The sequence below is a fragment of the Pyrus communis genome, chromosome 14 (genome assembly GCF_963583255.1).
Source record: "Pyrus communis chromosome 14, drPyrComm1.1, whole genome shotgun sequence".
Classification (NCBI taxonomy): domain Eukaryota; kingdom Viridiplantae; phylum Streptophyta; class Magnoliopsida; order Rosales; family Rosaceae; genus Pyrus; species Pyrus communis.
The window spans coordinates 2,718,626-2,789,347 of NC_084816.1; the positions used below are offsets into that span (position 1 = coordinate 2,718,626).

The following is a 70,722-nucleotide window of genomic DNA, read 5'->3' on the forward strand; positions in this document are numbered from 1 at the left end:
CGGAGATGACGCACCGCCACGCTCTGCACACGACGCTCAACTTCGCAGCTTCCTTAGGCCCCACCAGTCTCACGATTTTCATCAGTAGGTCCGTCGGCAGCCGATCGAACGCCCCTGAACCTGGCGTCGCCGACGGAGAGCTCGAAGAAGACGACGACGACGTTGACTCTGAACTTGAAAACGTGCGGCTCGACACCAACTCCCACGCTTTTCTGATCAACGTCGTCATGGTTTTCTTTGGGCCACGACGATTAGTTTTTTTCTTTTCAATTTTTGCTGCGTAGAATTTTCTCGTGAAAGTTGGGCAAGAAAGTTTTAGTTTCCATGGAAACAAACGAAGCCGGGAGTCGTCTCGAGTGGTTGGTATGCTTTGTGCCGTAGCGGATGGTTTTTCCGGAAACTGAGGAGGCAGAAATTGATGACGTGGGATCTGCGGGTGTCGACACGTGGGAGCTTTCACTACCATAACCGGAAAAGGATCTGGATGATTTCTGACCGTACGATGTACGATGAACGATTACGATTACAGAATCCATAAAATCCCTAAGGAAATAATCCATCGGTGATCCTTTTCCCCACATACCAACGGCCAAGTCCGAACCCCAATTTTTTTTTTTTGAACAAACCATATTATCCCAACTAAGGGGGAAATCTCCAGATCATTTCCACTAAATTCATCCAATTAATGAATTTATGCCCGTGAAATTTGATATAACGGCTAAAATTATAATATGGTTCAAATTCATCTTTATCAAGAATCGAATATAAAACATCTCACTTACAAGTAAAGAAAAATATCACTAAATAATAGTACTAAGTGACTGAACCCATTTTGTATCGAGCTCTTTTTTCAAAAATGTTTGAATTTGCTAAATAAAAAATACTTGGATACTGGTGAGTACCCAATATACTAATCCTGTTCATCTTTAATTTCCATAAAACATAACTAAACAGCTTTATTACTCTAAGCCAAACATGAATTATTCTACTAACCAAACATGACTTCTCTTTTTACCAAAAAATTACCCTGCCATCCATCTCTCTCCTTCTCCATCCATCGTCCTCTACCCATGGTTCTATAAAATATTCGGTGCTAATTTGAGAGGCGAGCTGAGGTTTAGCGCCTAGGTAGATGCATAGACGGACTAGACGGATTTGTATTTTTTGAATAAATTTATTATATAATATAGAAATAAGTGCATTTTTACACAAAAAAATCATTCATGTTGATAAAAATAAAATACAAAACATACAAGAATATATATTTATTATAATATATAAGTATTGTATAAAGCTTAAGAGTTTATTTTCGATCATAACTTTCAAATTATTATTAGGCCATATTTTCTTTAAAAAAATTGAAGGTGGATAAAAATCTTCAAAAAATTGTCACAAACTTTTAATTAAAAACACTTTATTAAAGTAAAGTTAGCCGCACCCACCCACTTTTCTCTTCAAGTTCAATCTCATTCGCCATTTCTCTCTCCTGTCTACGTCTCTGCACAGAAAAGCGACCTCCATCTCCCTCCGCCTCCATCCCTTCGCAGCGGATTGTTCTATCTCTCTCTCCCTTCAGCTCTTTCTCCCTCTCTCTCTCTCTCTCTCTCTATCACTCAAATTTCATCAGGAAATCTAAGGTGATGTCGTGACTCGGTGCAACCAGATGTAGAAGGTGACCAGGGAACGGCGGCTACGAGAGAAGGCTAGAAAAAAAGGAGTGCCTAGCACCGCCGCCTTGACACCGCCTAGGCTGTCTGGGAGTGCCCAGAAGTACCCAAGTGGGCACCTAACCAAATCAAAACACTTAAGATCGTGTGGTAAGAGAATGGTGGTTGGGGAAGTATCTGTAATTGGCGTGAAAGTGTAGGAGAAGAGGGATGATGGGTTATGAGTTAAAAGCAAAACATGAGTATAGAATATAAAGACACGTGTTTTTCTTTGAGTGATCTAGTCAGTCGAGTACTTAAGTATTATCGAGAGATTTTTCAGTGTGATCAGGACAAAAAATGGTACATCACGTGTCATTATATAAATGGTGAGATATGAATGCTAAAAAGTTAATAACTTAAAAAATAAAATTTCTCACCATTCCTATTAAAACACATGGTGTACCACTTGTGTTCTCGTCATAACTAAAAATTTCTCAATATCATCCTTATAAAATTTTGGGATTCAAATTGGAATTTTTAATTCAACGTTTGAACCCCTTTAAATACTTTACAAGAAGCTGAGCGAGTTTGTTCGACAGAACCTTCCGCTCCAAGTTCGTAGATAAACGGGTCATCTCCATTTCGCGGTCGAGGTCTGTCCTCGAAGTGGAGGTGGCTTAGACTTGGAAGGCCAAATTTGAGATGTCTGGAGTTGCTCAAGGGTGCTCTTGCTTGGGCCATTACTCCACGAGATTGTATTGTAGATTGCATCTCCACCCTGGTGGTGGAGGCTCTAATTGCATCCTAAGCTCGAGAGGGTTGTAATTGCAAGTCCCTCGTGGCATCACTTAGTTCTTTAAGTATCTCTCTAATATGATCCAAGAGCATGAACATGGTTTAGGTATGAAAGTCATCCTACGAAGTGAAAGTTGGGCCACATGCTCTGGCAGTAGCGATGCTGGCATCGACAATGGCGAGAGTAATCTCGGCAACAGCAGGAATAAGCTGATAAAGGTCAGGCTCAGCCACGGGTATGGGCAGAGCGGTTTACGTGGGAATATGAATCTAAACACTTAATGAAAGTACCAAACTGTTGGACCTAAGACAAGGAAAAGATCGTGAAACCAGGTGCTGAGAGGTGGTTTTATAGTAGGTGCTATGGCGATTAAGTCAATATATAAGATAATTATAAGCAAAGTGCTGTGAGTAAGATCATAATATCTAACCATTTGTGAGGAATCGAGTGACCTATCATAGGCTGCTTGTGTTTAGCTGTCTAGTGCTCTATCAAGTGTTTGAGTCGTCGGAGCAGTTGGAGGCAGAGGTGAGGCTCACTGTACTCTGCTCAGCAGTATAGGTCTGAGCAGTCTCTGCTCTGCCCAACATGAATACAGACCCTAACCCTTAGTATTAGAAGACCTGACAATTTCTTACACGACCTGTTAACACGACACGTAAACGACACGAAAATAACGGGTTTCGGGTCAACACGATAACTAATCGGGTCATTATCGGGTCACACGATAATAACCCGTTAATAACGGGTCCTTAACAGGTTTACACGAGAGTGACACGCGGGTAACCTGTTTCGACACGATAAGAAAAATGCTATTTTGATGATTTTAATTTTTTAAATTACTAAAAAAAACTTACTATAAAATGCAATAGATATAATGAATATGTATATATTGTTTATTAATTATTATTCTATATAAACTTTAAATTTTAAGTAAACTTTAAATTTTAAGTTTTATTTATTTATTTATTTTTATAGTATATTATAGGCAAAGATTGAGATTAAAAATCATAAAACACATTAAAAATAAAAATATCAAGTAATATAAAAATACCAAACACATAAAAAAATTATAATAATTAATTTCACGCCTAATATTTCAAGAGTTTCATCCATTTCCCCCCTAATGTTTGGGAAATTTTGCAGCCTATATCCATCCATTTCCCGCCTAATATTTAACCCAAAGAAACTCTAAGTGTTAGTTAATGTATCGTTTTGATGGGATACGCATCCTATGAAACAAATTTCAATGATCCAACCGTCAAACTTGTTTATATATGCTTCAAGATCGCATACGCCAAAATTTGCAAAAAAAAAATATTCAGTGATCAAGAAACGAGACAAAACTTTTCAACGGTTATAAACGAAAAATCACGATTTAACGGTTGTTTTAACTCTGATTTTGATGATTTTTTACAGCTATACTCTTTGACCCTATATGAATATAATGAATGAATTCGATCTTCAATTTAAAATATTTTACATTGGTGGATACCACAAAATCTTATGTTATACTTGATAAAAGTATAAATAAACTCTCAAGTGTTAGTGAATTTATCATTTTGATGGAATACGCATCTTACAAAACTAATTTCAACGATCCAACCGTCAAACTTGTTTATATATGCTTCGATATCGCATACACCAAAAATTGTAAAAAACAAACATTCAGAGATCAAGTAACGAGACAAAAAATTTTGACGGTTATAAACGAAAAATCACGATTTAACGGTTATTTTAACTCCGATTTTGATAATTTTTTTACAGCTACACTCCTTGACCCTGTATGAATACAATGAATGAATTCGATCTTCAATTTAAAATATTTATACTAGTGGACACCACAAAATCTTATGTTATACTTAATGAAAGTATAAATAAACTCTTAAGTGTTAGTGAATCTATCGTTTTGATGGAATACGCATCCTACGAAACTAATTTCAACGATCTAACCGTCAAACTTGTTTATATATGCTTCGAGATCGCATACGCCAAAAATTGCAAAAAACAAACATTTAGAGATTAAGTAACGAGACAAAACTTTTCAACGGTTATAAACGAAAAATCATGATTTAACGGTTATTTTAACTCTAATTTTGATGATTTTTTACAGCTACACTCCTTGACCCTATATGAATACAATGAATGAATTCGATCTTCAATTTAAAATATTTACACTAGTGGATACCACAAAATCTTATGTTATACTTGATGAAAATATAAATAAACTCTCAAGTGTTAGTGAATCTATCGTTTTGATGGGATACACTTCCTACGAAACTAATGTCAACGATCCAACCGTCAAACTTGTTTATATATGCTTCAAGATCGCATACACCAAAAATTGAAAAAAACAAACATTCAGAGATCAAGTAATGAGACAAAACTTTTCGACGGTTATAAATGAAAAATCACGATTTAGCGGTTATTTTAACTCCGATTTTGATGATTTTTTATAGCTACACTCCTTGACCCTATATGAATACAATGAATGAATTCGATCTTCAATTTAAAATATTTACACTAGTGGATACCACAAAATCTTATGTTATACTTGATGAAAGTATAAATAAACTCTTAAGTGTTAGTGAATCTATTGTTTTGATGGGATACGCATCCTACGAAACTAATTTCAACGATCCAATCGTCAAACTTGTTTATATATGCTTCGAGATCGCATACGCCAAAAATTGCAAAAAACAAACATTCAGAGATCAAGTAAAGAGACAAAACTTTTCAATGGTTACAAACGAAAAATCACGATTTAACGGTTATTTTAACTTCGATTTTGACGATTTTTTACAGCTACACTTCTTGACCCTATATGAATACAATGAATAAATTCGATCTTCAATTTGAAATATTTTACACTAGTGGATACCACAAAATCTTATGTTATATTTGATGCAAGTATAAATAAACTCTTAAATGTTAGTGAATTTATCGTTTTGATGGGATACGCATCCTACAAAACTAATTTCAACGATCCAACCGTCAAACTTATTTATATATGCTTCGAGATCGCATACGCCAAAAATTGCAAAAAACAACCATTCAGAGATCAGGTAATGAGACAAAACTTTTCGACGGTTATAAATGAAAAATCACGATTTAACGGTTATTTTAACTCCAATTTTGATGATTTTTTATAGCTACACTCCTTGACCCTATATGAATACAATGAATGAATTCGATCTTCAATTTAAAATATTTACATTAGTGGATACCACAAAATCTTATGTTATACTTAATGAAAATATAAATAAACTTTAAGTGTTAGTTAATGTATCGTTTTGATGGGATACACATCATATGAAACTAATTTCAATGATCCAACCATCAAACGTGTTTATATATTCTTCGAGATCGCATACGCCAGAAATTGCAAAAAACAAACATTCAGAGATCAAGTAACGAGACAAAATGTTTCGACGGTTATAAACGAAAAATCACAATTTAACGGTTATTTTAACTCTGATTTTGATGATTTTTTACAGCTACATTCCTTGATCCTATATGAATATAATGAACTAATTTGATCGTCAATTTAAAATATTTACAGAAGTGGATATATACCACAAAATCTTATGTCATGATGATCTATGAAAATTGAGGATTTTGTAAAAGGAATAACATGTAAGCTTTGAGTTCCATTGGCAAGGTTACGTGGTCGTTTAGATTTTTAAAACCCTCCAAATCTCATGAACAATGTTATTTATTTTAGTGAAAAATTAATAAAATTAATAATAATTATTGTAGAAGTGTGAAAAATGTAATCACTCGTAATAAAAAGCTTTACAACTTTCATTAAGGGGTCAACTCCGAAATTTAGTATGCATATACTGATTTAGTATTATGTTTTACATTTTTTTGGGTCAAATTATGTTTTTCATTTTCATTTTTATTGATTTAAAATATATTTTTCTTAACGGGTAACGGGTCGGGTTATATTACCTGAAAATATTAACGGGTTGATTTCGGGTTGGGTCATATTACCCGTTTACTTTAACGGGTATTACACGACACGACCCGTTAAGCTATCGGGTATGACACGAAAACGACACGAACACGAGAAACACGACACGAATGTCAGGTCTTAGAATTTAGTGAAATTTCTCTTTGGAAGATTTTAGGTACAAGTATGTAAAAGTCGAGTTTGATTTCAATTTAAAAATAAAAAATAAAAATAAAAAACCCTCTTTCAAAAGATAGAAAAGAAAACAAACATCTAAGGGTAAATTATATAAAACTATCTCAACTATGGATTGAACCACAATCTCATTCTTCATATTTTAAAATTATAATGTCATACATCATCTTATGAATTTGTTGTAATGTCAAACATCTGTCAATTTTTCTGTTAAATACTGACATAGCTTAAGGTGGGGTCCACTCCTTAGCCTAATTGGATACAAATATTATTTAAATATTAATAAATTAAGATCAAAATTATTTAAATATTTGGGTAAAGTACAAAAAATTACCTCAACTATTGAGATCACAACAGTTTTATACCTCATCTTTTAAAATTGACAATGTCATACCGCATCTTACGAATTTGTGACAATGTCATACCTTCGTCAATTTTTCTGCTAGTTTTTCTGTTAAATGCTAACGTGGCAAGAGACGGGGACCACTTTCTATAAAAAAATTAATAAAATATTATTAAAAACTAAAAAAAATATTTAATATTTTTTAAATATTAAAATAATAAATAAAAGTAAAATTAAAAAAAAAGGTAAAGTACAAAAAACTACCCTCAACTATTGGTGTCACATCCCGGTCCGAGGCGGATCACTTCCCGGGCCCACTCCACCACCGTAGCACGATATTGTCCGCTTTGGGCTTACCATTCCCTCACAGTTTTGTTTTTGGGAATTCATGAGCAACTTCTCAGTGGGTCACCCATCATGGGATTGCTCAAGCCCCTTTCTCGCTTAACTTCGGAGTTCCTACGGAACTCGAAGCCAATGAGCTCCCAAAAGGCCTCGTGCTAGGTAGAGATGAGAATATACATATAAGGATCATTCCCCTAGGCGATGTGGGATGTCACAATCCACCCCCCTTAGGGGCCCGACGTCCTCGTCGGCACATACGCTACCAGGGTTAGGCTCTGATACCAAATTGTCACATCCCTACCCAGGGCGGATCACTTCCCGGGCCCGCTTCACCACCGTAGCACGATATTGTCCGCTTTGGGCTTACCATTCCCTCACGGTTTTGTTTTTGGGAACTCACGAGCAACTTCCCAGTGGGTCACCCATCATGGGATTGCTCTAGCCCCTTTCTCGCTTAACTTCGGAGTTCCTACAGAACCCGATGCCAGTGAGCTCCCAAAAGGCCTCGCGCTAGGTAGGGATGAGAATATACATTTAAGCATCACTCCCCTAGGCGATGTGGGATGTCACAATTGGGGTCACGACAGTTTCATACCTCATCTTTTAAAATTGACAATGTCATACCGCATCTTACGAATTTGTGACAATGTCATGCCTCCGTCAATTTTTCTGTTAAGTGCTCACGTGGCTTGATTCGGGACATACTTTCTATTAAAAATTATTAAAAACTAAAAAACAATTATTTAATATTTTTTAAATATTAAAATAATAATAAAAAGCAGAGGAAAAAAAAAAAAAAAAAAACCCATCAGTTCGTCCCTCCCCTCCCCCTCCCCCCTCATCTCTCTTCTCCCCATCTTCATTTTCTTCCCCCCACCTGCAAAACCAAAAAAAAATAAAAATAAAAAAAATTTTGAAAACCCAACAACTCCATGCGGAAGAACAAGAAGGAAGAGGAGGAGGAGGAGGAAGAAGAAGAAGAAGAAGAAGAGAAAAAAGAGGAAGGAAAAAAAAAATTCCCCCCTGTCGGCGCAAAAGAAGAAAAAGGGAGAAGGAGAAGAAGGAAGAAGAAGAAGAGGAAGAAAAGGAGGAGGAAGAAGAAGAAGAGGAAGAAAAAATAAAAATAAAAATTTGAAAACCCATCAACACCCCCTGCAGAAGAAGAAGAAGAATGAGAAAAAGAAGGATGAAGAAGAAGAAGAAGAAGAGGAAAAAAAATGAGGAAGGAAATTTTTTTTATTTTTTTATTTTAAAACCATTAACTCCCGTGTGGAAGAAGAAGAAGAAGGAAAAAAAAATATTTTTTTTTGAAAACCCATCAAACCTCAAATCCACTACTTTCATCCATTCTCCACATCCTCTTCCGCACCCATCCTCCACCTTCTCTGCTCACCCATCTTCCCGCCGACGGGATCTGGGGTTTATTTTTTTTTTGTTTTTTTTTTTGTTTTTCTGGGTTGCAGGAGGGAGAAGAGTGTGTGTGGGGGGGGGGGGGGGGGGAAGATAAATTGGATTTTATTTTATTTTTATTTTTTTTGTTGGGATTTGCAGGTGGGGGAAAAAGATGAAGATGGGGAGATGAGGGAGGAGGGAGGAGGGAGGAGGGGGAGGGGGAGGGGAGGGACGAAATGAGGGTTTTTTTTTTCTCTGCTTTTTATTATTATTTTAATATTTAAAAAATATTAAATAATTGTTTTTTAGTTTTTAATAATTTTTTAATAGAAAGTAGGTCCCGAATCAAGTTACGTTAGCACTTAACAGAAAAACTAACAGAAAAATTGACAGAGGTATGACATTGTCACAAATTCGTAAGATGCGGTATGACATTGTCAATTTTAAAAGATGAGATATAAAACTGTCGTGACCCCAATAGTTGAGCTAGTTTTTTGTACTTTACCTTTTTTTTTTAATTTTACTTTTATTTATTATTTTAATATTTAAAAAATATTAAATTTTTTTTTTAGTTTTTAATAATATTTTATTAATTTTTTAATAGAAAGTGGTCCCTGTCTCTTGCCACGTCAGCATTTAACAGAAAAACTAACTGAAAAATTGATAGAGGTATGACATTGTCACAAATTCGTAAGATGCGGTATGACATTGTCAATTTTAAAATATGAGGTATGAAACTGTCGTGACCCCAATAGTTGAGGTAGTTTTTTGTACTTCATCCTAAATATTTCTATAAAATTTGGAACCCACCTCCACAATTCTCTCTCGGGATCTCCTATTTTTTCTCTCTCTCAAATTGAACCGACTCTCTTCCCTTTCTTTCTCCATTCTTCACCTTCATCCTTAAGATTTCGCAACCTATTTCATCTTTTGCCTAGAAATTCAAATCGACATTTCAAAATTCATCACAATTAAAAAAACGCACAGATACCGAGACCCACAATAACGGCCCATTAAACCAATGCTCTAGAAACAGCCAAGATACTGAGATCCACATCAATGAGGGCGACTTGTAGTCAGACCACCACCACGGGAACCCAATCTCCCCTTCCTTTCCCCCAAAGTAGCAGTTGCTACTACGTCTTTTGCGCCTTCCTCCTCATCGTCATCAACCTCATCGCCCTCGTCGGCGGCATCTTCTACCTTTACTTCGACCCCCGCATCCCAGCCTTCTACCTCATCTCCTTCCAGATCCCCAAATTTGACTCCATCCCCAAGCCCGAAAGGACCCATCGAGAAATTGACGGTGGAATCCGGTTAAGCCGTTGATGGTGAAGTCTGAAAATTAGTTGTGAATGGAAGTCGAATTGATCACCTGCAAAAGAAAATCTGGGTTTTTTTTCTTGGGTAAATTACACTTTACCGCCTCAGGTTTGGGGTCAATTTCAATTCCTTACAACATCTTTAAAACATTTCACTTTCATACCTCAAGTACTATTTTATTTCAATATAATAACTCCGTTACATTTTCCATCCATTGATTTGTTAAGTGCTGACGTGGCTGCCAAATGTGCGCCATGTGGCAAATTTTTTTTTTTTTTTAACTTTAAAAAAAAAGAAAAACCTTAATCTTCTAAATTAAAAAAAAAAAAAAAAGTTTAGAAAATCCTGATCCCATCACCCTACCCCTAGAACCTTGAACAAAAAGAAAAAACCCAGATCCCCCCCAACCCCCCGCCGCCGCCGGCGAAACCCAAATCCCATATCCCCCCTCGGTCGGAGCCTCATCGTCTTCCATCCCAGATCCCATATCTACCCCACCCCTCCCCCCCCCCTCCCGGGGCGGAGCCTCATCATCTTCCATCCCTTCGCACCCATCCTCCACCACCTCCTCTGCACCCATCCTTCACCTCCTCCGCGCACCCATCTTCCCCCTCCCCAACCCGAGCCCAACTTGCAACCCATAAAGAAGAAGGAAAAAAAAAAAAAAAACCAATGGACCCACCCTCGCACGCATCATCTTCCCTCCTCTACACACCCCCACTCCTTATTGGGGAAAACGGGATATGGGTTGCAGGGAAAGGGAGATGGGTTTTTTTTTTCTTTTCTTTTATAGGTTGCAGTAGTGGGTGCGGAGGTAGAGGTGGAGGATGGGTGCACGGTGGGTTTAGGGAAGACGGGAAGGGGAAGAAATGGGTGGGTTGCAAGGAAGGGGAGTCGAGGAAGATGAAGATGGTTTTTTTTTATCCTTTCTTTTCCTCTCCTCTTCTTCTTCTTCTGGGTTGTAGGTTGGGTGGGTAGTGGGTTGCGGGTTTAACTTTTGTTTTTGGTTTTGTTTTGTTTTTTGTTTTTTTTAATTTAGAAGATTAAGGTTTTTTTTAAAAAAATTAAATTTTTTTTTGCCACGTGGCAGACATTTGGCAACCACGTGGCATAAATATGGCAGCTATGTCAACACTTAATGGATCAATTGATAGAAAATGTAACGGAGGTATTATATTGAAATAAAATAATACTTGAGGTATGAAAGTGAAATATTTCAAAGATGTTGTAAGGAATTGAAATCGATCCCAAACCTGAGATGGTAAAGTGTAATTTACCATTTTTTTTCTTTCATTTTTTTTTTGGGGGAGAGATGAGGAGACTGGTGGGTTGGGGAAAGGATGAGGTTGATTGGTTTGTAGCGGTGGGTCCTACATTTTTAATAAAAATATTTAAATAATTTTATCTTTAATTTATTAATATTTAATTATATTTTTACTTAGCTGGCTAGAGAGGGTCCGCCTTAAGCCATGCCAGCATTTAACAGAAAAACTGACGGAGGTCTGACATTACAACAAGTATGACATTGTAATTTTTAAAACATAAGGTATGATATTGTGGTTCTACCTATAGTTGAGATAGTTTTGAGTAATTTACCCAACATCTAACTAACCAAATGTATGAAAATACGACACCAAATAGGCAAATACAACATAAATATAGTAGAAATACAAATACGCACACAACAAAGAAAGCATGTCCTTTTCGGGGCTGGTTTGGTATTGCTGTGCTTTGAAAAAAAACTGCTTCTGCTGTGTTGTGAAATAAAGCAGCAGAGTGTTTGGTAAATTTTTTTGTAAAAGTACTTTTGAAAAAAAAACAGTATTATAGTGTTTAGTAAACTTTTATGTAAAACAGCTGTGACTGTGTGAAATGAGTAAAAAATGTATAATACTAGATGTGCCATTAATTTAATTTTCTTAACAAATAAATGTGAATTACTAAATATATTTTATTTTTAAAAGAAAAATATTTATAAACTTTATCTTAAATATATAATCCAACGTTTAACAAGAAATCATAATCCAACGTCAATATATAATCCAACGTTTAACAAGAAATCATAATCCAACATTCAACATATAATCCAACATTTATGCTGCTTCACGTTTTTAGCTTCTTTTTTTTTCAAAACTCATTTTTGCTATTTAACGTTTTCAATTTTTTTCCACTAAAACCTGTAAAAATAAGTTATTTTTAAATATTTACTAAATATTTTTTTAAGCTCGGTTTTGGTTTTTTTTTTTTTTTACCTATTTTTTATAAAAAGCCATCGGTACCAAACCAACACGTAAGTTTCCACTCAACCTTTGTCTTTCGCTCGACAATCCGAAAACACCAGTCGGTAGAGAGAAAATAATATTACGCACTCTCTCTCACCTCTCTCTCTCCCCTCTCTTCTCCCTGGATCTGAACTTCTTCTTGACTAGGGTTTGAGATTTCAGTTTCTCAATTCGGGATTTCCAGATCCGAAGAGCTGCTCCTTCCGAGCTTCTCAATTCCCAGAACAAACGAAAGGTAAAATTTTCAATTTTTCTTCTTTTTTGCGTGAATTTCAATTACCAATTGTGACTTTTTTGGGGTTTTTTCTGACTGGTGTCTTTTGATTATTCTGTTGTTGTTTTCCCCCAATTTCCCTTTCTTTTTTGTATATTTGATTGGGGGTTAGGGTAAATTTGTGGATTGGTACGTGCAACTGTTCCAGAGTTTCATATTTTATTTTATTTTAATTAGTGTATGTTCTTGTTTGATTTCTGAGCACATACAAAGTGGGATTTTTCACCTCTTTTAATTCCAATTAGTGTTTTGGTTTTTATTTGTAATTTTTGTATTGTCTAATGTATATGTAAATTAAATATATGCCCGTAGTCAAGTTGCTACAACTCTGGAAAATTATGAATTTCATTTGCATTTCACGTGCAATGTTGGTGAGGGGAATAAAGGGAAAAGCTTAATAATGAGCAAAACTTTGTCAAATTGAACCCTTTTATACGAGGAAGCATTTTCCTATGATTATACTTTACCGATTGATGCTGCCAAAATTAAAGTTTTAATTTTTCGGTGTTAAGAATAATTTGGTTACGCTGGTATATTCTCCTATGAGCTACTTTTGATGGTGTCATCATATCTGATTTAATCCTCTCAAAGATTACGAAAGGAATGCATGGTTGGGTGCTTGACTGTTGGCTTTGATAGCGAAGTTATGACCCTTTGCAGCTTCATTGTTGGGCAAAACTTGTATTGCTACAACTGTGGCGTTTTATGATATTGAATTTCCAAGCATGGCAACTCAGTGACATATATATTGTAGTCGAGCACATGCTCGACCTAGTTGTTTTCATTCTTCATTCTTATTGTGTGAATATCGGTCTAGTTGTTATGGTTTTCCTGATTCTTTTCTTCTCTGCCTTTTATTTTAATCAGGTTTTTGGAGTTTATATTAGTTTCTAATTTTTATTGCCTAATGCACGTGTTAATTAAATATATTCCTTCAAAAAAGTTGCTCCAACCATGGGTATATCACGAATTTCATTTTCATGTTTTATCTTAATATCTGTTCATAGTTAGCAATGACACAACAACATGAGTAGTTTATACCTTTGTTTGTTTTGTTATTTAATTATCTTATTTAGTAAGTTAGAATTTTGACCTGTTCACATCTTGGTTTTTGCAATATACGTTGATCGTTGGTATTGTTTTGTATGCTGATTCTTAAGTAACTGGCTTGAATCTTTGTTGGTGCTAGTTGTGGCATTGTTGGGAAGAATATGTCCCATTACGCTGGTTATGTGGAGGATGAATACGAAATGGAAGATGTAGATGATGATATGGATGATGAGTTTCACGGTAGAGAAATGGGCGGCTCAGATTCCGATGTTGATGAATATGACTACTTGGTTTGTGATATGCTAACATGTCTTACTAGATATGTCAAATATTCACAGCTTCAAGAAACTATTCATGTCTAACACTATTTTATGATATGGCTTTTGGGCATTCAAACAACTCAAAGTTTGTATGAGCATTTCACATTTCATGATCACTGTAGTTAGTTCTGTATATAGCTGGGACTAATGTATGAATCTCATGCAGAATAGTAAAGTAGCTGATACAACTGCTGCTCAAGCAAGAAAAGGAAAAGACATCCAAGGTATTCCATGGGATAGACTTAGCATTACTAGAGAGAAATACCGACAGACTAGGTTAGAACAATACAAGAATTATGAGAATATCCCTAATTCTGGAGAAGGATCAGGGAAGGTAAATAACTACTGTTTTTCCACATTTTTTATTCGTTATCCAAATTTTTAATTGATGCTGAAGTGTCAATTTCAACTTAGAAGAGTAACTTGATGATGATTTTTTTCCTCCTCGGTAAATAGGATTGCAAAGATACAAAGAAAGGATCTGTATATTATGAGTTCAGACGAAATGCTAGATCGGTGAAATCAACCATTCTTCATTTTCAGGTGTGCTGGGTGCGAGCTATCCTTTGTTCTTATTGGCTATTTTCTGCGCATGTGAACTTTGGATGAAATTTTCTCACTCGCATATCATAGAACTGATAGGACTTATATTTGCTAACTTGACTTATAACTTGGGGTCAACTTTTGCATGCAATGCCCTTAAACAATTTGACAGACACTGAATTATAATGTAGCCCTTTGATGTCTCTTATTTGACTGAGATGTTTTATCTTTGCTTGGTAATGCAGTTGCGTAACTTGGTCTGGGCTACTTCCAAGCATGACGTCTATCTGATGTCACATTTTTCCATCGTTCATTGGTCTTCCTTAAGTTGCACAAAGTCTGAGGTTCTCAACGTTTCTGGACATGTGACACCATCGGAGGTAAGCGTTTTTAGATAACTTTTGTTCGACAGCCAAGTCTTCATTGGAAACTGATATTTCTATTCTTCCCATGTAGAAACATCCTGGAAGTCTCTTGGAGGGGTTTACACAGACTCAAGTTAGTACTCTTGCTGTAAAAGATAAGTTGCTGGTTGCTGGAGGATTCCAGGGTGAACTTATTTGCAAGGTGAGTTGCAAATAATTCAGTTTACTAAGTAAGAAAATAAATGAATGAGCATTTATTGCACTTCTCTTGTGCTTATGTTGTCAACATTGCTTGGTTTGCGCTTATCAGTTGTGACATTGTACATGGTTCACTTGCACCGTAGGGGTGGTGCCGAAACACACATGTTATTTATCCTTTGCTTTAGCTATATGGGTGCTACTTCATACCAGATGGATCTTCTGGATGAACTTTAAGTTTTAACTTTGAATGTTGTGGTATCAGTGTGTATTAAACCTTTGATACTTGACTACATCCTGTATAAGCATTCTGTCATTCGGCTGTCTCTACAAGATCCCTTTTAGTTTCATTTTTCTCTCTTTGAAGAACTAATAAAGAGAAACGCTCAATGCTGACAGATTTATCTTATCTTTGACTGCTCTGCAGCATCTTGATCGTCCAGGAGTTAGCTTTTGCTCGAGGACAACTTATGACGATAATGCGATAACAAATGCTGTTGAGATTTATGACAGTCCCAGGTACTTGGTTTTTTCATGAGGTTGGGGTTTCTCATTTCCAAATTCGAATCATGAACCTATAACTGATATAGTCCCCTTGAATTTCGCAGTGGGGCAGTTCACTTTACAGCCTCTAATAATGACTGTGGAGTCAGAGACTTTGACATGGAGAAATTTCAGCTTACTAAGCATTTCCGGTATCCTTGGCCTGTGAATGTGAGTCTCCTGCAGCTTTTTTGGAAATGACTGGATGTTTATCTCATTACATTTGCTGACATTTCTTTCATGGAGGGTTCTATATTTTTGGTCCTGCAAGTGATATATGATAGTTGGCAGCTATTTTTCAACTGCAAATTTGCAAACTACCTCATTCCATCCAATGCTGATTTTTCATTGGGTCACGTTTCACATGTGGAAATCCAATAACTTAAATGCTTTCTCTAGTCAGTTTTGCTAAACTTCGATGCACCTCTATGCTTTGTTTGCAGCATACTTCTTTGAGTCCCGATGGTAAACTTCTTGTGATTGTTGGAGACAATCCAGAAGGGATTTTGGTAAACTCTCAAACTGGAAAGGTATATATCTCAGACTTTGTCAATTGACTTTCTCGTGATGTTTATTCCTTGAGCTAGGAAAGGAAGTGTGATGATTTGTATGAGTTTCTTTTGCAGACGGTAATGTCTTTAAGTGGGCACTTGGATTTCTCCTTTGCATCAGCATGGCATCCCGATGGTATGACCTTTGCTACTGGGAACCAGGACAAAACCTGCCGGATTTGGGATGTTCGAAACCTTTCCAAGTCAGTTGCTGTTTTGAAGGGGAACCTTGGAGCTATTCGGTCAATCCGGTATACTTCTGATGGTCAGCATATGATGATGGCAGAGCCAGCAGACTTTGTGCACGTCTATGATGTGAAAAGTGGGTACGAGAAGGAACAGGAAATTGATTTCTTTGGCGAGATATCTGGCATATCATTCAGTCCGGACACGGAGTCACTTTTTATTGGAGTGTGGGATCGTACATACGGTAGTCTTCTTGAGTATGGCCGGAGCCGGAACTATGCTTACCTTGACTCTTTTATTTGACCGACTTCAATAAGCAAACTGCGAATGAGTGTTGGCGCTGCTCATTCCTCAGTGCGATTGCAGAGCCTAGTAACGTTTTTCTCGCAGTGGGAAGAGGTTGTGGATGTAAATGTAGTATTATGTGCAATAGTAGCTTTGTTGTTGGTGTTCCGTCCTTTTCTCCCCATAGAAAGTGTGTAAAAGGGAGGAATGTACAGAAGGCTAAGGCAATGGTGGTCGAAACAAATGGGGAAGAACCGGTGTGTCTTGGGGCGAAAGACATTGGCTGTTTTGCGTTTTTGAAATTTTACCTCAATGTGGGACTTGTTATGTGGGAAAGAAGCTACCAATCATCTTGTTGGATTCTTGGATCCCAAGTGATGAGTTTGATATAGAGTAAAACTTACTGTAATAATTCTACTAAACAAGTTTACTTTTGTTCCCTTGCCTTCTCTTTGTGGGTTCTATTTCTTTTATCAAATATAGAACCCTATTATCTTGGAAAATGATTTCTTGATGAGCTCCTTAAACGAATTCGATGCCAAATTAGGCTGTCTATTATGTGGTTCCGGTGAACTCTCCCTCCCTAGTGTAAAATATCGAAGTACAAAAAAAAGAAAAAAAGAAAGAAAGGAGAGTATTTGATGAACGAGAAAAATAACGCAAATTTGATATTGGTAGATATTATGTCAATTGGAAAATGGTCTGTTGACATTATGTCAATAGGCTGTTAACCAAGCGCACAATGATTGGATTTATCGACATTGTTGATATTTGAAGTGATTTGTACACATATTTTTCTCTTCATACACAACATCCTCTTTATTTATGATCTTTATATTGAACAAATCAAAATAGAATCAACATACAAAAATAAACAGAAATATTCAAGAGGAGAATGATTTCCCCATATTAACACCTCATATGATCTAAAAGTAGATATTTTTTCTTAGTCTATGCAGCAGCAGTCCTAAATTTACAAGCTGACTCACCATCCAAAAATCTGTAATCCAAAAGGAACCAATAAACCAGTGCCAACTCACCATCCAAAATCTTTCCCTCCCACTTTCCCATCCTCACAACCTCCACAGAACCAGTAGAGATATATCACCCCTTTCTCCACTACTCTACAAATCTCATCTCCTCCACAAAACCAACCTCCACTTTTCATCAAACTTCCACAGCCCAACACCCTCCTCCTCCACAACCAATAATGGCAGCCACCTCCTCCGCCCTGTTCTCAGCCCCGTCCATCTCCTCCACAGCCACAAGGCACCACCAAACCCTATCACCAACCCAAATCTCCTTCCAAGGCCTCAGACCCCTCACCAGGTCCACCCCTCCCACCAAGCTGGGTTTGCATGCACCCAGCACCAGGAGAAGTTCATGCGTCGTCAAAGCTGAGCTGAACCCATCACTGGTCATCAGCCTGAGCACCGGCCTCTCTCTCTTCCTTGGGAGGTTTGTTTTCTTCAACTTCCAGAGAGAGAATGTGGCCAAGCAAGGGTTGCCGGAGCAGAACGGGGTGACGCACTTTGAGGCTGGGGACACTAGGGCTAAGGAGTATGTGAGCCTCCTCAAGTCTAATGACCCTGTTGGGTTCAACATTGTGGATGTTTTGGCTTGGGGTTCTATCGGTCACATCGTGGCTTACTACATCTTGGCCACCTCTAGCAATGGCTATGATCCCAAGTTCTTTGAATAAATATTATCATTTTGAATTTAAATTTGAGTTGAATCCATATCATGTTGTTGTGAGGTCTCTCTCTTGTTTGTAATTTGTATAGCTTATCAATGAATCGCTAGTTTGGGAAGTTCTCATGCTTTTCTTTGTTTTTTTTTTAATTTTTTGTTTCGTGTTTCTTCCAAGTAACAACACTAGAGGCAGGACTAGCCAATTAAGTTCTTCGTTTTGAGTTTGAATGCATGTGTTTTGTTGGAATTTGGAATTTACTAGCTATTATTTCATGTTCTCAAGGGTATCCAAATCCATCATGCAATGCACTCCTTCAAATCTTTAGATTGAACACCCCCACACCCCCACCCCCCCACGACGATCCCCCCCCCCCCCCCGAGGCATCAACAACTATGACGAATTTGGGACATTCCTTATTTCATAGTTTTGGAGTACCATTCTTTTTCGGGTAAATTGTTGTTTGACCCATGAACGATTTTTTTGATAAATTAACCTCTTAAATTATTTAAAATCAGCCAATTAATCCTTTGTCGTTAGATTTTGTCCATTATTCTGTCAAATTCAAGGGCAAATTAGTCTTTTTGTCATCAATTCTTACACATCACTTATAACTACCAATAAAATTATGACATGTGGTGTGACATCCCACATCGCCCAAGGGAGTGATCCTTAAATGTATATTCTCACCCCTACCTAGCACGAGGTCTTTTGGGAGCTCACTGGCTTTAGATTCCATGGGAACTCCGAAGTTAAGCGAGTAGCACGCGAGAGCATTCCTAGGATGGGTGATCCATTGGGAAGTTCTTGTGTAAGTTTCCCAAAACCGTGAGGGAATGGTAAGCCCAAAGCGGACAATATCGTGCTATGGTGGTCGAGCGGGCCCGGGAAGTGATCCGCCCCGGGTTGAGATATGACATGTGGACACGTAATAAATGGTCGGTTATGCAAACGTTTGGTTTCTTTATGTTTCTTATTATGCTATGAGTTTTTGAATTATTTTGTGTCCACATGCCATTATTTTATTGGTTGTTATAACTGACAAGTAAGAATTGATGATAAAAAAGATTAATTTGCCCTTGAATTTGACGGAGTAGTGGACGAAATCTAACGACAAAGAGTTAATTGGCTGATTTTAAATAGTTCAGGGAGTTAATTTACCAAAAAATTAGTTTAAGGGATCAATTTCAACTAAAGTAATAATTTAAGGGGTCAAACCGCATTTTACCCTTCTTTTTCGGATACTTTTAATATGGTGATGCAACAAAATTAATTTGATTATGGATATGTTTTTTTATCGACAAAAATGTATTTTTAACTATTTTAATTTATGAGAAATGAGGATTGAATTTGGATGAAAATAAGCTATCACTTGACTAAATGACCTGACTTACATGTTTAAGCCAACATAAGCATAGTTTGTTCACTCAAATTAAAAGTTAGAAAAAAATACAGAAATCTACTAAATTCAGGCAAAATCGATGAACTTAAACATTTCATGAATGTAATCATCTAATTTTTGGAACTTTAGCACAATTTATATTATGATGAAATTCTTATCAGTTCATCAAAAATGCTACTCTTATCACATTTTTCATACCACGTTTATAACACTTCGTATTAGTAAGCCATATTTCTATTAAAAAAATGGTACAATTATGATATGTAGCATTTACTCATAAAAATCACATTCTATACTCCATCTTCTTTCTCTTTTACCCTTGGAACTTAATATGCTCTTCATATTTCTACTTTTATTAACAGAAAAAGGAGTAAAAGGAAAGGGTCCAAAATTTACAGAATCTTATTAATTTTAGCCAACAAAGGTACCAATCACGGCTTTGCCTTCCCAAATATGTGTTTTACCAAAGCCATCAGCCCATCCCAATTCTTCATCAACACTCAAAATATTTCTCTACACACGTTCAGTTAGTTAAAAACATTTTATTTAAAATCTAAGCTTTTGATTTCGAATCTTTATATCCATTTGTCTCCACTCTTGTGTAAATACAAGTTTAAATTTTCTTATCATAAATTTTGAATTAATTTATATTATCGTTTGTATCGACAACCAATAAATAAAGTCGCAATCTTTAATTATTAGGAAAGTATTCTAGGGCCTAGTCATATCCAATATCTTAGGGAAAGGATCCCCGTAGGATCCTCTTCGTGAGATCCGAGAGATCAAGCAATCACGGTCGTTCATTGTATATCATATGATTATAAATTCTTTTAAATTAAAAATTAAAAATTAAAAATAAATAGTATCTAACGAAAACTAAACGTACGATATACAATGAACAGTTGTGATTGCTTGATCTTTCGGATCTCTACCAAAAGGAACAGGTGAGGATCATTTTCCAATATCTTTATATAATCATATAATTTGACTAAAATAAAAAGGCTGGTCCGTTGCCTTCTGGTTATCTAGCATCTTAATCCATCCATCAAATCTTTACCCTCCCTTTTTTCTCTGTGACAAAATGTCTGAGGTCCCAACACAAAAAATTACAGAAAAGGAGAAGCCTTCTTCTTCCTCAGTCACTTCTGCTCACCAGCAACGACTCCTCTCTCTCCCCGCCAATGGGTCTTCTCTCTCATCCCCCGCCTCCGCCCCAAAGGCTTATCCTTCACCCACAGCAACGTATGAGGAAGTCGTTCAAAGCTCCGACCTTTTCTTGGAAAAGCTGAGGGAGTTTCACGATTCGTTCAGAACCAAATTCATGTACATTTTGGGTTTTGTCCCTTTTGTGAAAGATTTGATTTTTTATATTTGGGTCGTTTGGTGAATTGGGTTGTGTTTGTTTTGCTGTTTTGGGTCTTGATATGTTGGCAGAATTGGAAAATTATATGTTTGTATTGACATTGAATTTGCATGTTGCTACTTCAGTTGACTGGTTTGATCAATTCATGTAATTTGGCTCGGTTCGCTTTTCTTACAACTTAGATTTCGTTTTGTTGGGCTATTTGATGAATTGGGTTGTTTTTGTTTTGCTATTTTGGGTCTTAATATGTTGGAATAATTGGAAAATTATATATTTGTGTCGTGTTTTTATCTTTTCATTGCCTCACTTGGACTACTTGGATATAACGGAAGACATGACACAAAACTGAGCGTGGCGTTCTAGGATTCATATAGCCGATCCCGCTCAGGATAAGGCTTTATTGTTGTTGTGTTGCCTCACTTGATATACTTCCATTGTTTTTGCATGTTGCATACTTCAATTGACTGGTTTTAATCAAAACTATGTTGCCTATTCCTCGGTTTGAATTGATTGAATGGCGACTGACTGAAAAATTTAGACTGCGTTGTACACATTGTTTCGGGTATTTTTAGCAAATTCAGGATATTTTTTTTTGGGATTCTAGAAGTTCAGTTGAATGCTGATATCAAATTTATATCCCCTGTGGTGCCTCTCTCTATTTGATTTTGAGTTAGGGATGGTGGACAATGTGCAATCCCAAGATTTATCGCAATGCAATCCATCATTTCCACAGACCACTTATAATACTGGCTCACGTTATCCTTCTTTTTTCTTTGCCATTAGTAAGATTATTGTTTCTTACCAAGATCTGAGTTTGTCATTCACGAGAGATGCTTCATTCAAGAAAATTGGAATTTCCCAAATCTTCATTAGTCGTCGTTTCCTTTGCATAACTTTAATAAATGGGGATTTGATTTTCTTGGATGTCTACTTTTGAGCTGAAATTTTCCATGTATGCAGCATTACTACACTAAAAACAGCACCATGTCGTGGGGAAATTAGGGCTGTTTCCTTTTTAAGGATTTAAGAATTGCTAATTTATTTTAGTATGCTATCTTTTGATGTTGGTATTTTTTAGCTGTTATAACCTTATATTTCTTCATTCTTATTTTGTGGTCATGGAAACCTAGTTTCCATGTTGCGATATTAATGCGTCTTCAATTGCTTAGTTTATTGCTTATCCTTGTGAATTTGCATTTGGTTTTGATACCTTACAGAAGCATAAATAGGCTTTTTTGGTAACTAGGAAATGTTATCAGTGATGGTTGGTGAAATCCTGAAACTGGGTCATTTTGTGGGATGTCTGAAGGTATTTCTTCATTAGTATTGAAGTAGGGTAGTTTGAAGGATACAGTCTAAGGGGTGCAGAAATAAGCTGTTTATGAACGTGGACTTTGTCATGCCATGATTCTTTTTGTGCATCAGAAACCGTTCCTAAACTGCTGTGCTGATTGTATAACTTATTTCCTTTCATAGTTTTTAGGCATTGATGAAAACCTAGTTACGACGGCCTGACTTGAACAGGATCTGTCCTATAGGATCATATTTCTGAGTCCTTGAGTTCATGAAAATTTAGTGTAGAGTACAGAAAAAACGGAAAGTCCATGAGGATAAGATTAATGCTCTTTGTGCAGGATTCCTACTGTAGGAGGAAAAACTCTGGATCTACATCTCCTTTTTGTAGAAGTCACATGTCGTGACGGGCTTGAAAAGGTTAGTTCATTTTGCTTTTCTGTTTAATGGTTGTTTATATGAGATTCTTAAGCTGAGTTAAACTTATTGCCTATGTTAATCTTCATCCAAACTTATTGCCTATGTTAATCTTCATCCTTTTATTTTCTCCCTTATTTCGTGGAGCCATTCCAAAGTTCCTTTTTTATGTTTTGAATTTTATTTCACTTTAGATTCTCTTAAACTGGTTACAGGTGATTAGAGATCGCAAATGGAAGGAAGTGATTGCGGCCTTCAATTTCCCAACAACAATTACCAGTGCTTCGTTTGTCTTACGGAAGTACTACTTGTCTTTGCTGTATCACTTTGAGCAGGCCTATTATTTCCACAAAGAAGTTTATAGCATACCAGTGCTTGGTAATTGAAGACAGGGGTCCTTGTTGATTTTGTGTGTTGTTTCATTTATTTTATTGATTGGAAAAATATATGGTTTTCTTGTTTCCTTTTTTCCAGAGCCTCTAAGCAAGAACCTTTTCAATGGGTCAGCCACCATGGAGGAAGGTGCAAGTACAAACCAATTTCCAGGTCAGGGTAGGCTTAACCTCCATCTCGATGTTATGGTTCTAATAATGGTTGCGCCAAACTAGTTGTAGAAGTAGAACTATATAACTATGAGTATGTTTTCTCCTTGGTGTCTACATTAAACTGTAAGTTTCCAGAAAACCTTTTATTTGCAATCGTAGAGTATACCTCCTGCTGACAATTCTCAGAAGAAATCGTATGAAACAATTCTGTAACTTCTTAAAGTTAGATAGGTGAATTAAAAAAATTCCTTGCTAGTGGTCAAGCTTTTCTGATGGCCCTTTTGAGATATCTTCGGGAAAGTTGCAGTGAAGAAGATAAACAACATAGGAACTTCTATTAAGAAATATGGATGAACCACATTGTAAATTTTATTAGGGAATCCATCTTATAACTTTATGACTTGCTATGAGGCTTTTACTTTCGTCTTTCTTATTCAGTATCATTATTTCCTAGTTACTTGACCTTATTGATAGCATCTAGTTATTTGATCTGCAAGGCCATGAATTAATTGCAATATGGATATGTTTTCTCTATCTTATGTACAGAAAGCACAGAAGTGCAGCTTGGTTGTTCAATCATGGGAACCATTGATGGGAAATTTGACAGTGGATATCTGGCTACTGTCAACTTGGGTTCTGATGAACTGAAAGGTGTCTTGTATCATGCTCCTACATCTACATATGTTTCTCAGAGTTTTTCGGACATGCCTACTCGACAGAACCGAAAGAGATCCAGGTTGGCATTACGTGATCCCTTTCGGCCCAAGTCAAACAGGAGCGGTTACAATTTCTTCTTCGCTGAGAATTATGCCAGATTAAAACCTTTGTACTATGGGCAAGAGAGAGCCATCAGCAAAAAAATTGGGTATCTATGGAACAATCTCACAGAGGCCGAGAAACAGGTATACTGAGTTGGTGACAATTTTTTTTTTCTTCAGTTAGTCCTTTTTCGCCCGTAACGTCCCAAGCTAATTTCATCATCGTATATGTGTGTTCCGGTATAGATCTAAGGTTTGAGAAGAAGTTTCACATGCTTCGATAGAATTACTATTTTCATCTCCTTTTGTGTTGATTCTCAACACTTCTAACTTGCGTCATATTGGAAGTCTTCTTGAAGTGTTCATCATAACACTCCAGTGCTGCGGTGCAGGTTTATCAGGATAAAGGGATGAAGGACAAGGAGAGATACAGGACCGAACTGCTGGAATATAAATCTTCCTACAATCCTACACAGCAATAGCCTCCATGTTCGTTAGATAGGCAACTTGTTTCGTAGGCATCATTTTCCTCTCTTGTATGCCTTGTTGTAGTAGTCATCGTTGCCGGTATTTAACCTAGTTCGGTTTTCATTTTTCATTGGTAAGGTTACCCCTCAGTATGCCCCATCCGCAGAAAAAAATTGCGGAAGGGGTGAAAGGGGGCAGCTCTTTGTAACATCTGTTGAATTTGCCTTCACTTTGGATTAGTAGGATTCCATTGCAGTGACGATCTTTGATAGTTCTTGATATTCAATGTAACAATAGTAATTCCTGGAACTGCAGTCTAAAATCTAAGGGAGCTTATTTTCAGTCTTTAGCCTTCTACACATCCCTCACACATATTCCTGATATCGGATTGAATAAATCAAATAGAAAACACGGTTAGGATTAAACAAGTGTGTAGGAGGAGAAAAATTGGTTGTGATTTCCAAAATTTAAAGGTGGATTGAAAAGCACGGTTAGGATTAAATATGTATTGGACATTATGCAATGTTTACGAGCTCGTTTGAAAGTGCTTTTAAAATGAGTGAATGTGCTTTTGGTGAAATTTATTTGGGGTTCCAAAAGTACTTTAAATGCATTTTGGAAGAAGTATCAGATATGTGATTTTTTAAGAAAGCACTTAAAGAGTTTTTCCATTATTTACTTGGATTTTTACTAAATATTGGTTTTAAAAACATTTTAATAAAAATGATTTTCAGTCATTTCAAAAACATTTCCAACGACCCCTACAACACCTAACGGACGCAGATCACTACAATTGACTTTTGAGCTAGTTAGAATTATTTTTTATCTTGGGTTTCTATCTATTTTTAATCTCATCATCCAAGGGAATGTTAAACACAAAAAAAAAAAAAATGAATTACGCCACTATCTCAAATTTATTGGGTGATATTTTAACCTAATCTAAATTGCAAGGAGAGGATCAACTAATACTATAATTTAATGATATTTCTCCTTATTTATAAGTAAGATGTTTCATATTTGACTTACATAGATAGCAAGGGAGTATTGTAATTAAGTTAAGTTTGATACCTAATTAATGGTTGATCTAGCCTAGTCCCCCTCTCCTTAGAGTAAAATATATTGTAACAAAATTATAAAGAGAGGTAACCAAGTGGGATGAGGCAGTGCATTATCCTAGTCAACTTTGGCTAAGCCAAGTCCTACATTTTTTACTTTCAAATATGACTATTACTTGCTTTCTTAATCAACTAGAAATAAAACTATTGGCTTAGGAAATACATTTTAACGGAGACTTTTTACCTCTCATAACGTGGTAATACATATTTTACCTTAATTAATTAGTTCCCCTTCAAACAAACAAATTGTATACGTAAGTAATGATTTTCTTTTTGACACACTATATGATATTTTAATACAAACAGATAATACAATATGTGAATTGGAAAATTAGTGCTCTTAACCTCGTACATTGTACAACTAAGTTTAAAAAGCTAAACTATAGTTAGACGAAAGGCAGCTGCTTAGTACTACGATATAATGATATTCTTCGATCAAGTTGTTCCTCTTTACTTGTAAGTGAGATGTTTTATGTTCGATTATTGTCAAGGGCAAATTTGAGCCAAATTATTGTCTATTGTAAGGCTTAGCCTACCCCTTCTCTTTCGTACGGTAGATAATATCGTTTGTTAAAAAAAATTAGACAAAAAGCTTGCTGGTCAAAGACTCAAATGTAACGACTTCCTTCACACATTTTCCTTCGTCAAAACATTAAGTAGAGAATTTAAATTCCTTGCTCATAAAATTGGAAACATGGAGACCATTCAAAGGTTTGAAACCGCGTGGAAACAAAAGGATAGAAGAAATAAATTGGAAAATTTGCTCCTCTACTCACTTTCTTATTTGGACTCTAGTCATGTGTGTGGTGAGTGGTGAATGGTGGGAACATGAGGGTTGAACATCTCATGTAATTATACAATTGGAGAAACGTTTGAAAATAAAAAATTTTCATCACTTGTATTAACATTTGGCGTACCATCATGTGTTTTGAGCACATTGAAAAATTTGGTGAATATGGTGGTGTGAGGTGTGAAAATTCACATGAAAGAGGATTAAAGGGGATAATAATGACATGCATTAACTTAAAGGATGGTGATAAGCACGGATTTTGAAACTAACCCAAGAGAGTTCCCACTTTGCTAGGCTTCTTGGCCTTTTTTAATTTCCTCTCCTTGATAGAGTAGGAAATCCTTTCGGGATTTTATTCTAAATAGAAAAATGAGATTTTTTTAATATATGCTGCGAATATCTCATGTATTGAAAATTTTAATGGACATATTATCGGTTAAAGATTCAACAATTAAAGTTGCAAAAATTTAGTTTATAAATTACATCAAAGTATAGTAAAATTTTCATTACAAAATAGTGGAATAATTTATCATTGATTAACACTTATAAAAGGTAACACAAATAAGAAGAGAAAAAAAAAAAAACTCCTTAAAAAAAGAAGACAAAAAGCTAATTTTTGGGGTTGGAGGAATAATGAGAAAAGATTGTATCCTAAATTTTTGTGAAAACTGAGAGAATTCCGGATGATTGGCCTCGGAGTATCTTCCAAGGAAGATTAAAATTAAATTATAATGTAAGACAAAAATTAGAAAAAAAAAAATTTTAAGGAGGAAATTCCAAAAACCCTTACTCTTTGGGGCAGGTATGGTTTATTGTTGTAAGGGGGGCTCCTAAATAGTCATAGTGGGATAGAAGAGAGTGGTACACTTCACACTAAACAGTACTACCTAAACCTTCGTTTGGATGGAGTTTAATTTTTAATTTTTCATTGAACTCTTCTTATTTTTTGAAGGATCTCTATCAAAATTAGGATTGTTATGACCTCTTTGTCAATCTACAGTTTAAAGTTAATTTTGTGTTAACATTATAAAATATTGTACCAAAAACATGAAATAACAAAGATTTTATAGAAAATCTTAAGAGAGTTTGATTATCAGTTCTCTATTTTTTGTGCGGTGGTTTTATGGTTTTCAAACTTCTCAAAATTCTCACTCTTCTCGGTTAGTGACTCAAAATTCCGTGAGAATTTGGAGATTCTGAAAGAACGGATTAACAGGCTTTGACAGTCAAATTGCCCATGAACCAAAACTCATACAAACAGCAGTTAAATCCCAAAATAATATTAATTAAAAAACCTAACAATATCTATAAAAATATAACAATTATAATTCTCATTCTATAACAATTTGGTGACTTGAAAGACCGAAGGCCTGCCTAACTGCCGCAGAATTTGTGAAGTCCTCTCTCTCTCTCTCTCTCTCTCTCTCTCTCTCTCTCTTATCTCTTCTGGGTTTGTTTGTCTGCTCCTTTCCTTAGCTATTTTTCAACTCTAATCCTTTTTTTGAGCTGTAATCTGATGACATCATTAGCTGGATGCCACAGTTTCCTTGTTTTCTTTCCCCTCTTAGAGTTCTTGATTATAGGGAGATCAGGATTTTCAGGACTTATAATTAACCAAAACAAGATCATGATCAAAGTAGCCTAATTTTGCTTCTCAGCTAAGCTAACCTTTTCACATTTATATTTTCATATATAATATATATGTGTATGTGTGTGTGTGTGTGTGTGTGTGTGTGTGTGTATAATCTCAATCTGCTAGTAGGGTTCCCGCATACTCACATCTGCTCCTTAGCTTTAGCTCCTTTCTACCAAAATCTTCTTTCTTTTCTTATTCCCCAAGCACCCAAAAAAAAGAAAATCTAGACGATCATTAAAATCCTCACTAGCTGCGGTTTCACACTATCATTAAATTTCCGAGCTGGGTTTTTTTTCTCACATGGATATCGAACACCAAGAGACTAGGTTTCCACCACTAGCTGCCAGCGATCAGGAGCGAAAGCCCCCAAAGAAACTGAGCGGGGAAGAGATGGAGAGCAACAATGGAGGACTGTTTCTGAAGCTCAAGGTTGCAAAGCCGGAACCTTTAGGCCAAAACCCTCAAAACTTTTCTGCTGCTCCGCTGCCGGAATTTACCCGATTCTGCGAGGTCTGCCTCAAGGGTTTCAGCTCAGGTAAGGCTCTTGGAGGCCACATGAGAATGCATGTTCAAGCTAACAAGGAATTGTTTAATCAGTCTCGCAAGAACACGATTTCATCAAAACCCAACAATTCGAAACCAAGAAATTCCAATGTTGGAAGCTCGAATGCTGGTGGGATTTTGGGGATTGGAGGAAATAGCAGCAGCATCAGCAATATGAAGCCTGTTTGTTGCGTTTGCGGCAAGAATTTTCCGTCGATGAAGTCACTTTTTGGGCATATGAGGTCGCATCCCGAGAGAGAATGGAGGGGAATTCAGCCGCCTCCGACCGCCAAAAACAGCTCTTCTTCCACTGTGTCAGATGCTGTGCCTGATCAGAGTAATAGGAAAGCTCAGGAGGATCAGATTGAGTCTGATGAGACGTTTTTCAGGTCGAAAAGTTCGGTTCTTAATCTGTCCAAGACTCTGCCTAAATGGTCACAAACCGCAAGGAGAGGGAGGAAGAGCGGCAGCACAGGATTTGAGTCCGACTCTGACCAGTCCGTCTCCGGATTGGATTCGAGAAGTCCCAGGACTGTTGAAGAAGACGAAGAGCAGATGGAGGAAGCTGTCCATGATCTTTTGATGCTAGCTCAGGCCAATCCATTGGAAGGAGGAGGAGCTGATGAGACCATGTGTGAGGTCACCAACAGCAATTTCTTGATCACCACCAATCAGGACCGAGAGGGTGGACTTCCATACCATGGGTACACTGCACCCGCCACCGTGGGGTCCACAAACAAGAGGAAGGGAGCATCATCTGAGGTGAAGAGGAGCGATAAAAAATGGTATGATGCATATGGTGGTGGGTTTGGTCAAGAAAATTCAACGGTGAAGAATTTCTTGAAGCTTGGATTAATGGAGGAGGAAAATATTGGAAACCATAATAATATGGAGGATGAATTGTCAGACAGTCAGAATTCTGAGAGCATTGCGGTGGTGAGGAGGAAGAGGAGGAAGATGAAGTTGGTGGACTTGGAAGGAAGGCTGAGGTACAAGTGCAATCTCTGTGCGAAGTGTTTCCCGAGCCACCAAGCTCTGGGAGGACACATGTCAAGCCACAACAAGCTCAAGGGGATCACGGTGGCCCACTCATCAATGGAGGACCAGTCTGCATCCGCTGACGATCCGGCTGCTGAAGATAGGGTGCATGGTGATGAAGCAGAAAGAGTAGCACTTGATCATCAGCAGCACCACCAGTGCAAAATCTGTAACAAGACCTTCCCAACAGGTCAAGCTTTGGGGGGTCATAAGAGGTGCCACTGGACTGGCCCCACTGAGCAGCAGCAGCAGCAGCAGGTGGTGGTGGTGGGTCCTTCTGAGCAGCTACAGCAGCAGCTGCAAGCTCATTCCAGTCAGACTATAGTAGGTGGTGGTGGTGGAGGAAAAGTTTTGAACTTTGACCTAAATGAGCTTCCACCAATGGAGGAGGATAACCAGGAAGGTGCAGGTACAGGTTATCAGTATGGTGGGGCAGCAGCAGCTGGATGTTCAACTTCTTCTTATAATTCAGTTACTAATTAGCTAGCCAGCTGAAGAATCTGAGGTTTTCTATCTTCTCCTCTCAGTCTCTGGCTAGCTGATATTTTTTTTAAGGGTTTTTGGATAGTTCAGTTAGTTCTTGTCCTTTAGTCTTAGATACCCTACTGCTCTTTCCAGTTTGATCAAAGTGGGGTCCATTCCCATTGGCTTTTTGGGTTAATTTTCCTCTTGTAAAAAAGCATGATGATATGGTCTTCTCAAGGTTTTTGCTTTAGTGGAAGGAGATTTCCAATATCCAAATGGTCCTATTGGGAGGAAGATGATGTAAAGAATCTGCAGGACTTCTGCATACATACAGTGTTTCTTTTTGGTTAAATTAGTTTCCCTACTTTCTCTTCCATTAATTTTCTTGTTAGAATTCAATTGTTTGATTCCATAAGTTTCAAGTTTCATATTAAGCCTTTGGTAATCAAATCTCAAATGTAGGTGCCCTTCTGGATGGAGGAATATCAAATTTACAGGATTTATATCACATTAATATACAGTTAAGTTGTTTATCTAGACTAAAACATGTCATATATATTTTGTCGAGATTTAAAGTAAAAGATCTGGACAAAAACAAAATGATTAGAAATGATTCCTCGCATATAATTTATTTCAAATTTATTGGTCTATTAAACATATTCCATACAATGTTTTCCAACTTTTGTAGATAATTTACCAGCTGCGCATTGTCAAATTCAGATCCTTTCTTTCAGTTGACTCCATTTAGATGGAATCTTGATTTTGATTTGTTTAATTGTGACATCTAACATTGAGTATATAGGGCCAGAACAAAGGAGTCATTTCTTTATGAAGTCAAGAGATTTCTCTACCCAGTGGAGGTTTTCCTCATCAACCCAATTTGCAAGAATCAACCTTTTTTTTTCCTATTCAATGCTTATTTTTGTTTTTAAGAAAATTAATTAAGCATATAAAGTTTTCTTTGTGAGATTTAAGAGAAGCATCTAACAAATCTCCAAAAGCAACTTGTTAGTGTTTGGGAATTTGGTGTGTATTTCCACATAAACTAGAGGGGGGAAGGGGGTCTGTTTTGTAAAGGTCATTGTGTACTGATAGAGATGTAGAATTTTTTCCAAATCACCTAATTTAATTGCAAAATCAACAAAGATGAAGCAACAGGTTACTAATAGTCTAATAGTCTAAACATTGATTTGTCTAAGCACACAATTATTAGTTCCTCTCCAGCTTAAGCTTTTACCATCTCTTCTCACTTTGTGACCAGGTCAGCAAAAGAATAATAAGACAACAGATTAACTCAAAGTGTCTAGATTCAGTTATTTAGTTTTGCAAAGGAATTGGTATATTAGTTGTGTATATGGTAACTTGTAATTTTCACATTAGCATTGTAAGTAAAACGTCTCTAAAGTAATACCTTATAATGGAATAACATTCTTAAAGTCATAAAAGATTCTGGACTGGTTATGTATTAGAATAAACTTCATATTGTAATAAGTTATAATTTTTCTTGACATTATGTTAAGGAAACACGCCTCTACATAGTTATAATTGTCACTAAGTACAAAATATGCAACAAATTAAATCCTTGGAGCGTCCAAGGAATCCTATTTAGGAAATACATAATTCATTAAGGATAAATAAGTCAATAAATAATATTTCAGTTATGTATTAGAATAAACTCCATATTGTAATAAGTTTTAATTTTTCTTGGTCTCATCTTAAGGAAACACACTTTCACATAACAAAAATTTGCAAGGAATCCTATTTAAGAAATACAACATTCATTAATGGTAAATAAAGCAATAAATAATAATTTAAGCTATATCTTCATTAAGCAATAACCTCCTTAAAATTATAAAATTGGTTCGGTCTCAACTGTATAACTTTAGAGAGGTTTTACTGTATATAATTTCATAAGTTTTATGTCATTATGCTCCTGAAATTTCTTACTTCAAACAATATCGAAAGATACAATGTTATAATGTTTACATAATGGTAAATTTAAATCAGTAATATTAGGTTGATGTTGGTCAAATTCTATAGTTTAAATTCACGATTAAACAATATAAACATCTGTCACACAAAAGAATGCTAAATCCCATAGCTAGTTATTTGTGTATAGTACTCATAATTCATTTGCATTGAAGGATGCTTTGTATTTAGGGTAGAAGAAAATAGAAAGGATAAGACTCAACTGTTTCATTGACGATTTCTTGTGATCTCAAACTTTTTATACTATCATTTTTTACTTTTATATCCCTTGGCACTTTTCTCACGGCAACTGCAAAACAGACATGCACCACCCTACCAATGTAACGTGCGCTTTCGTGCCTTTATGTCGTTGGTACTAGGATGCACTCACACGCATATTTTATTAACTTTGGATTAATTAATTTTTAATTATAAGAAAATTATATTTAAAGCGAAATCATGCACATGGTTCTTTTCATACCTTGTTTTGGACTTTTGGTGTGATTCTGTACATTGTTTCACCTTACAGAAGGTGGTGTTCATATCTTAAAATGGCTTATATGTCACTATAATTAATAAAGATGAATTCACTTTGGAACATTTATACAATATACCTAGAAAGTCATGAATTGGTCCAACATTAGTGGTTGCTAATTATGCAGCTCTAGTATTTTCTTTCTTCTCTTAAACAAGAACCAATTGATGGCTTCGTCACTGCAATCCACTATGTTGGGGGCCGGAAAAACTCACAGTGGCATTTCATCCTCCTCCTGACCACCATCGTGTGATTCATCAATGTCAGGAATCGAACTCAGGACGTGATGTGTAGAATACGATCCTAAAATTCGTCTTCAACCACTGAGCCACACCGTGATGGTTGTAGCTCTATAGTATTTTAGAAATTGACATTTTTTTTCACAATTACTGCAAATGACTAGATGGACAGAACCATATTTGGTTAATCAAACGTTCGATGTTGTTGTAATTGATATGCATTACCATCTTCACTTTGAGAAATGCATCTATATCATGTTTCACATTTACTTGCTATATTCCAAATGCGTTTTTTAGACAAATTTCTTGCATACAACACGTGTATATGCATATTCATTTTTGAAATAATCAATTCTCATGATGGTCAAGAAATTAGTTATTATAATAGATGTGGTGTTGTATTCAAGAATTTCTTCCTCGTGATGCATGATGTATTTATGATGAGTTCTACAGACATGAGATGTAATTAGTAATTCTGTTAATAGCGTAATTAGCATGCGTGTAAGGGTCACATTTACAATCTTAAGCCGTCTGGTCGTGCATTGTATTGGTGATTTTAATTAATTGATACTTGTTAATGTGTTGTCATGCATTGCACTATAAGTCTATATCAGATAAAGCTTGAATCTAAATTCATAATCTTACATATGCAATTTATAATCCGTGTATACACAAAAATTAATGAACTATTATTTAGCATCACAACCCACCAAAAAATCTTAGGGATTGTTTGGTATTCTATTAAAAAAAATTCATCATTTCTCAAAACATTTCTAAGAAGATCTCTTGAAAAAAAATTTCAAAAAACTCAAAAACTTGTTTGGTATGATATTTAAAATTGTTTTTAAATCTTAAACTTAAACTGGACAAAGAAATTAGAAAGAGAGGTGGTCGGAGAAGGGGGAGAAGGAAGAGAGAAAAGAAAACAAAGAGAGGATTGGGGGAGATATAGAAAAGGGAGGAAACAAAAGAAAAAGAAAAAAAAAGAAGAGAGAAAATGAAGAGAGCGGATCAGGTGAGAGAGAAAGAAAAAATAAGAGAAAGAGATAGATCTAGAGTGGGAGGGGAGGAGAGATAAGAAAAGAGTGAGTTTTAAGTATAAAAGCTCTAAAAACTCATTTTTAGTGTTTTTAGAGAAATTCAGTTTTTGAAAATAGTGGTACTAAACAAGTTTTGAAGGCCTAAAACTTGAAAAGTATTTTTAAGTTTAAAAAGTTAGATTCAAGTAAAGTACCAAACAAGCCCTCAAAATTTTAAATTATTTGTGGCCATTGTTTTTTTTTTTTATCTTTTTTTATTTTTTTTGGTACAAAGGTAAACATTTCCATTACCAACAACCCAAGTTACACAGTTGGCCATTGTTTGGACATTGAAATTCTTGTGCTATAGGTAGACCAAGCTCAAGTCTTTCCACATTCATATAATTGAGCGGACAAATCAATTTTCTCCACATGCACTGATTATATTTTTCATAGAGGTAAACTCATCTATACAAATATATATAGTTTTTGTCAAATATTTCGACCAACAATGTGGTCAATTAAATATGTAAAAATAACCGGATATTAGGTTAATATATATTATTGACTTATTCCGTCATGACTTGAGATTTAAAGGTCCGTGGTGGTTTAACATGGTATAAGAGCTTCGGTTTTGCAAGAGATTATAAATTCAAAGCCTCCAATTTTTAATCTTACACTTCTTTCTGTTAATTATCTTCAAACTCAAAAGAAACTTACAAGAGAGACAGTATTTGCTTGGTCTTTGAATGGAACGGGAACAAAAATGAGTTAGAGAAAAGGGAAATATATACAAATGACAATAGTTATAAACTTTTAATCAAAGCAATGATATATCAGAGGCAGAGGCATAAGACCTAGAGGAAACTTAACTTTGTTAAGCTCCGCGTAATTATGTTTATGGTTTATACACGGCTTATTGTCTATATTGCGGCAGAAAGATGCTTAAGTACTAGAGTGCTGGATTTGATACCGTCATGGTCGGGTAAACTATGCCCTAACTAGACTTAGTGTAAACATAATACAATAGAGATCAACTGCAGAATTTGTGTCCTTGGAAACATCTAAATCTAACCAAACGCACTACCTGTGTCATGCGTTATATATCATTGCTTGTACTTTGCACTTCTTCTTCAATTCCAATTTATCTATGATCAACAAAAGTTTATAATATAATACGATGTATAAAGTTTTTTACTGTTAAGATTTTTTTTGTAAAGTGTTCAATGAACAAAATTTGACGACCATGTGTATCTTGTACACGAGCATACAATTTTCGCCGGTTAGTAAATCTAACAGTCTTTTTTGTCTAATATGATGTTTGTTAGCAGCAGGGTAAATGTGTGTTTTGATTTCACCGGTTCAGTTATGCATTTGTGCCGGACTAGCTGTTTTAACTTTGCAGCTCTTGGCAACGGATCCGTCTTTAAAACGGTTCAAATCACACTGGAAGGGTGTCGATGCAGCTAAAAGACTTGGAGATGTTCTTACCATTGTTGTTGTTGCTGTTACGCCGGTTCTTTAGCTTCAGTTATGACTGTAATCAACTTGGTACTTTCGTAATTTTAATGTGTGTATAATTTGGTCGTACAAACTGAGATTCATCTGTGGACTGCGCGACCGTGGGGAAGTGGATCGTGAAGAGCACGGATGACTCACGTAACACGAAATGGATACTTGTGAACTCCAAGTCTTGTCTCGTTCTGCCCAGAAGTGCTTTTCAGAGAAGCATCTCCAAAGGAACCTCGAGTTGGGAGGCGTTATATCAGCTGTTGGCAGCAATAATCGTGTGTTTTTCTATTTGTCACTACTAATTAAGCCATCATTTGGTTTTTTATTACAACTCAATTGTTGTTAATTTACATTATTTACTGAAAGAGTTGATTGCAAATATTAAATCAGGGGTTCCAATACTAAACCAACAAAAGCATACTTTTTGGAAATATGCGAATTAACACAAAAGTTCATTTCATTCACTATTAAACCCTATGGTTTTAATCATCGTAGGCTGGATTTTCTTTGCCAAAATCCAAAACTGCTCGATCCACTGCTGATCGTTGTTCAAAACCAAAGACATTCAGTTGTAGTGAAAAACAACTTTATTTCTTTCTCATACATTATTCTTTCGGATAAACTGATCTATCATCCAATACCTAGCCTCTCATAATCTATTGACACGATAATGAAAAAAACAGCTGTCATTGACAATACAACCGATCTCGATGCTCATACAAATAGGAACGAGTCAAGTTATTATTGAGCTCAAGACATTTGCCATCAAAACCAACAATCCGTCATGTGACTTTTGTTGGATGCATTTGACTGGAGTTCTCATTAGATTGTTCTGCACCATCTAATATCTCGAGCTTCCAGGTGGCGGCCGTGTCTATAATAACATTAGCACTTTCATCATCATGTTTGAATTTTGAATGTACTAGAGAACTATTGGTGAAGACGATTTGATCAAGGCGAGAAGATTTGGTCAAGGGCGAGAGGCTGAATAACTTCAACGATAATATTGATACTTCATGGTTTTACAATACATGAGCATACAAGCCAAGTTCCATAAGGAAACTACTTACACACATATTTTAATTACAACAACAATAACAAAGCCTTTTCCCATTATGTGGAATCGACTGTATGAATCATAGAACGCCATTGTGCTCGATTCTGGCTATATAGTGCGTCACTTATGGGTGACGCCCTAGCTTTAGTGCGATTTCATTCTGAATTCATTTTCATAAAGATTCGATGTAACCTAGGAGTGTCGGCTGTCGACTACCTGACGCCCTCCCCCTCCTCCTTTACGCACAGATTTCAATTAAATATACAAAATCAACTCCTACCTAAAATAGGACTCCCAGAATCTCCTATAATATTTAGGATTAATGTCCCAACATGCACTCGTCTTGGTCTGGTATTTTGTTGAGCAAAGTAAAGCCAGATGGGTGCCAGAAGACCTTAACTTATGTCTTAAACATCGTCAAGGAAGTTCACCAAAAAAATAAACATCGTCAAGGAACATCCGTTACAAGTGATTCGACGTTCCTTAAATTTCGACTCATAGAACAATCCACCAAACAAAATTGAAAACACGAAAAATACAGTTACGGAAGGTATAATACGCTATAAGCACTTGTATATAAGCAATCATTTTGAGATGCTTTTGTTCCTATGAAAGCAAAAATTACAACAATGTTACATAAAAACGTAAACAGAAAAACAAATGAGGAAGAAAAGGTTCTACACGATAAAAGATCAAATTTAACCTTCAATATTTGCCTAAGGAGGTTGAGAATACACAAAAACAAAATGGCGTTGCTGGTCTCGTGCTCAGGTGGGTACAGCCACCCCTTGATGGGATGACTGCGAGAGAAACAAGAATATCGCCAAGCCCAGCAATATTAACTGAATAAAAAGACACGAAGTAATCTTACAAAACCTCTTCTGGATGCTGAAAACCTCTTCGGTCTCTAAAATATCTCCGGATAATATTCCCAACTCCATTGTTCGTTTCTTTAGCTTTGCGGCCCTAATTTCTACTTCTCCAAGCTTGTTCAGCATCTGTGCTTGTTCTCCAGCTAGTGCTTCTTGCTCATCAAGCAGTGCGATTTGGCCACCTGCAGCAAGTTTCAACCTCTGTGTGGAACTTTTAATAGCAATGAACTCAACCTGAGCTTCAATCACTTGCCTAAACACGCCATCAAGTTCAGCCTCTAGCTCTCGACTTTTTTCCTCCTCTAAACCTACGGTACTACCTGAATCTTCTTTTGCAGACTTGCTAACGTTAATCATATCTTCAAGTTCAGCAACCCTGGATTCTTTCACCTCCAGTATAGCTCTCGTCTCATCCAGCTTGCTTTCCAAAAGCTTCACATTTTGTTTCAAACTCAAGACCTGAGATTCCATGGACTTCGAAGAACTTTGTCCAATCTTATCAAAACCAAAATGGTCAGATAAGTTGGATTCATTGATTCCCGAATCACTTGAATAGATATCGGCAGGTATACCACCACCATTAGAATCCGCTGACAAAGTTTCCTTCCCAATCTCCCCAAATTTCTGAACCTCTGCATGAACACACATGACTCCATTAATTTAATGTCCAAAATACGCCATAACAATATAGCAGAACTCCCAAAAAAGAAAAACACAACCAAAATTCATATTTCAGACAAAGCAGTCAAAAATAGCTTCAGCAGGAAACAAACCATCGCTAATAAGAAACACAGACAGCAACAAGTTAAGAAAGGAAATAAACCGAAACTACTTTGAAAAGCAAAGCGCAGCCCATTAATCAAAGTCTCAATATGCAGACCACAATAAATGGGAATATTTTTGCTCACCACACTAAAGTGATGTGATGCTCACCACCCTATTGATTACCGTTGGATGAGTTTGATTTAATCTATCTACTACACAAATCTCGAAATTTAAACTAATCTAACAGTATTTAATGAGTTGGTAAGCATTACCACCACTTTAGGGTGGTTAGCAAAAATGCACTCGTAGGAAGGGGGTTAAAACAATGAACCCACAAGAAATAAAAAGAAAATGATACAATAACCAAGATGGATCAAGCAAAAAACCAAGCCTTTAGTCTAAAAGAGGGAAAGAGAAACACTAAGTGCTATCACACCGCGACTTTTGAGTATAAAAAGAATGCGAGACAATAACTTCAATGATGATACAATGAGTTATGTTAACATCTGGGCTTCTCAAAATGTTTATGAATCCACCAGAAAGATTCAACAAATATAATACCCACGAGGCACACAAAATAAGAGGTATTTCACAAACCCTTATTCAGATCCCCTAAACACATGAAAATTGAACAAACTTACATGTGTAAACGTACAAACTTAAAAGAAGATTAGCATATGGCTGCCATGGAGACTCTCCCACCCATTAATTACATTGTTTGCAGACTACCCTAGTAAAGAGGTCCTTCAGACTACTCAAAAAATGACCAAAAGCTTTGCTTGCAGAACTCCTAAATCTATGCCCTGTATACCACTTGGATCCAACGATGGTCAATGTGTAATAACGGTAGAGACTTGGACTTTTACAGAACAAAATTGACATGTTTAGCACAGACCACAGTTTTGCGAGATCAGGTTTTTCAAAATAATCTTTCTATGATTTTAATAGTTATTCTACTGGTTTCTACCCTATCCTGATCATCACAGGAAGTAGCTGAACAAAACATTCTAATTAGGCAATAAACAATATGGATTCATCAAATTTATTGGAAGACCAACACGTGAAACGTCTGGAAAGCAGCAATACAACACAAAAACACCAACTTTATTTTGTAATTTTTTATATTTGAGCGGATTTAGGCAATCTAACCTTTAGCAAGTGCTTCTTGTACAGACTGGAGATTAAGGATAGACTCAACCAGTGGATCTTGATCTGTCAAGGACCTATGGTTCTTATTCTTTCCTACTTTAGCCATCCACGGCAAGTCTGTCAGAAAGTCGCCCTGAGAAAAATCTTCAACATCTCCCACATTCTCTTTGCTATAACCAGTTTGAGCTTCTTCACTGTATTGTGGTTCACTTGCATGAACTTCATCACTGTCTTCTCCATCATGACTCATTGATCTTCCACTTTGCTTCCCATTACTACTCAAAATAGGACTCTGCATAAAGACAAAGTTGGAGCTTCTTGAGTCAGATTCCATGCTGGAGTAAGAGTTTTCCTTCTCAACTGTGCCCCTGTCTCCTCTATGCTTCTTACTACTTTCAGCTTGTGTCTTTCCCTGTTGAGCTTTTTGAGCTGAATTGCTCACGCTCCTCCCGCTAGTACTCTTCATCTTGTTCTTATCCCACGCGTGCCCAAATGCTGCAGGGAGCTCAAACTTGGCCTTTGGAACACTGGCAGCTGTCGAAGACTTGCTACTACTGTTCTCAGAATCTGCGACAGCAGCAAATGCAGAACCCACAGCAAACCTAGAATCCGAACTTGAACCAGGAATGGCAAAGCTATCAGCAACTCCCACATTTCTCAACATATTCACGGATCCAACAGAAACATCACTATTATTATGCCTGATCTCAATGGGCCAGTTCTTTGGCTTAACTGGGTTTCCATTACCAGACAAACCCCGCTTCAAAACTTTACTAGAATCATCAACTGCATTGTCATTATCATCCTTGGCAAAATTTCTCTTAATTCTTTTCCACTTCCTTAAGCCGCGCCCTTTGACGGTTGGAGGAGACCCCCCAACGGGAGATTTGGCTGCCGGATGACTCAAATTCACTGCCTGTTCAGTGCCACCATCATTAACTCTACTATCTGCTACATTTCCAATCTCATTACCACATGACCCGTTGTTCCTAATCGAATTACTACTACCGTCATCGCCATCTGCAGCAGCAGAATCGGAAACTGCTTGTGGGTTTACTGCAACATCTTCCACAGATTCATTTTCCAAATCCATAACATAGAACAATTTAGGGCTTTTCCCTCACCCCCAATTCAATCAGATCAAGAACAACTATCATTCCAACCCAGACCCAAAATCTAGCATTACAAAAAACTGAAATTAAATTTCGATCATGAACCTAAACATACTTAAATAAACGAAGAAATAAACAGATTCAGAGAACCAAATCAAACGGCAGAGCAATTAAATCCCGAATAATTGAAAATTCAGAAAAATAAAAAAACGAAACGACGAATTCAAAATTTGGGATTTTGGGGAATTGGGAAACTTACCGTTAGAATTAACTGCCTGAAGCCTAGAAGAAGACGCAGGTAGGAGATAAATTCGAAGGGCATTGGAAACCCTAAATTGTGATCGGATTTGCTATTTTATAGCGATGAAAATTTAATTAGGAAAATTTAATTCGACTAATTATTAATTAACGGGAAAAAATGATAAAGGGGAGGATTAAATACAGGTGGAGGGAACGTGGGGGACACTGAGCATCGCCACATGCACGAGGGGTGGGCCCACCCTCCACCGCACACCATTGGCCACCGCTTGCCATCTGATGGGTCGGCTTCTTGTTGTTTTTGTTGGTAATTTTGTTTTATGGTTTGCTTCGACTCTAAAACTTCGTTTCGGGCAAAGATCTTGTAATTCAAGTAGTTATAAATGTTTACTTTGCACTTGAAGTTTTAAGTTCGAGTTTCTCCTCATTTATTATTGCTTCATTTAGCATTACAAACATGGATTAAGTTGGTATTATAGTAGTTTGGATTAAACTATAGCATTTGTTTAGGAAAATTATTTGACGTTCTTTCATTGTAGGGCTTGTTTAAAAATGATTTTAACATGGCTGAAAGTATTTTTGGTGAAATATTTTTAATACTAATTCTAAGTAATAATACAAGTGAATCTCGAAAAAAATACTTAAAGTTCTTCTTGTAAGAAGCATATAACTAATGTTTACTACATAAAACACTTCAAATGCTTTTGGAATCCAAAAACATTTTCCATAAAAGAGTTTTTAATTATTTTTAAAATATTTTCAAACGAGCCCGTAGATATAGGGCTCGTTTGGATGTGTTTTTAAAATGACTAAAAGCGCTTTTAAAGAAAATATTTTTGGGTTCCAAAAGAATTTTAAATGTTTTTTTTTCAAGAAACATCAGTTATGTGCTTTTTAGGATTTACTAACATTTTCACTAAGGATTGTTTTCAAAAATGTTTTCATCAAAAAAGTTTTCAGTCATTTTAAAAGTACATTCAAACGAACTCATATAAAATCAAAGTGCCAGCCACACGTAATCACTCCCTCTTTGTACTCGAGTTCGAATATCATTTTTCATAAATTATATCAGTTTTGAATCATTGTCCCCCATTAAAGATAAATTTTAGAATGGTAAAAATTTATAATCTTTTACTCAGTTTTATTCGAGTGAATTGTTATGCTCAGGATTGTATTTTCCATTCAATGACTGCAGAATCAAATGAACTGTGATTCGTGCATATCATCAATCTAAGGACTGGGTACCATATATAATACATTGTCATTAATTTAGTTGTAGTAATAAAAGGTGAACTTGTCGATCTAAACAGCTGCAAACGCGTCGTCATTCAAACCCACATTAGGTCAAATTTTCATTTTCAGGCTCACATAGGAGAGTTTTTCAATATACTTGAAACACGAGGCAGTGCTATGTTACTATAAGTGGAGAAAGTTTTTTCAAGTGTTCCTCCATTTGTATATGACGTATGTGCCCGTGTCTCGGGCACTGGAGCTTCTAAAGGTGTGCACTAACGTACTCTAAGAAGTAGAGAAGTCCTTCGTATTCCCAAATCCAAGACCAGTGCCACAGCTTTCTCTGCTGGAAGAACAAGCTGCAAAGCAACCAAAGGGTGGACGAAGCAAGACGTGACGCTGTTGAAGGCTTAGGCGACGTTGCTGGAGACGAGGGCGAAATTGCTGCTTAGAGGCGGGCATTTCGACAGCGACGAAGAGCTTTGCGGGACTTGTAGTAGCATCAGAATAGTGATGCTCGGGCATAACTATGCCCAGACATTGGCAGCTCGATAAACTTTGGCAAAGTAAGTGAGACTGAGAAGCAAGATTTAATGAAATGAAAATCTCTGTTGCTTTGGACACAAGCAATCCTTCGTTCTATGAGGAACTCAGTTTTGTTGACACTTGTAATCAAATCCTAGTTTAGTTTGTAACATCAGCAATTTAGTATACCTTATACTTTCTTCTAGTTAGAGAATAAGAGCACAGAAAATTTGCAGTTTGTTTTCTGTGTTTTTTTTTTTTTCCTTCGGTTTTGTGCACTAAAATTTCATTTTTTTTTACACATGATATTATACTTTAAACTAACTAAACTGCAAAAAAAGGCTCGAGTACGTATGAAGGAATCCATTTGCATATTAGAGAATACATTTGCTCTAGCGAATGTAACATTTACAAGCACTAAAATCAAGGGTCCTATTTTGATAGATAAAGTAATAAAAGGTTTGCCAGGTGTGAAGTGACATGGTCCATAGCATGTGTTATGGTTAGGGTGACAAGACCTTTCTTCTATCACTTTAAATAGACTGCGTACAAACTTATGTGCAATTCAGTACAACTCAATCAAGGTAATATTTGCGTATGAACATAGAAATTCGGACTTGGTTATATCAGTTGGTCATAGTAGTGGTTTTTGCTATTTTTTATTCGAATTCTAATTTTCTCCTTGTGAGTTAGAGTAAAAGGACGATCACAAACCAACAAGGCTCCTCACTTTGTGAGGGTCAGATGAAAAACGTCTATCGTAGGCAACTTTATCTTACTTTCCAAAAAGACTGTTTTCACGACTTGAACCCATAGTCTTTTGATTACAAAAGAGCAACAATTCTATTACGCTAAAACTCGCCCCTGAAGGATTTGATGACACAAGTGAAAATGAAATCAAATGTTTTCATTCCATCGAAAATAGAATCCACAAATCAATGTTACAAAAGGAAACACAGTCCATTGTCAATTACATTTTTACACACAAAAATCAATCCACCCAACACACCAAAATCCAAAAAAAAAAACACCCCAAAAAATTCAAAAATATAAAATTAAAAAAAAAAAAAAAAAACGACAAACATTTCTTTGTCGCTTGTTTTGAAGTCACACAAAATTACACACCAAACTCGAATTTAAAAATAAATAAATAATTGAATTATCAGACTGATGAAGATGTGGGCCCAATCAATCCCTGAGAAGCAGCTTCATTCTCGTTAAGAAACAAGCCTTCTGTGTTCCGAAGCAGCCCATGGACCCCACACAACACAAGCCCAACTCCGAGGCCCAATGTAACTTTCACAAGCCCACTGCTCGCCCAAGCAACCAAACCAGAAACAACCACCAGACCCGCCATCACGGCCCAATCGCTGACGTGGTGACCCCACACCTCAAGTGGTCCTCCCTACAAACATAGATCACCAGCCACAACCCCACGACGGCCGCCGTCACCAAAAGCCATCTGGGGCTCCCGATGAGGGATAGCGCCCCGCATGATGCGATCAATAACAAGTAATTGACCCGGAAGTGGTTGGCGTTGGTCTGGATACGGGTCAGGGCGGAGGATAAGGAGTCGAGTCGGGAGATCGAGGAGGCGAATTCGGACCAAGGGCGGCGGCGGGAAACGGCGTCGTTGAGGTTTTTGATGGATCGGGTGATGGCGTCGGAGCCCGAGACGGAAATGGGTATGCTGGTATAGGTTGTTGCTGTGACGGAGTGTGACTGTGGCTTTGACGGCGACATTTTTTGGAGTGGGAGTTTGAATGTTTGACTCGTCAACCTACCCTTCAACTCTGTGAAGTCCCTGAGACTGGATTTTGATTCCATCCGGATCCAAATTATAGAGATCTTAAGAATTTTTATATTTTAATTATTTATCGTGCATTGTGTGATTAAAAATTATTTTTTTATTTTTATTTAAAATTAAATATAAATATTTGGCAAAAAAAAAAAATTTCACATAATATACGATAAAGGATTAAAATATGAAAATCCGGTGACGTTCATCTTCCCGTGAGGCTGTGACAGTCTGTCAGTTTGATTGGTTGGTGAGTGGGATTGTGTGGGACAGACAGGGAAGATGGAGACTTGGGTTGGTTTGTGGAGTTTCCATACTTTGTAGTAAAATGGTAAAAAATGTTGTGTACGTTGTGACATCTTACAATTACTTAGGCCCCTTAAGAGAAAGGGAATTCTATTTTTTTTTAAATGGAAATTAGTTGTGGGACTCTTTTTGCATCGAATTTCAACGATTCGAACTGTCTATTATATAAGTTTTGATTCATAGATCATTCTTACAAAAATTCAATTCAATTCGAAATCATTTCTTATTTAGTTATCATAATAAAATCTCAATGTTTGTTAGATAACAAAATGTTTGTCAATTTCTTTCAACTCAATTAAATGCCTAAAATATTTCCGATTTGGCTAATATTTTGTAAGGATAATCTATAAGGTGCAACTTGAAAAATGTATTGTTCAGATAGTTAAAATCTAATGCAATATAAGACGCACAACTAATCTCTATTTTTATAAAAAAGAAATTCTTCCCTTAAAGGCCTCCTACAATTACTAACCTCAGATTGTAAGTAAGTTTATCTCCTGACGAATGTTTACTATTGTGATGTTGCTCAAGAGAAAAGATTGTATTTCTTCTTCAAATAAACTTTAAATTTTGGGTGTGCAGGATGTTACAAATTTAAGTGTTGTAATAAGCGTAAACTATAAGGTTGTTATTCATGAACTTATAATATCACTAAAACGATACACATATTATATATAAGTGGATTTATAACATTACATGACAATTTGATTGCCACACTGAATAAATTTTTCAATCGATTGAGCTAAATGGTCATTCTAATTCACAAGGTAAGACACCGTAAATTTGTATCTCAAGTGATAAAAAACATTTACGCTTACATAAGTTGTCCTAAGTTCGATTCTCCCCACCGCACACTATCACTCCAAAGAAAATCTGCAAGCCAAAACTTTAGTCTACAGAACGCAAGTTCAACTCAAATTCAACCAAGAGAAAAACTTAATATAAATGAACTCAAATTTAACGTAAACTGGAAGTTAAAGAAAGGTAAAGCAGATTTGAGTTGAACTTGGGCGGGTGCGTTTAACTCTTAACCATGCAGAGTTTAATCTAAACTTGCTAGGGTTTACAATTTGTCACTAGATTCAGACTCAACTCATGATCCCTCTCGAGTGTCGAAGGTGTCAGTATCATATGTATTCAAATTTCACAGACTTCATGTCCATTGTTGCAAGTTAGTGTTCAAATAAATTAATTAATTATTAAGCATTGTGTTTTGACTTTTGTGCTTGTCCGGACGTACTCAGAATTCAGAAATTGACTAGCTATCAGCCTTTCAACATTAATAAAATATTTCCACTTCCACCGAGACGTGCAAGGACAATCTTTTCATAATGTTAGATTAAATTTTGTAAATTAAATAACATAAAAATTAATGATTGAATTATTACTTAAATGTTGAGTAACATGTTTACTTTTAATTGATAACACCTTATTTAATTTGGAAATTTAGTGTACAAATTTAATTTTTCTAGCATTATTCTTTTTCAGTTAATTAAAAAGTAATGTTAGTTAGACTAAATTTGTAAGCATGTTAATCAACACTTAAGTAATAATCCAATCATCAATTTTCATTTCATTTAGTTTATAAAATTCAATTTCCCTAACATTATCCAATGATCCTAATAAAATTACTTCCAGTAAAAGTGAGTATGAGATGTGTTAACAAAAATAGTCCTTATCGTTTGGTATGCAAACGGGACGAGACGGAACGGGATAGGACGGGACGGGACGGGATAGGACGGAACGGAACGGAGCGGGAGCAAAGATGTTCTACGATGGAAACAAAGAGGAAGAAGAAGGAGACAGAGAGGTTATAATTTTGTGTTCCACAGATATAAACGAGTCGTTCCAGGGGGGTGAGGTGGAACGAAAATTCACCCAAAACTAGTCCCGTGGAACAGCTCGTTCCACCCGTTTTAGGCGCACCAAACGTGGGACGGAACGCCTTGTCCCACTCTGTTCCGTCCCGTCCCACGTACCAAACGGTACCTAACGGACCTAACCAAGTAATTTTATGAAGTTGGTCATTCAGATTTCCCTTCCTAAACGAAGCTATCCCGAACGACCAATCATGTTTTCTTAAATCTTTAATGCATAGAAAAACCAAGTTTCTTTCTTTAATCAAACAACCAACTTTCTCGTCAAGTATAAAATTTAAAAACATTCGCATACATTCAATTACGTACAAACTACATACTTTAGAATTAATTTTTAAGAAGAAAAACCTGTATGACCAACTTCTTCGTAAAGAAACAAAATTTAAAATGAAACTTGGTTACATGGATTCACTTACAAACTCGTGGAATCAAGTTTTCAACGTTCAAGTAATGCTTCTATAAAAAATAAAAATAAAATAAAATAAAATAAAGTCCAAGTAATGCTTTTGAGAGGGCTTAGTAAGAATAAACTGACAAGAAGAAAGACAAAGAATGTCCCACAACCCACAATTTAAACAAGCAGAACCATTGTCTTTGTAAAGAGTGTAATGAGAAGTTGTCCAGCTTTTCACCATGCAAATTTCACATCCCCGCCTTCCATCCATTTGCCTTCCTAACTATCCCCTACTTTTTAATCTAAACACATAAAAACAATGGCTTTAACTTATGTTGTTGTGAAAGAAAACAAAAGTGTTCAGTTCTCTCACATATGGGCAGTATTTTACATAACACGAGTACACGACAACCATGATATTTTACATTAATAATGTATTTATATGTGTAAGTTCATCCTTGCATAACATTGTTTAATCATATTATTAACCTAAAACATCACAACAACAATATACTCTTGTAAATTGCTCTTGTCGTCAATTTACGTCAGCACCTTATAAAGCGAAGTACCACCGCGGACTGCATTATTAAGCATCTATGATATAATGCGAATCCAACGGCCATTTTTTTGTGTTTCATCTTGTCGTTTATATGTAGCTTAAATTGACCATGCAATGCACCTCTATCTCTCTCTCTAACGGCTACATTTCGTGGTAAACGTCCATGCATGCTCATGAATTCATGAACAAGCAAAGTCAATATATAGTACCATATATATACATATTTATATATATATATATATATATATATATTTGTTACGTACCATGGAAAATGAAGCTAAGAGAAAGCAACAAACGAAGAATAAGTAGTGACAGGAAACCTGCATAGAATTACCCTAATTCTATTGAATGGGGTCTCATTCGTCACTGTTGCGTGTGCATTCAACTCGTGTACTCCTCAGACCCCACTGCAAATGCATATAAATATGGGCTAGGTAGAAGATACGTTGTTTCGGCCGAATCCAATTGGTGGAGCATCTCTTTTATCAGTAAAAGAAACACATACAATATTAAATTAATCAGAGATGAAGGAGAACATGTATGTCTATATATATATATATATATATATATATATATATATATATATATATGTATGTATGTATGTATGTATGTATATATGTCATATGTGTGTAAGAAGGATGATCAATTTTGACTGCATTACATTTATGCATGTTGATTTTTCATCATGAAATTTTGAACAGTTGATTGCATAGTTATTCTGCAATCAAAGATAATTTGGTGATGCAAATTTTATCTCGACCACCATTTCATTTGCAACCATGCATTCCAAAGCTCTTCTGCTCATAGAAAGATTAATTGACGTTACCAGGACTTTGAATAAGCATGAACATTTTTACTTCCAGACCAGAAAAAAATGAGAGATATATATTCAATTCCAGTTTTATATATAACTTAGCTATATGTTTATATAAATTTTCTTAAAAATAATGATGAATCAACGTAGACTATAAAGAACCTCTTGCCCTCCAAGCAAATGAATTTGATCTATCTTTGAAGTAGTCGAATGCGTACTAATTAACGGAACTGCAGATGAATCGGGATTCGCAATTCGTGATGAACCGGAAAAAATATCGATTTTCAAGACTAGAACATGGTGCTGTAATTCACATTTGATCAAGGAGAGGCCAAACGCACAAGGAAATTAAGTACCTCTAACAAAAATCTATAAGAAAGAAGAAAAAGGGACAGAAAATACATAAACACTTGACTTATACCGATGCTCGACAATATTCACTTTCGAGCCAAGCTTTTATGTCAACTGTAAAACACTGTCTATTCTCTGGATAGCTAAAAGCATGCCTAAGCAGAAACCTGAAAAAAAATTGCATCATTTTGAATCAACATTTGGTAGAGTAACAGCACAAGCATGTGGAGGCTCCATCTTTGATCAACCGCACGCCATTTCTTTGCCATAGACTTAAGTTTCCGGAAATCAGTAATCTACGAGCTACGATCAGTACAAGTTTGATTAATGCAAAACCTTGTGCTCATCATTCAAATGCCACATGTTTTGCTATGACAAGCTCGGAGAGTACAGTGTAGATCTCAGATGTCCTCTTGGAGATGGCGCTGCAAGAAAAGGAGCCCGCTGCAGCACACCCGAGCCTTCTGAAGTAGTACAGCTCCATTTAACAGGACTACTATTAGTGGCTAGCCTGGAGGGAACTGCATGCAAGGTGGTGTTGTACAAAACTGGTGCTCCACAACGTAAAGAAGGTTCCTGTGACTCGTAATGAGAGAGAGGATTCTTCACACGCTTTGAGTTATAACTCGGAGCCGCTTGTACTGGAATGCTGGAACAAACTACTTGGCTTTCCGTCAACCCTTCTGAGTACTTTGCAACATTGCAGGCCAAATCAGCTTCACTTTCCGGAACATCATCAATGATGATAATTTCTTTACTGGCACTGAAAGCAGAATGTCCATTCTTGCGTTGGCGGTCAGGAGGGTTCATAATGCTCTCCATATGAAACGCAGGTGCTCCTCCAATGGGTTTGCTTATAGACCTGTTCTGTGGCATTGGATAATTACAATCGCCTTTATGCTCATGGGGCTCCATGGATGACACAAAACTGCCATCTGTACGATGTTTTGGAAACAAGCTTGCAGGTCCTCGTGCAACCACTTGTGGTGTCTTCGGATTGCTATAGCTTCTAAAACATTCCCCCACCTTGTTATGTGGATCTTGACCTAAGATTACGGAACCATGAGGGAAATTATGTTGAAAGGAATGGTAAAACTGATTCTGAAGATTGCCAGGAACAACTCCTGAGAATGTCGGAAACTGTGAAGTTAGTTGGTTAGTTTGCCCAAGTGGTTGAGCCTGCACCGGTGGAGCTGATGTATCTTCATCTTTGTTGGCCACCATCAAATTCTTTCCCATTAGCCTGAGTATCGAATTAGAAGCGGACGGACTAACAGAATCGCAATCACCGTGACCGGACAACTTCCCTTTGCCATCTGGAGAACCCTTCGAAGGATGGTGACCGGAAGAGGACTTGGTGAAAGGGAAAACTGCTTGTTCAGATCTCAATGTTGTACAACCGCTCAGAAAGAACGAGCCTGGCATGTCAGACCCCGACTCCAAAGTGTTAATTCTTATGCTTGGATTGCCACCCATTTGCTTTCCCAAGGCAGGCACTGCCATTGCTCGCCGCATTAATAGTGGTGATTCTTGATAATTTAAAGCCACACCCTGAGAAGTTCTATCCTTCCGTTGACAACAGCAAGGCTGATCGTTACTTTTGAAGCTGATAGGTCCCCTCTCGAGAGATATCTTGTTGACCTTAAGGTTTTCTCTATCAAAAGAAAGTCTGTCAGCTGCTGTACTAGTAATCTGTTGAGCTACAATGGCATTAATTTCTTCAGAAGTGCCACTAACTGCACGCGATAGGCCCGGCCCGATCTTGTCTTGAGCGGATTGAGGTCCTATGGATGATAAGGGCTCAGAATACTTCGGATCAAATTTTGTCCCTCTGGAATTAGAGATGGTTGATGTTGTAGAAACAGGTGAATCTGATGAATCCCCATCGATGAAGTCAAGTTGATCTTGAGATGATTGAACTCGGCTTGTGGTTAGTGACGAATTCCCTTGAAAATCATCTGACCCCATATCCCTAGGACTTGGCAAAAATGATCCTGGTGGCCCTGGGATAAGTATTGGATCAACCTCAGGAAAATAGCTTCCCTGGCCATCTTGAGTATCCATTTCCTCCGTGCTATGAACATTCTGCCCAAGTGTGCCATCTGGCAGTTCATCACCATAAAACATCTCTTGCTCATCATTACTAATGCTTGGATCAGTTGGACTCGTTACCGCTTTGGTTTCACAGAAACCAATTAGGGAAGGCTTTTCAGTAATCATGTCACGATCATGGATTTGATCCTCTCTCTCAGCAACTCCCAGGCCATCAACTTTTTCCAGATATTCATCACGAACAGTACCAGAAGTATCCATCTTTTCCCTCTCATCATTTCCATAAAACTTGGGTGCAAATTGAGAACTTTCCAAGGCCATGGGTTCATTCCTTCTAGAGCTACTTAAGGAACCTCTACCTTTTCTCCTTTGCAACACAGTGCTTCTGGATAGCAATACTTCATCGCTACTATCTTTTCTAAACCGCTTTCCAGCAAAATTATGCATGAAATCACGCTGTTGATCAGCCTCAGGATCCCAGGCAGCAACCTCTTTATCTGCTTCTTCCCTTTGCCCTTGATTCTTAGCAGCTGAGCAATTCTTAGCGACACTGGGACTGGATTCAGTCAAAGATACCTGACTGCCAATAGCCAACACATTTTTCTTTGGTGGGAGGAATTTCCTAGCATTTGATCTGGGGGCATCACGGCTCTTAGATAGTTTTTTGCTAGCACGAGGGGGACTATCAAAATTTTTGGTGAGATCAGCAGCAGAACCAATTGTATTGTTGCTCAACACAGGTGCAAAGTTCACGTCAGAGTAAGTACGGTTTAGCATGCAATTATTGAGTGAAAAAGTTCTGTCCTGGCTAAACTGATGCTGGCTTTGCTCAACAGGAAAGGGGCTTCCTGTTCTCGTTCTCCACGGAGAGCAGTCGCTTTTCTCACTGGCTTGAGCTTCATCCCATGCATTCTCTGTGCTCCCACTTTTTTCAGGAGAAGAAATTGGATTTCCAGACAAATTCACTACCTTTCTACCACGGATTCCCTCCACATGACAGTTATCTAAACATGTTTGATCACTCTCAACCAAAACGTTCTGAGACACATGCTTCTTGTTCAACTTCTTTACAACACCAGTGCGTTTGGAAGAAGCCCATCCTCTTAAAGCTCCGGGATTACAGGAATTGAGCTGCTTTTCCATTTGCTGTCCTTCCACGGAATTTTCTTTCGCTCCACAGGTTTCTTGACCCCCATGAATCTGTTTAACACAATTTCACCACATGTTAATTTTGGAAAACCAGCACATTTGCAACAAAGATATAATTAACCTTTTAATTCAACGGAAAAAGCAATGCTAGCACCAACAAAGTCCAAGGAAACGCATTGGGATTCAAGCATATTGAGAGCATATACATATAATTGTCATTAAAAAATATAGCAATGTTTTTTTTCTTTATCCGTTTTCCTTTTATTGCATCGAAGCGCATGCTGTCAATAAGGTGGTGAGACTTATGCCGAAAGTAACTACAGAAAGCAAGAGCGGCGTACCTGAGAAGAATGAGCCTTGGGAGAGAGAAAATCTTTGCTTTGAGGAGCAAGCTTAAGGTACTTGTGATGTTTAGATGCATGGCGCTTTTGCTTTTTTGCTGAAAGGAATTTGCTTCCTTTACCAGCTTTCAAAGGTTTTCTTGGTCGAAGATGCTGTACTGCTTTGGGCGCTGATGGCGATGGTGCATCATCAAACTTCGATAAAATCCTAACTTTCGTGCCATTGGCGTCTACATAGACTGGACCGACATCAATATCATCGGGATGGACTGAAGATACCTTTTTCCTTTTCTCTTCAACCGGCATCTCAGACTTCTCCTTATCCTGAGTAGGAAAGCTTGAAACGCTCGTGGCCCAGCTCGAACCATTTCTTCTATCGAGATCTTCTAATGTGCAATGCTGGGCAGTAGTATATATATCCACCATCAATTTGGTTTTCCTCGGCTTAATTCTGTACCTTGTAATCGGTTTTGAATCCAGAGTCCACTTGGGAGTTGCCTCCCCGGAAAGGCACTGATCAATATGAGCATTCAAGGTGGTATTAGAGGACGATGAGAAGGTTTTGCAAACAGGGCAAATTTGTGAAGTCATTGTTTCTGAAATGGTAGTAATATTCGAAGCAATATCTTCGGTTGAGCTTCTCTCTGCGTGGCTGCTGAATTTCACCACCAATCTGCACTTCTTACCCGAGGGTCGCGTCGTGCTTCCGGTTTTGTTGACAACAACAACAGGAGGACCTGCTGTTTCAACTGCTTCAACTGATGCAGCTTCCAAGGAAGTATCAGTTTCTAACGGCAACCTTGACGGCCCGTTCGTAGGAACTGACTCCTCTATTTCAGATTGAGAAATACTCGTAAGTGTGGATGGAAAATCATTTTCTCCTTCAGACCTGCATGAAGTGGTTGTTTTAGTGTCTGTGCAAGCTTCTGTTAGCTTTTCCTTCAGTTTGGTATACGAAGACTTTAATACTGCGTGATCATCTAGCCCGGAAGATTTTGAAACATCAAGATCGGTTTTCCTTTCGCTTTCAACCATACATCTCTTAATGGGTTGGTTCCTTACTTCATCAAGATTCTCAAATGGTGGCAACAGATCGTTCACACCATGTTTCAAGCAAAGTTGCAAATTCTTCTGAGAAAAAGGCCAGTTGGTCTCGATATTCTTGCACCGGGAAGTAAAAACATAATCTCTGCATAACGTAAAAACATCGTTTACATCTGATTCTTCACACAAACGGTCAATTCCATTCAGCTAAGCTTAGACACCTTTAGACTGAGTCCAAAGAGAACTCAAGCTTTATTGTATGAAAGTTGCTAATCAAAGAAAGGGAATAAATAAATGGACCCTGAAGCAAAAAAGGAAAAAGAAAATACATAAACACACAGAAACAGTTGAGAGTAATATCCATATGAAGTCTGCAGATATGGATTAAAACTCAAGCGCTCCGTTTCATGTAAGTCTCTCTCTTCTAAACATCGCCGTCTGAGAGACTTATTAAAACTCATGGGAGATTAAGGTAGGGTGACATGAAATCATAAGCAACAATTAACATTGAGTTGGGTGGATTAACAGCATGGATTAGGGAAATTAATCACAAGAAGAAACGTGTGGTTTTTGGGGGGGGAATAAGAGCCGTGAACGAGTTTCGTTTATTAGCCAAAGCAGGGAAAAAAAAGCCCCAAAACACACACTAAAAATAGAGACAAAGATGGGGTGGTCATGACTTAAGGCCCCCCATATGTTGGACTGAGCCACAAGCAACAAGACCACATGTATTTGCATCTCTCTCTGGATCTGACTCAACAAGCCTAAGATGATATGCGATAAACATTGAGATCACACAAGAAAAAGAGAAGCAGTTAGAAACCCATGTAAGAAAAACAAAAACCCAAGTTATGATCATCATCAACTGTTCATATTTTCATTTCTAGAGAGAGAGAGAGAGAGAGTGAGAGAAGAGAGATTATACCTGATGGAGAATTTGGGAAGGGGTGGATTATTAGATAGATCTAAAGGCTGCTCATGACTAGTACTAGCATCGTTGATGATCAAAGGTTGGGGATGATGACATGGGGGATCTGGTGGAAGTTTTTCAAAAGATAACATCTGATGAAAAGCTGCTTCTTCTTCTCTCTTCTACTTGTGCTGTTTTGCCAACAGTCACAAGCTCTAGTAATATCTTCTCTACCTCCACACCTTATCTTGAACTTAGATTTCAGCATATATAATGACCCTTTCTCTCTCTAAGTTTCTTTCTATCTCTAGAACTATTACTGTTCACTACAAGCAGAACCGCAAATACTAGCTGAAAGCAGCAAATGAAGAAAAATCAAACAGTCCCATTAGAATCTTCATCCATAACATCAACCTGCAATTAAGAGAAAGGAAAAAGGAGCATGAGATCATGGGTTTTTGAGGAAAGAGTCCAGATTATGAACAAGGTAGGAGATTATTATTATTCCAGACCCTTCAAGAAACGTTATTTTATGTGAAGCGAATGAGTGAAATTAAAGCATCTGAATTATTTTTCAAAAACATCGAAACAACAAGGAACCCAATTGAGCAAGCAAACAACAGAACCCAACAGTAAAGATATTCAATTTTTTTCTGGAGTCTAAAAATTCATGGGAGTGATATTTTATGTGGAAATATTGGTCAAAATTTGAGACTTTAGACTCAACAATCCCTATGTACCATAGTTCGACAACAAATCCAATCTCTTCATAGCAAAATCATGAAAGATTTGAAGTAGCAACAGCATGAGATCATGATTTATGAACTCCCCAAAAGATGAATTTTTTGGGCAAGAAATTAATCTGACAAAACCCAACAAGTAGAGTGAGAGGAGAGATTTACAAAGAAAGAAGACCAAATCTTTGAACATGAAGTAAACAAAATCTAGTTTAAATCCCAACACATCTGAGACAACAAAATCTAGTTTAAATCCCATGACCAGATTCTGGTCTTGTTTCCATTTGTGCAAGCAAGAAAGAGAAAAAAAATTCAAAAAAGAAGCAGTTTTTGAGGAAGAGAAAACAAACCCAAGATCAAAGAAATCGCAGCTAGCTTAGATGGGGATTATTTGATTTTGAAGCTTTTTTTTTTCCTGGGTTGGTTTGGTCTGCGAAATGAGAGAGAAAAATGTAGTCTTGGAGACTATTAAGCAACTCTAGAGAGAGAGAGAGAGAGAAGTGAGAAAAACAGCACCACCCACTCACACATCAAAAGGGCATCAGGTTCTCTTTCTCTTCAAAAAGCAGGTTTGTACCATTAAACACCCACGATTCACCTCCCATCTGTGAATATGCGTTAGAAGAGAGTTTTGAAGAGAGAGAGAGAGAAAGATGGAGATAGAGAAAGAGAAAGTAAGAGAGAGAGAGGAAGAGTGTGGTTTTTCTTCTTGAAAAATAAACAAAGGAAATACAGTACAAACCTGTCCTATCCTATACCTACCCTACACCCTCATATGTCATATTTCATCTTTTTCATTTTTTAATCCTTGATTTTTATCGTAGTCATTGCCCTTGGTCAAGAGAAAAATTTCAGAGTATTTAACAAAATAAAAAAATAAAAAATTTCAATGTATCTCAAATCTCAATTGTTTTATAAAACTTGAATTACCAGATTATGTTTTCAATAAATAGAAAAAAAAATTAATGAAAATAATCTGAAAGTTTTAAGTTTTAACGATAATGACAAAATAAATGATAAAATGAATATTAACTGAATTGACTTTTTAATGTAAAAATACAATTTTTCATTAAAATAAACAGTATCAAAAACTTTTTATTAAAACTTCAAAAAAAAAATTCTCATTTACCCATTCTAATATCAATTGTCCGTTCTGCTCTCTTTCTTTCTCTTTAATTCCAATCTCAGACGCCCCATAGTGTCCCACTACACGACAAACACTCCCTGTTGACAATTATAGACACCATGAATAATATCACACTTTTACCCCCCGCTCCACCCTTTCCCTCTTCTTTATTTAATGTTTAATATTTAAAGTAGAGGAGCAATTTGATGTTGGGCATGGTTTTCAAATAGCTTAACATGGAATGTACACCGCAGTTGAAAACTAAACAACTAATTGATATAGAATAATGTTTTTTACGCATTTATTTTTAGTTTTCATGTACGCTTTTTAATTTTTAGTCATTATCTTCTTCAATTTATTCATTCCAATGATCGTAAATTAAGAGAATATATGAAAAGTTAAAAAATGAGTATACGGATACTCTAGATATATTACCATATCAGCTAGTTTAGTATGCTAATAATTGAATGTAATTGCGTCTTTTACTAGTAGATATGTTGTTAGATGTGTTTTGATACGTTATCTTATCATAAAGTCTAACATGTTAACTAGTTCAATGTATTTGTCATTTGATAGACATATACATCATTTTATTTTTGTTTTAAAAAAAAAAATTTAGATTAGATGTTAGATTAGTCATTGACAGGTTCGAAAACCCATGTCGTCGCCATGTAAGAACCTAACTCTTTTCCACTACTATTGTAAATGGCCACTTGCTACATATACATCATTAAATATAGTTTCATATGTTACCTTATCAGCGAATCCCTTTTATCATGAATCATTATCGGTAATCCTTAGGGTTTATGTAAGGTTAAGAATGAGACCTAGCCAGCAATATATCATAGTCATTGTTTAAAACATCAATAAAAGTGAAAATCAATATACAAACCTATGGATATATCAATATCGGTTACATTTGACAGAAATTATATGATATGGAGTGGGTAAATTAACTAATTCAGGTTTAGCCAAAATTAGAAAAAAATATCTCAAAAAAGAAATTTAAAAATTGGAGATGTGCAATGAGTTCGGCAAATTTTCTATAATAAATTGGTAAAAGATCATCTACATTCATTGACTTTCCTATAACTCGCTGATATAGCGTGAATGCATTTCACCCTTTCCGTATCAATCCTTATTTATTGGATATTTCGACATAAATATCGACACTTTTGTGGAAGTTTTAAACACTAATCACAGCTACCAAAACTAAGTAAAACGGTAGAAAATCTATTTAACTAAAACTGCACTGCAATATGGTCGTTCTTATGTCATTACTTTTATCACACAGTATTAGAGCACGAAATTCATGTAAGCGTGCCTCAAATGTCAATTCTAACTTTCACATGATTCACATGAGTTAATGTGATTAGAACTCTTTCTCAATTACAGTCAATACTCAAGCAAAAGATTCTGGAATCATATGTTGAATATTCTTCTCCTTTAGTATGGATTTTTAAGAGTGTATTCACACTTCTGTATGAATCAACCACGGATCCCAACAATACTTAGAGACACATTCTTTTCGACCCGAGTATTATCAAAAATCAACAATTTATTAATAAGACAACTATGATATCTCAAGTGTAAAGACTAATTTACATTATTGATAATATGGAGATCTTGTTAGACATACCATACGAGATGTCTAAACTGATAGCGTTTAGTGTACTCAATCTTTATCCTATCCCTAAACAAAGAACTTGAGACCAATTATATATCCTCCTAATTAAGCACACAGTTTAAGTCATAAGGCTCAGAGAAGGAAATTTTCTGTAATCTAACTTCTTTAGATTATTTTCTTTCTATTTTATATCCTTTGGACTTGTGTCTAAGTAAATAATTAGTGGTATTATTACTGTAAGTCTGTCAGCAACATATTTGCCCTTTGATTTCAATTAGTTCAAGTTTCTTACATCATTTGCTAGTATATTTTCGATTGCACTGGAGAGTTACAAACCTTGAATCGAGCTTACTCGTACTTATCACCCCACGTTCACCCTCATTAGCGGGCTAACACCAATAACTTCAGTTAAATATATTACTTTTATCAAATAATCTATCATGTAAAAAATATGCATTTATTAATAAGTTGTCATATTATCCACAAAATCAAGCCCTATCATATTTGAATATATAGTCCTCATGTTAATCCAATAATATAACATGCCAAACTACGTAGTCCTAATGCATCAATGTACACTACAACGAAAAAGCTGTTTAGCGAGGATATTTTCCTCGTGAAATGTTTTTGGCTAGAAAAAATATTCCTCACCAGGTCCTCTTAGTAGCCCTCTCAGGAAATAGTCTGCAGCAAGAATTATTTTCCTCGCTCTTAAAATTATTGCGACGATTATTTCATCGCTGAAAATCAGTTTGATCATCACTAAAAGGTCCTTTCGTCACTACTAGGATGCCTCCAAAAGGTGTAAAATCTAAAAACTTGGCGAGGAATTTGAAAATTTCTCGCTAAAGGATACGAGAAAACTTTCCTCGCAGGGAGCAAAACTTGCTGGTTCCTAAAATTAGTAATCGTTTTTTTCATTTTTTTTTTTAAACAAAATGTACAAAACAAAACAAATTCATCCTTTAGTTCAAATTAAAATATTATATATTGCAAATTATTTAAAACATTTTACAATGGTAAAACTAGTTGTTTACTAACGGTCTAACACTGGTAAATATGTACAAGCCAAAAAAAAAAAATAACAGTCGTTGTTGACCTATGATTCCACCATACTCATTATTTCTCTTTACAAGTGTATGCTTAGCTTCTGTCCTCCACATCGTCAACCTCGATGTCAATGCTTAAGCTCCTCCATAGTCAGACTCAAAAGTCATTGCATTTGTTCCATATAAAGGATCGCATGTCAATTGAAAACGAAGTTCCGGAACATATAAAAGTTTAGCCAGTTTCCCACCTCCATAAAGCTCAAAAAGAACACGTTTCACAGCACCAAAACACAGATTTCACTCTCGTTTTTCCTGCCCAATATAGGTTATGCTTAATCAGTGAAGAAATTCACATCTGTTTAAATTTTCCTTCTTTGTTTAGCATGTTCCTCTGAAATGAATGATATTGGTCGATTCTTCCAGGAAACAATTTAAGTGCAGGACTTACTTGAGTTTTTACTAAAAATTGGTTCCTAAAACAATTTCACCAATAGTGTTTTCAGTTATTTTAAAAGCATTTCCAAACGACTTTTGATTTGGTCATAAGTTACCTTCTTCTCAAGATTAACAATCAGGTCAACATGTAATTGCCTACTCCAAACCAAGATAAAAAATACGCAGAAAAATCAAATAAAATGTGAAGGGCTTCTAAGAACCACATTAATTAAGATTAGTATTTTGTAGTATTAAGCCTGCGGGGTTCCCTGCGCTTCTTCTGCTCATAGTCTATGTTTTACTATTATTTTTTTATTGCTTATATATTAATATTGGACTTGAAACCCCCTAAACACTGCAAATTTCACTTTCAAAAGCGACTTCAATGGTAAACCTTGCACCTATCATAATGTCCCCCATCCTTTTTAACTACTACCGTATCTGTTACGTTCACCCATTTTTTTCCAACATCATTATTAATTGTCCTTGTTGTTATTTATATATTTCAATATTTGCACAATTATTGTCCTTATTTCACCAGACATATTCTCCTGTCCTTATTTAACAAAAGGAAAAAAAATTAACACTATACATTGTGTGGAAATTATTGTGTACAACCACCAATTGTTAACTGAAATTTAAATTTAGGGTTAATTATATTTTACAACCTCTAGCTTTAAAACTTGTCATGAGATTTTAATTTCCTCATATTGCACCTTGAAGTTTTGAAATTGTAATAATTTATGCCTTTTGTCTAATGAAACATTTGAATATTCATTAAATTAATGACATGGTGATTGGTGAGTATAGAACTTGTAATTAAGTTCACATATAAACCATATTTGCACCACATTAAGTAAAATAAACAAAAGGTGTAAATTGATACAATCTTAAATCTCATGGTGAGCGCGATGTGAAAAAAAAAAAAATTTAAACCCTTATGAACCATTTTGAAAACCACCTCAAACATAAATGATACAAAAGATAAATAACCTTTAAATCTAGGGAACTTTAACGAAAAGCTTCTGGTACTGTTCACTTTAACGAAAAACCATATTTTTACACTAAAAAGTCAATCATGGTACTATTCACTTTACTATTTATTTGATTTTTATTGTTAAAAATCAAAGTTTACAAGCTATTTTCATTAGTTTTTCTTTAAATCTAATACTCTCATCTTCGACATTTACACCATATACCCTCGCAAACTCTTTTTGGATTTAGGATATGGTTATCCTCTAGATTTTGTTCTGGTTCCATGTTTTCATTTGGCTGCGAAGGGTTTTATGTTGGACTTACGTGAGTGCTAACATTATACATATTTTGACATCTGACTAGTTGATTTGGTATTTTAATTTTATTGTGAATTTAGGTGTTACAGACTTATAGTATGGATTGACGCAGTAGTTATTACATGATGAACTTAGAGGTTAATATTAATAAACAAATACACATAAATAAGTAAAAAAATACACGTGTTATTACATGAATAAATTAATTAGTAACCCCTATGTGTGATGATGGTACCAAAAAAATTCTTTGTTAAATTTATTATCGTGAAAATGACTTTAAATATAGAAAAATTACATATGAAGTATATTTTTAATACTTAATTTTATATTGAGACAATATTTTTTAAATATTTTAAAGAAGAATAAAAATTAATACATATAAAATATGACATTATTATTATTTTTCCTTTAAAATTTAAGTTACAAAAATATTCTTTATCATGGTAAAGTCTTTTCACTATTCCAACTAATGAATATTATAATGGCTAATACATTCAAAGCCTGCTTTTCTAAGAAAACTAGCAAAGAGCACACATTTTGTGTGTGTGAACAATTTCTTTGATAAGTGTAATTTTTTTTAATATTACATAAGTATTGTTTTGTCTTTGTAAATATTGTATATTAAAAGTGAAGGTAAAATTAAAAAAATAAGTATATAAAAAAAATAAAATAGGAAAAATAAGGATATGATTGTTATTTTGTTAAAAGTTATAAAATTACTATTTTACCCTTCCTTTTGCCAATAATGAGCATAAAAAATGATGGCAAAATAAAAAAAAAATAGCAAAAAGTTGACAAGAAAAATTCTCTTACTAATATATAGATAATTGAATCTGCACGTTCTGACATATTTCGTTTAGCCGATCTTGTACGACCGCACTCGGATAATATCTTGTACCCTCACAAATATGAAGCACACATTAAACTATTAATTAATTAAATAAGACTACGCTAACCCTAGTTTAATAACAAAAACAATTAAAATTGTCTCACCTTCTGAAGAGAATTACTACTGCTTAAAATATTTGCAAATGGCAAATGCTTATTTGCAGCCTTAAAACATAAATAAATAAAATAAAAAAGGGATATTTGTAAGGTTATTAAGGCCACGTATGACGTAAATATTATATTTACAGAGTCCCAGTTAGTAATCATAATGTTCTGGACTTTGCCAGTATGTATTTTGTTCATTGTAGGTGACTTTTTCTTGGTTTTCCATGAAACGATCAGTAGGACTTGATGCTATCTTTTCGGAATTTCAAGTCTCTACATTTATAATTGTCTGTATTTTATTAAATTTTCGTCATTATAATGATCAAATGTCTTACCGTATGAACCTCATTTTAACTTATTAATCTCAAATGATGATAATGCTCATCATCCAACAACGATAAATAAGATGGTGAGTAAAAATATACTCTCGAGTATATTTCACCTGAAGTTTTAAATTTTGACAACTCTCCATCTTTGTTGAGGGTGATTCCCTCCACAAAACTGCTTGTTGCTCATTGCCCTCCACCCTTTATATGAAACGGTGGCTATTTGCACGGCTTTGATGAATGGTGATAGATGTCAGTAGAGTCTGGTTGTCGTATTTTTTAGAGGCCTCCTTGTGGCGTTGGTCGGCTGATTTAAAAAGACATTGTAAGGGTTTTTAAGCATCGTTTTGTTTATGTTTAGTTTTGTTGTTAGGCATTAGCCTATCTTCTATACTAAAGAAAAGATGAGGATGCTTTGAAGATTTTCATTAACTGCATTTTGTTTATTCGTTGTCTACTTTCTTGGAGAATTGAAACTTTTGTATTTAGCTTCTACCTTTGAATCTACTAGTTTTAGTGAAATCTGGCAGAAGGCTAACTTTGTCGGCGGCGATCAGTAGTTAATTACGACCACTCTATCTCTTCTTATGTAAATTGGATTTGCACATCTCCTCATGCTGGACATGCATTGTTGTATGATGTTTTTTGCGATGGTGACTATGATGCTTTTAGCACTGGTGACCCTTGTAGCTCTGTTCTACTACGACAACTATCGTTTATATAAATTTGTCACCTTCACATGTATTACACATTCCCAACCCATTAGTTATCATTTTTTTTGTTTTATATAAACACTTATTATTGAGCGTTGAGTATTAGCAGTCATTCATCTACATAGATTACACTGTAAATATTTTGCAAAAATGATCGAGGACGGGTTGAATTGAATATGCAAAAATGGTCGAGGACGGGTTGAACTGATTCTGCAAAAATAGTCGAGGACAATTTGAACTGATTCCGCAAAAAAAATGGTTGAAGACTAATTGAAGTGATTCTGCAAAAATGTCGAAAATTGGTTGAACTGATTCTACAAAATGGTCAAGGACAGGTTGAACTGATTCTGCAAAAATGGTTGATGACGTGTTGAACGGATTCTGCAAAAATGGTCGAGGATAGGTTGAACTGATTTTGCAAAAATGGTCGAGGACGGGTTGAACTGATTCTACAAAATTAGTCAAGAACTGACTCTGCAAAAATGGTCAAAGACAGGTTGAACTAATTCTGCAAAGATGGTCGAATACAGGTTGAACTGATTCTACACAAATGGCTGTTGGAACTGATTCTACACAAAAGGTCGGAAGCGGGTTGAACTGAATCTGCAAAAAATGTCAAAGGTTGGTTAAACTGATTCTACAAAAATTATCGAGGACGGATTGAACCGATTCTGCACAAATGGTCAATGACTGATTGAATTGATTATACAAAAATGGTCGACAACGAGTTGAGCTGATTTTGCAAAAATGACCGAAGATGGTTGAATTGATTCTGCAAAAATGCTCAAAAACGGATTGAATTGATTTTGCAACAATGGTCGCGAATGGGTTGAACTGATTTTAGTAATAAATGATACAAATTGATTCTACATATGGTTTCAAAACTGATTCTGCAGAAATAATCAAGGATGAGTTGAGCTTATGACACATATTAATTTTGTTGGAGTTGTGAGAGTTAGGTTCTATTAACAGCCTTAAAGCCTTAGGGCTATGATTGGCATTTTAAAACATTGTTTCCATGTTTTTGGTTAGGCTTTAGTTGTTTTTATGATTTTTGTCTTTTCTTGACATGTTTAAAAACTAGTGGAGTTCCTTGAAATATGGTAAAAGTTTTGGCGCTATATATAGAGCTCTCTTTAAGTATCCTATATCAATTATAAATAAACTGATTACAAAAATTTGAACAACATGATGCATATGACCCAGCTTTATGAAAAAGAATATAATCTCCCTTTCTATAATGTTGTTTTCCTTCGCTTCAAAATTTCAAGCTTCTTCAATTAATTGGTTTTATATGTAATTGATTTTGAATATCCGCCATGACAAAGGAGTAACAGTTTTCCATAAACATTCATGCACCACTCGAAAGGGTGCAAAAATACGAAAACATGAATTCGGATTTTCTTTGAACCCTTGTGTCTGGAGCCTAAGAGAAAGTCTACCCCTAAAAAAATGCGCCAGCATCCAGCCCATTGAATCCACTCAATGAACAGTAATAGCCTAAATGCATATTCATCCCTAAAAAAAATAGCCTAGACAATTTCATTAAAATATTATTATTTTTTATTATAAAATAATAAAAAAATAATAATTTTATTTTTAATTTATGACTTTATAAAAAAATATTATTTATTTCTGACACTTTATTTATTTATTTTAAAGTTTTTTTTTGCGGAAAAATTTGAACCGTTGATCTGAAAATCGAATGGTCCTCATTGTGCCACGTCAGTAGCCATTAATTTTAAATTTCAAATTTTTCTTACCGTTGGAAATCCTTCCAATGGCCCATAAAACTAGCCGTTAGAAATCCAACGGACAGAGAGGAGCCAAGTGTCCCCACGCCGAAACCCCATATTGCCCCTGCACAGTGGGCCCCCGCCTCTGCGACGCTGTCGGCCACTCGCGACCATGCACCTGGAGCAAAAAATTTAAAACGGCCCGTGACGTCACATAGGTCGGGCCTTGGCTCAGCACATTCTGGGCCGGCCTATAGGACGGCTTGGGTGTCGTCCTATGTGAGTTGGCCTATGTGATCCCAGTGGACTTGCTCTAAGGACCAAGAAATTCAAGTCTTTGGTTTGTGTGAAAGAGAAATTGGAGCCCTTAGTTTGTGAGGCCAGAGAAATGAGTTAATGAAAATTGTTAGATTTAATTTAAGTGGTTTGAATGTCCTTAGACTCCGGATAGTGAAATCCAAAATGAATCTTTGTCCCAAAAACACATAGATGTTTTAGCAAGTGATGTGTCCCTGAGTCATAAAGTATAATTTCTCTGAATTTAAACTATAAAATAAGAAGAGTTGTGGCCTATATTTAACTGACAATGAGAAGGGGTCGGCGGCACAGAGAAAATATATAGAGAGAGATGTGTTTGTAGGGTTGTGTAAATGATGTGTTATTTCCCCGTACACAGTGCCTTTATTTATAGTAATAAGGGAGAAAATGCCTTTATTTATAGTAATAAGGGAGAGAATAAATCATTCTCCTCCAAGGAATAGGAAAAATTAACTAGAATCAAATCTAATCTAGGATTTACACAATCACACTTAAATAAGAAGTTTATAACACTCTTCATTGAGTGTGTAAATACTCAAGCAGATTCGGCATCAAAAGTTTTAGATGTGAATTCTCCAGCATTATCCAATAGAATAAATTTGATCGGATAATCAGGGTGGTGAGCCTTGAGCTTGATAACATGAGCCAACAGTTTGGAGAATGCAGCGTTCCTTGTGGACAACAAGTACACGTGTGACCAACGTGTAGAAGCGGCAACCAAAACCATAAAATATCTAAATGGTCCACATGGAGGATGAATCGATCCACAAATGTCCCCCTGAATCCTTTGTACAAAAAAAAAAAAAAAAAAAAAAAGATTTGAACGAATTTTGTCATAAGAAGACTTGATAATAAGCTTTCCCATAGAGCAAGTTTGACATGTGATTCCTTGAATTGAACCTAAACTTCAGGTTAGTGGATGCTCGTATGATAATTTGAGGATACAATGCATCGCTGTTCGTCCAGGGTGTCCCACACGATCAGGCCAAAGTGTAATTTCGTGCACGGTCCCAGAGGTAGGGCCGGCCACACAGTAGCTTTCTATAGGGCATATGGTTGTAGTATACAAACCACTCGGGATACGCTCCATCTTCTCTAGCATACACTTCTAGTCATATTCGTAGGAAGTTGTGCACATAAATTCAACTCCATTTTCTACATAGGTTTCAGCGTGGTAATTATCTCTAATGTTCTTGAAACTCGGCAACATTCTTCCGGAACACGGAAAATAAAATGCCTCACAATGTTCAAAATTGTACCATTGGACAGCATTATGCGTGCCTTACCGTATCATTCAATCAGGTTGGATGGGCCTGAGAGGGTTGTCAAAGGTGCATTCTTAGGGATGAAGTTAGTGAAATAGATGTGTTTACGCAAAACGGTGTGTGTGGTTGCACTATCTGCCAGACAACTAACTTTCCCACTAGTCATACGTAGAAATAAAAATTAATTTGAATCGGTCACATGCATAAAAGTTCTAAAAACAAATATCCATTCTAAATAATTTAAGTATTCAAGGATGATAATTAATTAAAACTTAATATCCAAAAACAAATCACCAACAAATAATCCAAATAGAAAAGAAAATTGTTCAAAATTAAACAAAAAACAAAGGGGGGGTTCAGCCACTAGGTGGAATTTAGCCCTATTATCTAAATTTCAACTAGAAAATAGTTTATGTCTAAGATTCTAATCTTCCATAGGGGTGGTATCCTCCTGAAAGTCAGAAACCTCCATCTTGGTACTTTCCAATTCATCCACTTGCACAAAGTTTGATTCAAACTTCTTACGACGAGAATGATATTCAACTACAACCGTCTAGGAGTGCTCAGCAAACACGGGGCCAATGGTCCTTTAAATCACAGTGATAGCACATGTCCACATATATGGTTTCAGGTGTTTTACCCTTATTCTTGAAGTTTGAGGCCTTGGGAGCGAGGTTAGGGCGCTTTTGGGCTCAATTTCCTCCCTTAGATGGTCATTGGCTCTATTGACCTTGACTAGGTGGCTTCTGGCCATCTTACGATGCCTATGTTGGCGTTTTGGGCGTTGGTTTATGCTATAATATGCTTCAGGCACATCAGTCGCCCCAGTAAGTCGAGTTTGATGATTTTTCATCAATAGCTAATTCTGCTTTTCAGTGATAAGTAAAACAGAGATCAAATCTGAAAGTTTAGTGAATTTCTAAGCCCTATATTGTTGCTGTAGGACAATATTAGTAGCAGAAAAGGTCGAATAGTTCTTCTCCAGGATATCCTATTCGGTTAAGGTCTTATTACAGAACTTGAGAAGTGATCGGATTCGACAAACTTCAAAATTATATTCATTCACAAACTTAAAGTCTTGGAAGCGCAAATGCTGCCAGTCATGTCTTGCTTCAGGCAAGAAGATGTCCTTTTGGTGATCAAAGCGATCAGCCAAAATGACCCAGAGTGCTTATGGATCTTCCTCAGTAAGGTACTCGGTTTGCAGTGCATCATGAATGTGTTTTCGGATGAAGATCATGGCAGTGGCTTTCTTAGCTTCGCCAACCAAGTTGTCCGTCTCATCTTCAATGGCGGGACGTAAATTCTTTATGGTGATGTCGCATCTTGGACCCTTTTGAGGTAGTTTCTTCCAGAGACCTCTAAAGCCTTGAAGTCGAGTTTGCTCAAATTCAACATGTTCCTATCACAAAATAAATGGACAAGATGTGGTTAGTATAATGGAGAAAAAAATTAATCCATTCATGTAGGAGTAGAACATTTATGTTCTAATAGACATGTGTGGGTTTAAATTTGCATGAAAAAAACTTCGGGTTTTCATGGGTGATGTTTTTAAAGAAAACTTTAGGTTTTTAAACAAGACATGCTTATAGAACTTCATGTTTCAAAATAATTATGAACTTCAGGTTCATATTTTCCTGCAGGCAAACGTAAATATATATATACACACACACACAGAAATATGCAAAAAGAACTTCAGGTCTATAATTATAATTGAAATAATTATTTGGACTTTGGGCCAAATTTAAATTGTGAGTGAAAAAATTATAAAACCCAAAGGGCCTAAAAAAATAGGCGTTTAAACTCAGGGCCCAAATTAATAAGCTAAAGCCCACGTGTGAGTTGAGTAAATTGAGAACCATGAAGTCCAGGCCCAAAAACTGGGTTGGGGTTAGGTAGAAAAACGGGTTGCAAGAAAGCCGAGCCCAAAGTATAGGCCCAGATAGGGCGCTGATCAAGTGCGATGAAGAGCACGGATACCCTAGCGAGGCTGGGATCCAATGTGTCACAGAACATGAAAACCACAACAACCGTGTGAGCTAGGATTTGGTGCATCACAGACACAGATACACTAACAGAGGCTGTGATTGTGTGTGACGCGGTGCATGGGAGAGACGGCAGAAGCCCATAAGAGCTTAACTGGTTCTTAGGCCAAGTTATCACCAAAGCCTAAAGGGCTGGTGACGTGGATCAAGACGATATGCACAAGCAGGCCCAATAAAATGGTGCTGTGCGAGATGGACCAAACGAATTTGAGGCCCGTTAGGGCTTGGGTTTGGATCTTTAGGCCACCCCAGCGACACTGGGTGTAGGGATTCGCCGAAGATGGTCAACAACGCCGCTTCAAGCAGTGTTTCGTGGTCGGTGCAAGCAGTGGTTTATTAGAGAACCAAGATTTGACGATGGAAGTTGAACCTCAACGTGGGGGGTGGTGAGAAACGAAGAGATTCAAGTGAATCCTACGAAAAACTCACGAAATTCTTCTGGAATTTCAAAGATCATTGGTGAAAACGATGAGTTTTGTCCAAATCACACGACTGTCGGTCGTGTTTTTGTCGGAAAAATCAACGATGGGGACTTGGGCTTCAAGCCGAGGGTTTCAGATAGGGACAATGGTGCCTAAAACGCACCATTTAGTTCTAGGCTTGCTGCCTTGTAATTCGTGGCTGGGCTAGGCTCGCCAAGCCTAGGCAGGCTGCTAGCCTAGTGTTGGCAGCTTGCACGGCGGCACGGCATGAAGCCGACGATGTTAGGGTTTTACAAAACCCTTTTTTTTCTTCAGATTAATTCAACATATAATTTAATGCATGAGCAGATATATGATGCAATTCATGGCAATATCAATTCACATAATTAAGCAATTATGGATATAATGCATACACAATTTATATAGAATCTAAAATTTTTTTTAAAAAAAAAATGTAAAGTTGGATCATGCATTATGGTGAATGTTCATGCTATCAGGGCTGCAAAAATATCGAGATAAAAGCTGTTGATTTAAAAGAACCTGATTGCGTGATGATATTAATAAACTGGTTTGATGCAAAAAACTTCCACATCAGATTCCTAAGCGCAGCGGTAGGAGCGTGCTGATAACGTATTGTGGCCTATATTTACTGACAAGGAGAAGGGTCAGCGGCATAGAGAAAATATGAAGAATATGTGTTTGTAGGGTTGTGTAGATGATGTGTTATTCCCCCGACACAGTGCCCTTATTTATAGTAATAAGAGAGAGAAGAAATTTTTCTCTTCCAAAAAATACAAGTCCTAATATGAAATATTAACTAGAATCAAATCAAATCTAGGATTTACACAATCACACTTAAATAAAAAGTTTATAATAAATAAAAAATTTTAACCGCTAAACTTCTGAAATAGAGTTTTTTTTTTTTTTAATTTTATTTTAACTTTCTCTATTCTTATCATCTTATTCTTAGCCAATGTCCTTCTAGCTTCTCAAACCATCTTAATCTCTCTTCTCGACACAGATCCAAAGACCTATTCCCACAATTCCAATGCCTTGATTACTTGAAAGCAATAAATTATTAATCTCAAGTTGCTCATTTAGGAGAAATCATGAGAAATTTTTCCAAGTGACGGGAACACCATGACACGTGGTGTTCCCTCACACATTAGAATTTGACATCTTGAATATTTTTCAATTTTATATTTCAATAAATATAAAAAACTAAATCCTAATGTGTGAGGGAACACCACGTGTCATGGTGTTCCCGTCACTTGGAAAAATTTCTCCTCATTTAGAGAATCTTTAAAGGAGGACTTAAAAAGTCCACTTAAGCAATAACAATAAAAAAGGACATCATTAATGTTTTCTAACTGAAATGTCAATTTTCAAGTGCATGAGATGGAATGGTAGTAAGAGAGTTATTGTCAAATTTGATAGTAGCTTCAAATTTATTTTTAGTGATTAATGAATGTTTTTCATCAATTTTATTATTATTTTTAGTTTTAAAACTACTTATTACAATTATGAAAGGTAAACAATGTAATAAATAATAATTTAAATTTGACATATTGAATAGAGAATAAAATTTAAAAAACTTTAAAGTGTTACATAAACTTTTAAAATATATATATATATATATATATATTTATATTTAAAATTTGACTTTAACTTTAAATTTTAGAGATGATCTTAGATGGCACTATTGGCTTGGCTTGAGTATTTGACATTTTCAACGTTATCTTTTAACTGCTTCAACACCAAGCCCGCGTGGGTTTCGAGGCGTTGCCTTTCCTTTTCTAGAAAATTCATCAATTCAACACACCAGCCAATTAAAATGTCATTGAAATATAAAATTCGTCAATTTAATCTCGGAAATGGCATCTCGCAAATCAATTTAATATTTCGATTATTTTAGAAAATTATTATTAGCACTTTTTTATTTTTTTTTATTGTGTGTTGATATAACACACAAGTGAGTTTCATCTATCTAATCATATAACGTCATGTGAATTAACCATAAAAAATATTGTTTTAAAAAGTACTCGACGTCTTCATCAATTTGATATTTGAAGATGACGATGATTTTTTTTTTTCAAGTTGTTTATTTATTTATTTATTTTTATTAGTTTTACTATTCAAATCTTTTTAAAAACAATAATTTTTATAGTTAATCCACATGACATCATATAATTGGATGTTTACTCATGTGCAACATTAACACGCTAATAGAAAATTTGACAAAAATGCAACAGAATGACCAAATGGATATGCATGATTCAATTTCAAGGACTAAATTGATGAATTTTCTGTTTCATGATCACTTTGATTAGAAAGTATAATTTTAGTGATCAACCGTAATAAAAATCCTAATAATTTTCTCTCTGTTCAATGTAGGAGGGGAGATATTATTGACATAGTATATTTGCAATTTACAAAGACATTTGCTATGCACCTACAATATCACAACAAAACACGCTATTAGAGCATACTGCTACACTAGTGTGAGTTTAATAATTGTGTGAGTCATACTTTAGAACCTACTAGTTTAGGCATTCCACAACCGTTTGAATGAGTCTGAGACCTAGGCAACTTGAATTTGATACTTATAACACTACTGTTACACTAGCATGAGTTCAACAACTGTGAGAATCATACATTTTTACAAAATTAGTTTATAAGTA

The 70,722-nt window shown here is 36.1% G+C and overlaps 8 protein-coding genes across 11 annotated transcripts in view; 4 read left to right on the top strand and 4 right to left on the bottom strand.

Moving 5' to 3' along the window:
* Positions 1-345, bottom strand: part of LOC137716128 (actin-related protein 8-like) — a 6,158-nt gene extending 5,813 nt beyond the window's left edge. The window contains exon 1 of the mRNA XM_068455527.1: positions 1-345. This exon is cut by the window's left edge and continues 103 nt beyond it. Within this exon, the coding sequence (XP_068311628.1) occupies positions 1-229 (229 nt within the window). The 5' untranslated portion in view covers positions 230-345.
* An 11,955-nt stretch (positions 346-12,300) lies between these two features.
* On the top strand, positions 12,301-17,034 carry LOC137715509 (uncharacterized WD repeat-containing protein C2A9.03-like). Its single transcript, XM_068454858.1, has 10 exons — positions 12,301-12,515; positions 13,744-13,894; positions 14,091-14,258; positions 14,381-14,467; positions 14,713-14,847; positions 14,924-15,034; positions 15,458-15,549; positions 15,639-15,744; positions 16,017-16,103; positions 16,200-17,034. The coding sequence occupies exons 2-10, from the start codon at positions 13,766-13,768 to the stop codon at positions 16,611-16,613; spliced, it is 1,329 nt and encodes a 442-aa protein (XP_068310959.1). The 5' UTR covers positions 12,301-12,515; positions 13,744-13,765; the 3' UTR covers positions 16,614-17,034.
* A 662-nt stretch (positions 17,035-17,696) lies between these two features.
* On the top strand, positions 17,697-18,406 carry LOC137715403 (photosystem I reaction center subunit V, chloroplastic-like). Its single transcript, XM_068454723.1, has one exon. The coding sequence runs from the start codon at positions 17,806-17,808 to the stop codon at positions 18,295-18,297; it is 492 nt and encodes a 163-aa protein (XP_068310824.1). The 5' UTR covers positions 17,697-17,805; the 3' UTR covers positions 18,298-18,406.
* Positions 18,407-20,701: 2,295 nt separating this feature from the next.
* On the top strand, positions 20,702-24,871 carry LOC137716040 (high mobility group B protein 10-like). Of its 2 annotated transcripts, none has more exons than XM_068455430.1 (6): positions 20,702-21,010; positions 22,685-22,763; positions 22,976-23,138; positions 23,235-23,312; positions 23,852-24,207; positions 24,456-24,871. In XM_068455430.1, the coding sequence occupies exons 1-6, from the start codon at positions 20,769-20,771 to the stop codon at positions 24,543-24,545; spliced, it is 1,008 nt and encodes a 335-aa protein (XP_068311531.1). In that variant the 5' UTR covers positions 20,702-20,768; the 3' UTR covers positions 24,546-24,871. The 2 variants fall into 2 exon arrangements, with proteins under 2 accessions (XP_068311531.1, XP_068311532.1); XM_068455431.1 differs by having other exon boundaries at positions 23,235-23,306.
* A 3,501-nt stretch (positions 24,872-28,372) lies between these two features.
* On the top strand, positions 28,373-30,136 carry LOC137715634 (uncharacterized). The gene has a single exon (XM_068454976.1). The coding sequence runs from the start codon at positions 28,373-28,375 to the stop codon at positions 30,134-30,136; it is 1,764 nt and encodes a 587-aa protein (XP_068311077.1).
* A 6,816-nt stretch (positions 30,137-36,952) lies between these two features.
* Positions 36,953-40,741, bottom strand: LOC137715635 (WPP domain-interacting protein 2-like). Its single transcript, XM_068454977.1, has 3 exons — positions 40,606-40,741; positions 39,235-40,410; positions 36,953-37,952 (listed from the first exon to the last, which is right to left on the bottom strand). Exons 2-3 carry the CDS (start codon positions 40,325-40,327, stop codon positions 37,216-37,218), a joined length of 1,830 nt encoding a protein of 609 aa, XP_068311078.1. The 5' UTR covers positions 40,328-40,410; positions 40,606-40,741; the 3' UTR covers positions 36,953-37,215.
* Positions 40,742-43,524: 2,783 nt separating this feature from the next.
* On the bottom strand, positions 43,525-44,105 carry LOC137715636 (PRA1 family protein G2-like). Its single transcript, XM_068454978.1, has 2 exons — positions 43,753-44,105; positions 43,525-43,672 (listed from the first exon to the last, which is right to left on the bottom strand). The coding sequence occupies exons 1-2, from the start codon at positions 44,103-44,105 to the stop codon at positions 43,525-43,527; spliced, it is 501 nt and encodes a 166-aa protein (XP_068311079.1).
* A 4,303-nt stretch (positions 44,106-48,408) lies between these two features.
* LOC137715237 (uncharacterized) lies at positions 48,409-55,388 on the bottom strand. 3 transcript variants are annotated; one of them, XM_068454490.1, is made up of 5 exons: positions 55,222-55,388; positions 55,045-55,124; positions 53,973-54,371; positions 52,004-53,192; positions 48,409-51,713 (listed from the first exon to the last, which is right to left on the bottom strand). In XM_068454490.1, the coding sequence occupies exons 3-5, from the start codon at positions 54,107-54,109 to the stop codon at positions 48,831-48,833; spliced, it is 4,209 nt and encodes a 1,402-aa protein (XP_068310591.1). In that variant the 5' UTR covers positions 54,110-54,371; positions 55,045-55,124; positions 55,222-55,388; the 3' UTR covers positions 48,409-48,830. The 3 variants fall into 3 exon arrangements, with proteins under 3 accessions (XP_068310591.1, XP_068310592.1, XP_068310590.1); XM_068454491.1 differs by lacking the exon at positions 55,045-55,124; XM_068454489.1 differs by lacking the exon at positions 55,222-55,388 and having other exon boundaries at positions 55,045-55,205.
* Between the last annotated feature and the right edge of the window lie 15,334 nt (positions 55,389-70,722).

What these genes read in the sequence shown, in the direction of transcription:
- LOC137715509 (XM_068454858.1), top strand. Translation starts at nt 13,766, where the DNA reads ATGTCCCATTACGCTGGTTATGTGGAGGATGAATACGAAATGGAAGAT. An exon ending in CTGGAGAAGGATCAGGGAAG is followed by an intron (nt 14,259 to 14,380) that starts GTAAATAACTAC and finishes CTCGGTAAATAG; the next exon opens with GATTGCAAAGATACAAAGAA. An exon ending in GACATGTGACACCATCGGAG is followed by an intron (nt 14,848 to 14,923) that starts GTAAGCGTTTTT and finishes CTTCCCATGTAG; the next exon opens with AAACATCCTGGAAGTCTCTT.
- LOC137715403 (XM_068454723.1), top strand. Translation starts at nt 17,806, where the DNA reads ATGGCAGCCACCTCCTCCGCCCTGTTCTCAGCCCCGTCCATCTCCTCC.
- LOC137716040 (XM_068455430.1), top strand. Translation starts at nt 20,769, where the DNA reads ATGTCTGAGGTCCCAACACAAAAAATTACAGAAAAGGAGAAGCCTTCT. An exon ending in TCGTTCAGAACCAAATTCAT is followed by an intron (nt 21,011 to 22,684) that starts GTACATTTTGGG and finishes CTCTTTGTGCAG; the next exon opens with GATTCCTACTGTAGGAGGAA. An exon ending in GTCGTGACGGGCTTGAAAAG is followed by an intron (nt 22,764 to 22,975) that starts GTTAGTTCATTT and finishes AACTGGTTACAG; the next exon opens with GTGATTAGAGATCGCAAATG.
- LOC137715634 (XM_068454976.1), top strand. Translation starts at nt 28,373, where the DNA reads ATGGATATCGAACACCAAGAGACTAGGTTTCCACCACTAGCTGCCAGC.
- LOC137715635 (XM_068454977.1), bottom strand. Translation starts at nt 40,327, where the DNA reads ATGGATTTGGAAAATGAATCTGTGGAAGATGTTGCAGTAAACCCACAA. An exon ending in ACAAGAAGCACTTGCTAAAG is followed by an intron (nt 37,953 to 39,234) that starts GTTAGATTGCCT and finishes GTGTTCATGCAG; the next exon opens with AGGTTCAGAAATTTGGGGAG.
- LOC137715636 (XM_068454978.1), bottom strand. Translation starts at nt 44,105, where the DNA reads ATGTCGCCGTCAAAGCCACAGTCACACTCCGTCACAGCAACAACCTAT. An exon ending in TGTAGGGAGGACCACTTGAG is followed by an intron (nt 43,673 to 43,752) that starts GTGTGGGGTCAC and finishes TTGGGCGAGCAG; the next exon opens with TGGGCTTGTGAAAGTTACAT.
- LOC137715237 (XM_068454491.1), bottom strand. Translation starts at nt 54,109, where the DNA reads ATGTTATCTTTTGAAAAACTTCCACCAGATCCCCCATGTCATCATCCC. An exon ending in CTTCCCAAATTCTCCATCAG is followed by an intron (nt 53,193 to 53,972) that starts GTATAATCTCTC and finishes TACGTTATGCAG; the next exon opens with AGATTATGTTTTTACTTCCC. An exon ending in CCAAGGCTCATTCTTCTCAG is followed by an intron (nt 51,714 to 52,003) that starts GTACGCCGCTCT and finishes TGTGTTAAACAG; the next exon opens with ATTCATGGGGGTCAAGAAAC.